General features: G+C 54.1%; 3 protein-coding genes and 2 long non-coding RNA genes across 6 annotated transcripts in view; 2 read left to right on the forward strand and 3 right to left on the reverse strand.

Moving 5' to 3' along the window:
• The window catches only part of MYO1C (myosin IC), a 19,980-nt gene extending 1,806 nt beyond the window's left edge, over positions 1–18,174 (forward strand). The window contains exons 2-32 of the mRNA XM_072978737.2: positions 5,230–5,385; positions 5,618–5,733; positions 6,316–6,514; positions 6,733–6,813; positions 7,419–7,598; positions 7,908–8,006; positions 8,132–8,245; positions 8,427–8,498; positions 8,717–8,836; positions 9,150–9,235; positions 9,519–9,624; positions 10,026–10,106; positions 10,673–10,764; positions 11,259–11,353; positions 11,516–11,562; positions 11,709–11,789; positions 11,909–12,014; positions 12,464–12,581; positions 12,931–13,044; positions 13,201–13,277; positions 13,386–13,454; positions 13,828–13,912; positions 14,074–14,233; positions 14,631–14,714; positions 14,907–15,000; positions 15,106–15,161; positions 15,340–15,475; positions 15,907–15,977; positions 16,151–16,248; positions 16,514–16,613; positions 16,785–18,174. Of these exons, the coding sequence (XP_072834838.1) occupies positions 5,260–5,385; positions 5,618–5,733; positions 6,316–6,514; positions 6,733–6,813; positions 7,419–7,598; positions 7,908–8,006; positions 8,132–8,245; positions 8,427–8,498; positions 8,717–8,836; positions 9,150–9,235; positions 9,519–9,624; positions 10,026–10,106; positions 10,673–10,764; positions 11,259–11,353; positions 11,516–11,562; positions 11,709–11,789; positions 11,909–12,014; positions 12,464–12,581; positions 12,931–13,044; positions 13,201–13,277; positions 13,386–13,454; positions 13,828–13,912; positions 14,074–14,233; positions 14,631–14,714; positions 14,907–15,000; positions 15,106–15,161; positions 15,340–15,475; positions 15,907–15,977; positions 16,151–16,248; positions 16,514–16,613; positions 16,785–16,811 (3,090 nt within the window). The 5' untranslated portion in view covers positions 5,230–5,259 and the 3' untranslated portion in view covers positions 16,812–18,174. The remainder of the gene's footprint in view (positions 1–5,229; positions 5,386–5,617; positions 5,734–6,315; positions 6,515–6,732; positions 6,814–7,418; positions 7,599–7,907; positions 8,007–8,131; positions 8,246–8,426; positions 8,499–8,716; positions 8,837–9,149; positions 9,236–9,518; positions 9,625–10,025; positions 10,107–10,672; positions 10,765–11,258; positions 11,354–11,515; positions 11,563–11,708; positions 11,790–11,908; positions 12,015–12,463; positions 12,582–12,930; positions 13,045–13,200; positions 13,278–13,385; positions 13,455–13,827; positions 13,913–14,073; positions 14,234–14,630; positions 14,715–14,906; positions 15,001–15,105; positions 15,162–15,339; positions 15,476–15,906; positions 15,978–16,150; positions 16,249–16,513; positions 16,614–16,784) is intronic.
• A 1,619-nt stretch (positions 18,175–19,793) lies between these two features.
• Positions 19,794–32,826, reverse strand: YWHAE (tyrosine 3-monooxygenase/tryptophan 5-monooxygenase activation protein epsilon). Of its 2 annotated transcripts, XM_072978739.2 has the most exons (7): positions 32,619–32,826; positions 28,745–28,944; positions 25,977–26,083; positions 25,104–25,310; positions 24,221–24,357; positions 22,361–22,406; positions 19,794–21,384 (listed from the first exon to the last, which is right to left on the reverse strand). In XM_072978739.2, exons 1-6 carry the CDS (start codon positions 32,680–32,682, stop codon positions 22,399–22,401), a joined length of 723 nt encoding a protein of 240 aa, XP_072834840.1. In that variant the 5' UTR covers positions 32,683–32,826; the 3' UTR covers positions 19,794–21,384; positions 22,361–22,398. The 2 variants fall into 2 exon arrangements, with proteins under 2 accessions (XP_072834840.1, XP_072834839.1); XM_072978738.2 differs by lacking the exon at positions 22,361–22,406 and having other exon boundaries at positions 32,619–32,824.
• Positions 32,827–33,759: 933 nt separating this feature from the next.
• On the reverse strand, positions 33,760–41,183 carry CRK (CRK proto-oncogene, adaptor protein). Its single transcript, XM_072978740.2, has 3 exons — positions 40,725–41,183; positions 38,495–39,030; positions 33,760–36,964 (listed from the first exon to the last, which is right to left on the reverse strand). Exons 1-3 carry the CDS (start codon positions 40,963–40,965, stop codon positions 36,827–36,829), a joined length of 915 nt encoding a protein of 304 aa, XP_072834841.2. The 5' UTR covers positions 40,966–41,183; the 3' UTR covers positions 33,760–36,826.
• Positions 41,184–45,257: 4,074 nt separating this feature from the next.
• LOC144584041 (uncharacterized) lies at positions 45,258–54,676 on the forward strand. Its single transcript, XR_013538046.1, has 6 exons — positions 45,258–45,279; positions 46,103–46,206; positions 46,478–46,631; positions 49,258–49,361; positions 49,633–49,786; positions 53,890–54,676. It is a non-coding gene; the product is annotated as an uncharacterized LOC144584041 (long non-coding RNA).
• LOC140702157 (uncharacterized) lies at positions 52,598–60,248 on the reverse strand. Its single transcript, XR_013538045.1, has 3 exons — positions 56,975–60,248; positions 55,952–56,111; positions 52,598–54,022 (listed from the first exon to the last, which is right to left on the reverse strand). It is a non-coding gene; the product is annotated as an uncharacterized LOC140702157 (long non-coding RNA).
• Positions 60,249–63,916: the final 3,668 nt, after the last annotated feature.

Consider the following 63,916-nt stretch of genomic DNA (forward strand, 5'->3'; position numbering starts at 1 on the left):
GCAGGCGGTGATGATGGGCGGTTGGTCTCTTCCATGGCGCTGGCTCCGTCTCTTTGGGGGGAGGCCACGCGGCGCAAGCGGGTCCGCTGGCCCACAGCATCGGTCCTGGTGGGGGTGTGTGCCCGTGCCCAGGGTGGCCGGCCGGCCTTCCCCTGGGAGGGGCTGCCCAGGAGGGCCCCCCCACCAGGCTTGTGCCCCAGATGCAGGCTTCACCCCCTTTGGGGCCCCTGTTGCCTCCTCCCCCCCCCCGGTCTTAAGTCTCTCGCTTAGGTGCAACTGGCTAATTGGGAGGCTCCAGTGGTGAAAATGGGCAGCTCAGTGGGGTCACCGGGGGGGGGGGAGCGAGGCTGGTGGAGGCGAAGAAGGTGCCTTTCCGTGGAGCACGTGGGCGTCCCGGCCTTCGCTCCCGCTTCCCCTCCCTGCCTTTGCCGAGGGAAAGAAGGCCTCCCTGCCCACCTGAGGCCTGCCTCGCAGGGAGGCGCAGGACCGGGCGGAGGGTTTGTGACTCCTGCGGAGGCCAGGTGGTGCGCGCGCCCTTCCGCCTGCTGCTCCTCCTAGAATCAGCCTCGCCTCCTGTGCGCCGTGGTGCGCTCCGGGCCCCGTTGGCCGCAAATGGCCGCCTCTCTTCATCCCAGACCGCCTGCCCGTGCAGGCCAGGAAGCTGGCACCCTTGCTGACTTTTCCATGCGTGGTGTGTGTGTGTGTGTGTGTGTGTGTCTGTGTCGTTTCCGCCTGTGCGTGCGTGCATGCACGTGGGGTTCGTACCTGTTTCCATTTCTTGCTCCACCTGTCCTGCAGGAAGAGGTTGCAGGTGGCTGTTTGTTGGGCGAGGTGACCCTTTACTCCTGCGTAATCTTTCCTGTGAGGAAATGAAAGAGGCTGCCTGATGTCGAGGTGGGGGGGAGCATCCTCTGGATCCCCACCTCCTTCCACTGCCTCCCTCTCTTTTGCAACCTGGAGGGAGGGAGAACTGGAGCCGTAGAAGGTGTTTGTCTGTCCTTCAGGTGCCACCAGGAGTGGGAGGCCTCCAGCTGTGGGTCCCTCCGGGTATTGGTTGTGGGGGGGGAGGGAGGGAGGGAGGGAGGAGGGCCCCGAATCTCTGGGCTGACACCCCCACCCCCATCCATACACAGCCATTCCCTTTGGGTCGGCCGGGCCGCCCGGTGCTTGTGGACGTGGGACCGCAGAGGGGGGAGCCCCGGTTTGGATCTGTCAGGGAAGGAGGAAGAGGAGGAGGAGGGAGGCTTTCCCAGGTGGGCGGAGGGTGTGCGTCTGCCTGCGCCCTGATGGACTCGCATTCCGGAGGAAGAGCCCGAGGAAGAAGAGATGGGAGCAAAGATGGAAACATTTCAGTCCTGAAAAACCTCCCTCCCTCCCTCCCACCAAGCAGCTCTCTTCTAAGTAGCCCAAATGGCCGGTGACTACAAATCCCAGCATTCTCAGGAGGTGCTACCCCGTGGGGATCTGGGGTGGGCAGAGATGGGATGGAGCCCCCCTCCACCCACCCCCCCAGGGTGAGCCCAGCCCCTCCGGGGTCACATGGAGGTGGCAAGATCCTGTTCCTGCTTTGCCCCCTCGGCTCTCCTCCTCCTCTCCTGCTTTTCCCTCCGGGGCTCCCCGTGGTCGGCTGGCAGGCCGGCCGGCCTTGCGCCGCTCCCCCCCCCTCCCTCCCTCCCTCCCTCGTCCTCTGCATTCCACTCATGCCAGGGGCTTGGCTTTGTCGGGGGGGGGGGGGACGGGACGGACTGACTGACGCTGGGAGCAGAGCGCTGGGCCAGCTGGTTCCCTTTGCAGCTCAGGCCAGGAGAGGCAAGGTCTTGTGAGGGGCTTGCGCTGCCCCCCCCCCGGAGCAGACACTGGGGCAGGGTGGGGGGGGCAGGTGGCTCACTCATCATCCCTGGGAGGTCCCTCTTCAAACCTCGAAGCCGCCCCCCCCCAGTCCCAAAGGAGCTTTTGCAGGGAAGCGTCTGTCCCACCAAGAGTAGCCGGGGAGGGAGAGGACCACGGAGGAGGGCCACGGAGGGCCCCGAGGTGTGTGTGTGTGTGGGGGGGGTGGGTGTCGCAGTCACTGAAGTGGTAGCCGAGTGCCTGTGTCCACCCACCCACCCGAGTCCGCACCTGCCTTGTCTGTCCCTCTAGTCTGGGGTGCCTGGGGGCAAGGGCTGTGGGCCCCCGAAACCCCCCGCCCCCCCCAGGTGCCAGGGGGAGTGGGCGGCCCTGCTCTTTGCCGGGAGAAGGCCTGCCTCTGAAGCCGAACAAACAAGCAGGGCGTCCAGCTCCTCCTGGGACTCGGCTCTCCCGATCAACAGGCTGATGGCGGGGCGGGGAGCGCCCGGGATCTTGTGCCAACCTGCCCAGGAGGCGGCCCCCCGGGGCTGCAGATGAGCTCCCAAGGGGGTGCAGGGTGCCGCCTCCTTTGGAAAGACACCCCCCCCCCTTGAAATATCGGTTCAATTTGCTGCAGAATCCCCACTGGATCCAGCTTGGGGACTCCACCTGCCTCCTGGTTTTGGGTGCAAAGGCTGGTGGGGCTCAGGAAGTTTCCTGGCTTAGCCTGGCTGGCCTTTGGCTGGTGGCCACGTAGTGGAAAGTGGGAGCCCCTTGGCCCCCCCCGGCATTTCCCTTCACACACACACACACACACACACACACACACACACACACGCATGCGCGCGCACACACACACACACACACACACACACACACACACACACACACAGGGCCCCTGGCACCAAGGCGTTGAGGGTGCCTGCCTGGAGCTTGCTTTGACTCTACGGCCCCCGCTTGCCCCCCCCCCGCAATCACCGGGCAGACCTGCCCTTATAGAGTCATTTCCTATTCTTACAGGCTTTTTCCTTGGGATGATGGGGGGGGGGGCTGGCCGGCCGTGGGGAAGTCAGTCATCCAGAGAGGAAATCCTCTTCCTTCCACTGAATAACAGGAGGGGGGGCGGTGGTGGTGGCAGCCCCCCACCCCGAGCGAGCGAGCGAGCGCTTTGCCCCTGGGCTACCTCCCAGGGCAGGCTTGAGCCTTCCAGGGACCAGACCTCTCCCCCCCCATCCCGCACCCCCACCCCTTTTGATTGTTTTTACAAACGGGATGTTCTTCTTGGTCCCGTCCTGGCTGGGACAGTTGCCTTTATAAAAAAAGGCTTGCCGGGGGGGGCGCAGGAGGGGCAGGGCTCTCTCTCGCTGGGGGGGGAGGTGTAATGACTCCAGCTTTCTGTCCCATCTCATGGAAAGTGGGCCCTTCCCTCCCCAGCCAGGAGAGGAGAGGAGAGGAGAGGATGCGCTTCCAGTGGGGAGGATGGGTTCCAGCGACCACAGCCTCTAGACACTAGACTTTTCCTGCGAAAACATTTTTTCTCCTTAAAAGGAAAATGACAGCTTGGCGCGAGGGAGGGACCGGCTGGCTGCTGGTGGGGCGGGGGGGGGGACAGGCATGGCCGTGGTGGAGGCGCCACTGAGCAAGGGGGGGGGACGACTCCTTGGTGCCCCATCTGGCTGGCCAGAAGCAACTCAAAGTAGGGCCCCCATCCCGGCCATTGGGGCCTAGTAGGACTCGGAAACGGGACAGCTCCATGGATGCTCCCGAGGCCCCTCTGGGGAGGGGTCGATTTTCTGCAGGGCATTAACAAGCCTTCTCCTCTCCCCCCCCCCCGGCCCAGACCAGGCCTTCGGCTGTGGCCCTTCTTCCTTCTTCCTCCAGTGCTGACCAGAGCAGCCCCCGCCCTGCGTGTGTGTGTGTGTGGGGGGAGCTCTTTAGCAGCTGCTTGTCTCCGGTGGAAACCAGCAAAGTGCTGGGATCAGGACCGTTGCCTGCCGGCCGGCCCAAATCACTTCCTGCCCCTTGCAGGGAAGCGCGTTCGTCCCTTTTGCCAAAGGGAAGCTGAGGGGGGCCCGGCTGCTTTTCCCCCAAGGAGGCACTCTTGCTTGTCGCTTGGGGGGGGCGTGCCTGCAGCATTTGTGCCCCATTGTGTGCCCTCAGACACCCCAGGAGGGTTGGAAGTGGGCGGGGGGGGGCTCTTGCCCCTCTGCAGCCCCCGATGTCCTCATGGGGCCCATCTGTGGAGTAGCCGTTGAACCCACGAAGGGGATCCTCCAGCATCACCCACTGGGGAAAGAGCAGCATCCTAGCTGGCCCCCCCGCCCCCCCCCGCCCTGAAAGGCGGACTTGGGCAGGGCCCACATGGCAAGACGGACTCCCTGCCTTTGACCGGCTGGAGTCAGATTCTCCTCCCCCACTTTGGCCCTCTCAGCAGAGGGAGGAAGCCGCAGGGAAGCCCCCCACCCCACCCCCAGTCCAAGGAAGGCAGGTGGCTGGCAGAGGTGAGGTCCGCTCGGCTGGGGAGCGCAGGTGTTGCCGAAGCCTCCCCTGCGTGTTCTCCTCCTCCTGGGGCTTGCCAGGGGAGGAGACGTTCTCCTCGCCATCGGGAGCCTCCTCCACCCTCCCAGGGCGGCTGCGCTCCTTCCTGGTGCCTGCCGGGGGAGAGGGGTGGGCGGCCTTTGCATGCCCGCACCCTCAACGATGCAAGGCGTCCGGGTGGAGGGCTTGTGGGCCCAGATTCAGCAGAAAAGGTCTCTGATTCCCTCGGGGTTCCACCTGCCCCAGCATGAGGTGAGCACCCCACGGCAGCCCCTTGAACTCTGCCTGGATGGAGGGATGGAGGGAGGGAAGGACGGACGGATGGACGGATGGATGGATGGATGGATGGATGGATGGATGGATGGATGGATGGATGGAAGGACGGACAGGACCATCCCACCCACCCACCCCGTTCCATTCTGGACTCCTCTTGCCTTGAAGTGCAGAGTGGGAGGATGAAGGGGAGGGATCCTGCGCGCTTAGATCAGTGATAGTCAAGCCCTGAGGAGTGCCTGCTGCTGCACCGGAGGGGAGAGGCAGGGTCCGGCTGCAGCCGAGGGGGTGGCCCTTTTCCGGACCCTCCTCGCTGCCTCTTTCCGAGGGGGCAGGAGGAGCCCCTCTTGCTCCTGTTCTCGCTGCCCCCCTCTCGGGCCCTGGCGCAGGGCTGAGGTGCTCCTGAGGAAGAGCCCCCTCCTCCTCCTCCTCCTCCTCTTTTCTCTGGCTGTGATGACTCTGGCTTAGTTGGGGGGAGGGGGTGCCAGAGACTTTGCTGGCCCTATAGCTGCCCTGGGGTGCCCCCTCGCCCCCTTCCTCCTCCCAACCCCTGTAGACGCAAACCCTCTGTGTGTCCCCCCCCCCTTGTAGGCAGTTGGCGGTGAGGGAGCCCGGCACACCATGGAGAGCGCCCTGACGGCCCGGGACCGGGTGGGGGTCCAAGACTTTGTCCTGCTGGAGAACTTCACCAGCGAGGCCGCCTTCATCGAGAACCTGCGCAAGCGCTTCAAGGAGAACCTGATCTATGTGAGTACGGAGGGGGGGGGCGGAGCAGGCGGATGATCGAGGGCTGCCCTCCGGAGGCTGATGGCCGACAGATCCCACCAGGCCTGTGGCCGGCCCGCCCAGGGACACGAAGACGGGGCCTGTCAAGAGGGGCTCCAGGGAAGGGTCCCCGGGGGTCCTGCTCTGCCTCGCCGCCCTGTTTGAAAAGGCCCCTCGGCCTCCTGGGCCCCCCTCCCTCTCCCCCCTCCCTCAGACCTACATCGGCTCCGTCCTGGTCTCTGTCAACCCCTACAAAGAGCTGGAAATCTACAGCAAGCAGCACATGGACCGCTATCGGGGCGTCAGCTTCTACGAAGTCCCTCCTCACCTGTGAGTGGCCTGTTTGGACCGGGGGGGGGGGCTGTGTGCACGGGGGGGGGGGGGTTGCATGCCATCCCACCCCCAGGACTCTGGGGCCCTGGGGCTCCCTCCCTCCCTCCCTTTTTTCTCCGCCTTTTCGCCCAGCGCTTCCTGGGTGGCTGAGAGACCCGAAGCCTCTCGCCGCCCGTTTGTTTGTGTCGCTGGGTGGACCTTCTGCATTTAAAAGAGAGACGTCTTGTGGGGGGGGGGCTGAGGGTGGGTGTTGCCTCCTCTCTCCCCCCCCATCCCTCTCACTCTCTCACTCACTCACGTGAGCCCCATGGGAGTGTGTGCGTGGCTCCCCCCAAGGACCCTGTGAGGTGGGCCAGGCGGAAGAGGGTTAGTCCAGAGTCCGCCAGAGAGCTGCCTTCGTTCGTTTGGACCGGGGCTTCCGGAGTCCTCCTCTTCCACATGCAGTCCCAGGCCTTTGCGAGGGGGGGGTTTGTCAGATGAGACACATCCCCCCCCCCCCAGGGCTGAGCTTGTGCTTGACAGCGGGCTGAGGAGGGGGTGGCCGGCACGCCGCCTTTCACCCTTTGCCCCTCCTGCCAGGTACGCCATTGCGGACAACGCCTACCGCTCGCTGCGCACGGAGAGGCGCGACCAGTGCATCCTCATCTCTGGGGAGAGCGGGGCGGGCAAGACGGAGGCCACCAAGAAGGTCCTCCAGTACTACGCGGTCACCTGCCCGGCCAGCGAGCAGGTGGAGACCGTGAAGGACCGCCTCCTGCAGTCCAACCCTGTCCTCGAGGTGGGTGCTTTGCAGTCGGAGGGGTGGGGGTGGGGGGTCTTCATCGTGTGGGGCAATAAACTACCCCTCCCCATAGCCAGCTGTCCCTCTGCGTTGCCCACCAGGCAGCCCTCTGCCCGTCGCCTGGTGGGGGGAGGAGGTGGGGGGGTAGAGAAGGCGGCCAGGAAGGGAGACGGCTCACCGACAGGCCTTCCTCCTCTCCTCTCCTCTCCGGCCAGGCCTTTGGGAACGCCAAGACTCTGCGGAACGACAACTCCAGCCGTTTTGGGAAGTACATGGACGTCCAGTTTGACTACAAGGTCTGTGTGCTGGGTGGGGGGGGTGGGTGGGGGAGAAAGACAAGAGGTGCTCTGGGGTCTGGCTGAAAGAACCCCCCCACACACACACACTCACACACACTCACACACACACACTCAGCTCTGGCCCTGAGTGGAGAGGAGGCTGCCCCTCTGCTGGCCAGCATTCCCTCTCTCCCCATCCCCTTGGATCATCATCCTCCCCATCCCTGGTGCGCCTCTTTCCCCCCCTCCCCACCCCCCCTGCTCTCCTGGAAGGAGTTTGGAAATGCAGGCCTGACCCCTGGTGGGCACTCGGTGGCCATTCAGAGGCGCGCATGTCGCAGGCTTGACGGTTGGGTGGGGGCTTCAGTGGTGTGTGTGTCCCCCCACAGCACCCCTGCCCTCCCCAGGCACAAAACCTGGGATTTGCTCCCAAGCCAGAAGAGTCAGGACCCTGCATGCCTGCCTGCCCAGGAAATTCTCTGTGTGTCCCCCCCACCCATGTCACCCTGCTCTCTTGCTTTCTCTCTCTCTCCCCACCCCAACCCCCCCGGTCATGTTGCTGGAACTCCTCTCTCTCCTCTGCCCCACCTGGCCCGGCTGGCAACCCTTGTTCTGGCCCTCAGGGCGCCCCGATTGGGGGCCACATCCTGAACTACCTGCTGGAGAAGTCCCGGGTCATCCACCAGAACCACGGCGAGAGGAACTTCCACATCTTCTACCAGCTGCTGGAGGGGGGCGAGGAGGAGCTGCTGCGGCGGCTGGGGCTGGAGAGGAGCCCCCACCAGTACCAGTTCCTGGTGAAGGTGGGCAACCGGCCGTGGGGGGGGTGGAGGAGGAACTGGTGCCCTTGGGGCGGGGTGTGTGGGGGGGACGGACTGCCCTGCCAGGGCCTCTTGGATGGGATGAGCAAGGGGGCCGCTGCCCGGATGGGGCGCAGAGTCCTCTCCCCCTTCCGCCAGGCAGCAGAGGGTCTCTGTGGTCCTTCTGCTGGCGGCAGGGGAGGGACGGAGGGGACGTTCTGGCTGAGGAGCGGCTCTGGGGCTGGACTCGGCTGCCATGGTCCAGTCCGGCTGAGGTTTCTCTCTTCTTCTTCCCCCCCCCCCCCACCCCAGGGCCAGTGTGCCAAGGTCAGCTCCATCAACGACAAGAGTGACTGGAAGGTGGTGCGCAGAGCCCTCTCGGTCATTAACTTCACGGATAGCGAAGTGGAGGTAAGGGCGCCGCTGGCGGCTGCCGTTTCCCTGGTGGCAGGGAGAGGGTGACGGAGTCCCTGCCATTGCTCACCCCTTTTTCTCTCTCTCTCTCTCACTCTCTCTTTCATATGTGGTGGGGCCAGGACCTGCTGAGCATCGTGAGCAGCGTCCTGCACTTGGGGAACGTGCAGTTTGCGGCTGATGAGGAGGGCAGCGCTCAGGTCACCACAGAGAACCAGATCAAGTACCTGGCGCGGGTGAGGGGTCAGGCTGGCAGAGGGCCAGGGGGCAGGCGGGCGGGTGGCTGCACGACCTGTCCCATCATCTCCAGCTGGGCGCATTCCAGCCTTGTGCTGGCCGGGATTTCTGGGAGTTGCAGTCCGAGAAGCCTTGGTTGGCAGCTATATTTTTCCCCTCTTTTTTAAATCCGCCTCGCAGCTCCTGGGAGTCGAAGCCGCTCTGCTGCGGGAAGCTCTGACCCACAAGAAGATCATTGCCAAAGGGGAAGAGGTGAGAGCCCCCCCTTGCCTACCCCCCCTTCCCGGGACCTTGTTTTCTGGCAGGAGACAGAACCTTCCTCCAGTCCGCAGAGGGCCTTGGCTTTGAGTAGGCGGGTCGCTGGCCTGGGCGCCCTCGTGGTGCAGAGGGAAGGCACCCCCCCCGTCTGGCCCGGCTGCCACATGGGGTGGCCGGAAGGGTGACTGGCGGCTTCTGCTCCCCTGCTGCAGCTGGTCAGCCCGCTCAACCTGGAGCAGGCGGCCTATGCCCGGGATGCCCTCGCCAAGGCCGTGTATGGGCGCACCTTCTCCTGGCTCGTCAGTAAGATCAACCGATCCCTCGAGTACAAGGTAAGCCCTCCCTCCCTCCCTCCCTCCTCATGGGAGTGCGTGGCTTCTGCTGTTCCTGCCAGGGTTTTTGTTTGGGGGGGGGGGAGCTGGCCTCTGCCCTCAGGCCAGTTAGCCGCTGTTGAGGAAATACTCTCCTCCCCCCGCTGCAGCCCCCAGTGGATCGTGGCCCTCTGCATTTCTGCGTCACCCGATTCCGCTGCCCGGTAGCTCCCGGCACTGCCGTGGCTGCCACCGAGATGGGAGAGGGTGGCTGGTGCCGCCAGCGCCGGTGGGTGGGTGGGTTTCTTCAGGCCCTCTTCCTCCTCCCTGGCAGGAGACGGAGGTCATGGGCTGGAGGAAAAGCTGCTCGGTGCTGGGCCTGCTGGACATCTATGGCTTTGAGGTGTTCCAGCACAATAGGTGAGTTTCGCCCACCCTCGCCCCCGCCCCACGCTCGTGACCCCCAGGGGATGCCCCTCAGCCAGACCTCTGCCGTCCTTCGAGCCCCTCCGTCACCTTCTGTGGTTCCAGTGCCAGGAAGGTGGGTGGGGCCCCCGGAATGGGCTAGTCTTGGGCCAAGAACCCGTTTCCCCCACCCCACCCCGTCCCTCTGGTCCTGTTCTCTCATCTTGGTTGCCTTCTTGAGACCCTGACCGTAATTCTGCTTCCCTCCCCCCCCCGCCAAAATATGGATTCTCTGTAGCTTTGAGCAGTTCTGCATCAATTACTGCAATGAGAAACTGCAGCAGCTCTTCATTGAACTCACCCTGAAGTCGGAGCAAGAGGAGTATGAGGCGGAAGGCATTGCAGTAAGACAATCCCATTTTCTGGTGCCCCCCCCAAAAAAGAGTGAAAGGAGGGGGAGGGAGCATGTCTTGCAGCCCCCTTTCCTCCCGCCCGCGCTGGGAAAGAGCTCAGAGGATGGCTGGGAACCAGGCCCGCCTGTGGCCACCTTCCCTCTGGCGGCTGGACCGGACGGGCGGCGCTCTGTCAGGGTGGATGCACCAGGCGGTTGGTGCTCACGGCCGGCACCTGCCCTGTTTGGGGTGTGTGTGTGTGTTTCTGCCCTGGCCTGCTGAGTCACTGGCGCTGTGATTCCGGATGAGGCCTTTTCTCCACCCCACCCCCATCCCTGCTCTCGAAGCTGGCGGATCGTCTCCCTCCTTGAGCTTCGACCTGAATTCTGTTCTCTTCTGGCTTTGTCAAATAGTGGGAACCCGTCCAGTATTTTAATAACAAAATCATCTGTGACCTGGTGGAGGAGAAATTTAAAGGCATCATTTCCATTTTGGTAAGTCTTTGGGAATGTTGCAAGAAGCAGGAGGCAGGCAGGAGTGGATCCCCTTGGCCTGCTGGAGGAGCTGTTCCGGCCCACGTAGGGGTGTCTGGGCCCGGGATGGTCCCGAGGGAGACGGTGCTTCTCCCGGGGAGAGGCCGGAGTGGCTGCCCAGCTTCCCTGGGGGCCCAAAGAGGCCGGGGGCTGCCCTATTCCTCCTCCTCCTCCTCCTCCTCCTCCTGTGGTCAGTAGGACCTCCCCAGAGCCTCTCGGAGGCAGGGAAGGGTGAGGGCCTGGTTGCAATGAACGGCTTTCCCTAACGGCCTGTGCCCTCCTGCCTCAAGGATCTCGTGTGGGTCAAAGCTCCATGCCAGCCCCCCCACCCACCCACCCTGTTCTCTGGGGTCCTTGTGGAGCAACCACAGAGGGTCCATTGGGGGGGGGACTCAGCCTAAAGTGGAGCCCAAAGGGGGGGGGAAGGTCTAGAGGCCACACAGCCCTCACTTTTCCAAGCTGTCCCTGCCCTGGGGACTGCTTAATGCCCCCCCCGATCCCTCTGACTCCCTCCCCCCCCCCCGCAGGATGAAGAGTGCCTCCGGCCTGGTGATGCCACCGATATGACCTTTTTGGAGAAGTTGGAGGAGACCGTCAAGAACCACCCTCACTTCATCACGTGAGTTGGCACAGAGCTGCCGTCGTGCCCAGGGCTGGCGGGGGGGGGGGGAGCGCTGTCCTGATCGTTACTGCTGATGGAAAGCGTGTTTTCAGTTCTGTTTCAATAGATGTCCTGTCAGGGTCAGCGTCTGTTTGGGGGCCTAATGGCCCCCTCTCCCCTCTTGCTGCTTTGAAGGGTTGCATTGATCACAATCCAGCATCGCGTGGCGGGTTTAAACAACCCCGTTTTAGGGTTTTCTGAGGCAGAAGCAAAAACCGAAGCAAGCTGTCCCCAACCGTGGGCGGGAGGGGGGGGGCGTCTTTGAGGTTACAGGCCTCAGAAAGCCCAAGGGTTTCTCCCTGACCCTGGGATCTGCCAGGGTGGCTCCGATGGCTGTTTCCTCTCCCCCCCATCCCCCGGCTGGGCCTCTCTTCTTCATCATCTTGGTGGGGGGGGGCGTGTTTTTCCACCGGCTGAACTCCGGCTCCTCTTAGGATGCAGTTTCTCGACAGGCACAAGCTGGCCGATGCCAAGACCCGGAAGTCTCTGGGCCGGGAGGAATTCCGCCTTCTGCACTACGCCGGGGAGGTCACCTATAGTGTCACAGGTAAAGGTTCCCGCTCGCCCTCCTGCCCCGCAGCTGGAGGCGGCCGAGGGGTGTGTGTGCGTGCGTGTGTGTGTGTGTGTCCCGGGAGGGGCTTTGGGTCCTCCACACCTCAGCCCTTCGTTCTTGGCGCCTCCCATCTCCTTCCCTTCTTGCCCTCGCCAGGTTTCCTGGACAAGAACAACGACCTGCTCTTCCGGAACCTCAAAGAGGTGGGTCTGGCTCTCTTGCCTTTCCCCTGCTCAGTCTCTGGCCGGGCAGAAGGGCCTCTCGGGTCCTCCAGGAAGGAGCGGAGCGTGCGCGCACGGCTGATCTAGCAGGAGCCCTTACCCGGTTTCTTCTGCCTCTGCTCCCCCAGGCCATGTGCAACTCGGAAAACCCAATTCTCACCCAGTGCTTCAACAGGTCGGAGCTGACCGACAAGAAGAGGCCAGAGACGGTAAAGCCCCTGGAGGGACAGCGTGGAGCCAGGAGCGGCCAGCCGTCCTCCTTGCCTGGGTGGGGGGCCAGTGGCCGGCCTCCCTCCCTCTCTCCCTAACGCCTCGCCTTCCCTTGCAGGCGGTGACCCAGTTCAAGAACAGCCTCTCCAAGCTGATGGAGATCCTCATGTCCAAAGAGCCCGCCTACATTCGCTGCATTAAGCCCAACGATGCCAAGCAGGCAGGTGGGTCTGAACACGGCGTCTGGCTGGGCAGCACGTGGCCAGATCCGCCCGGGCGTGGGTGGGTTTCTGCAGTGACCTCATCTTGTCTCGTCCGTCCGGTGCCCCAGGAATCCTGACCCTAGACTCACTTGGGGTGCTGGCAGCAAAGGATGCCCCCCCACACACACACACTCTTGATGGCCTCCCTTAACCAGAATCTTGCCTGGTCCTTTCTGATCTTTTTTCCGTTTCCAGACTCCCATCAGGACCAGCCCCTCTGCCTCTATCCTTTCTCCTCCCGGCTTGGCGGCCACTTCCTCTGCCCTCCCTTCTGTGGGGAGCTGGCTGGGCTTGCAGGCCCCAGAGGCGGGCCACTGCCCAGGACACCCTTTTCTCTGGGCCCCCCGAGGCGTGAGCTAGCCGCCCCCCCCCTCCCCCATCATCTGCTCTCCGTTCTGATTGTTTTCTAGGCCGCTTTGATGAAGTTTTGATCCGGCATCAAGTGAAATACTTGGGCTTGATGGAGAACCTCCGGGTGCGGCGGGCTGGCTTCGCTTATCGGCGGAAATACGAAGTCTTCCTACAAAGGTTGCCAGAAGAGAGAAAGAGAAAGAGTTTGTGTCCCTAGTATGGCAAGGGGCGGAGTGGAGAAGCAGCGAGGAAGCCCAAAGGGGTTGATCTCAGCAGCGGCCCTTCAGGGGACCGGGGGGGGCCCTTATTCCCTGGGGGGGCTCAAGATCTTTCCCCCCCCCCTTTGCCTGGTTCCTGATGTCCTGGTCAGAGCCTAGCCTCTGTGGCAGAGGGGAAAGGCAGGACCCAGGAGCCCCCGTGCCTTTCCCTGGAGGGCTGTAGCTCCCTGGGCCCCTGGGTTGAACTCTGCCTCCCATTTTTTTCTTTTTCCTTCCTTCCTTCCTCCCTCTCTCCCTCCCTTCGCCAGGTACAAGTCCCTCTGCCCAGACACGTGGCCTTCCTGGGACGGCAAGCCCCATGACGGTGTGGCAGTGCTTTTGAAACACTTGGGCTACAAGCCGGAGGAGTATAAGATGGGCAGGTAGGTATCTGGAGCTGTGTGTGTGTGTGTGTGTGTGTGTGAGAGAGAGAGAGAGAGAGAGAGGGAGGGAGGGAGAGGGAGGGAGGGAGGGTGCGAGTGGGAAGGTCGGGGTGGGGGGGCAGAGTTCCCCATCTGGCAAGAGGTGTTTCTTTCCAGGACCAAAATATTCATCCGTTTCCCCAAGACGCTCTTTGCCACGGAAGATGCCCTGGAGGTCCGGAAGCAGAGCCTGGGTGAGTGTGCCAGGGGTGTGCCAGGGAAGTCCCCCCTCCGGCTTGCCTTGCTGTTACTGAGCCTGAACCCCCCCAAAAAAATCCCTCTGTGTCCCCCCCCCCTTTCAGCCACAGAGATCCAGGCCTGCTGGAGGGGATTCTACCGGCGGAAGAAGTTCAAACAGATGAAGCATTCAGGTAGGAGGGCCTTACCTCGGGCGGGAGGGCAGGGGTGGCCCCGGGCTGCTGCGCCTCAGCCGGGCAGAGGAGGTGGGAGCCAGTGGGATTCATGGAGGGGGGGGGGGCTCCTCTGTTTTTGGTCCCAGAGTAGCACTGGGGACCAGCGGGGAAGAGACCTCCCCCTCCCTCCCCACCCTCCTCTGGAGCCGAGGGTGTCCTTTGAGGTTCCTTGCGTGGTGCCCCCACTTGGAGGGGAGGTGGGGGAGGCTGGGAAGGGCCTCTTTCCCCTGGGAAAATGGGGTGGGTGGGGGGAGTAAAGGGTGTGCCTCGGCCACTGAGGGGAGAGTGCCCTCACGGGGTTCCTCCTGGGCCTTCTCTTCCTGCCCTGCAGCCATCGCGATCCAGGCTTGGTGGCGAGGGACGCTGGGACGCCGCAAGGCCGCCAAGCGGAAGTGGGCAGTGGAGACCGTTCGGAGGTGGGTCGGGGCTTCTTGCCCCTGGGGGAGCGCAGGCTGCTCATTCGGCCGGGGGGTGTGTGTGTCAGTCGTCTTGGTCCTGGCCTCGCGGTTCCCAGTGGGGAGGGGGGCAGCCCCCTGCTTTTCCCTCCTTGATCCTCCCCGGCTGTCCTCCCCATCAGGTTCATCAAGGGCTTCATTTACCGGAACTACGCCCGCTGCCCTGAGAACGAATACTTTCTGGACTACATCCGCTACTCCTTCCTCATGACTCTGAGGCGCAACCTGCCCAAGAATGTGCTGGACAAGTCCTGGCCGACTCCACCGCCCTCCCTGCGAGAGGTAGGGGCTTCCCGGCTGCTTTGGATCCCCAGGGAATTCCTTCTCCAAGGAGCTTGTTCGGCCCAGATCCGGGGGGGACCTGAAAGGGCTGCTCCCTGGGCCTGATGGTGCCAGCCATCCGGACGGACGGACCCTGGCCTTGCTGTTGGGTTCTGCCACCCTCAAAGGCCTGGATCGGTTGCACCTCCTGTGAAAAGCCTCAGTTCTGCCACAGGCTGCGCCTCTTGCCTGCCGACGGGCGCCGCAGGCCTGTTGTCAGCCTTTGGTAGCAAGGTGCCGCTCCTTCGGTGGGAGGTGGAGAAAGAGGCAAAGCAAGGGTGGCTCCATCTGCGGCCTCTGCGTCTCGCAGCCCTTCTCCCGCTCTCAGCGGCTTCCCGTTCGTCTCCTTCCCCTCCAGGCCTCCGAGTTGCTGAGAGAGCTCTGCATGCAGAATATGGTGTGGAGCTACTGCAAGAGGATCAGCCCAGAGTGGAAGCAGCAGGTGGGTAGTTGCCAGAGGTGCGTGCGGGTGCTGGTGCTGCCGTGTAAACTATGCCTGGCAGGGTTCTTATTTTTTTTTTCCCACTTCCTCCTCTCCCCCCCCCCCCGGGCCTCCCCTTTCTGGTGGGTGGCCTGGCCTGGCTCCTCCTTGGTGGACACCCGGCTCCTCTTTAGCTCTGTGCTTCCCTTACAGCTAGAGCAGAAGGTGGTGGCCAGCGAGATCTTCAAGGGCAGGAAGGACAACTACCCGCAGAGCGTCTCCCGGCTTTTCCTCAACACTCGCCTTGGTACGCAGGCGTCCCTCTGGGTGGCTGCCCGGGTTGGGGCCGCCTGCCAGCGCCTCTCGGGCTCCCCCTCCTCACTGAAATGTTTTCTCTCTGTCCTCCCGGCAGGCAGCGAAGAGATCAATGCCAAAGTCCTCCAAGTGCTGGCCAGTGAGCCTCTGAAGGTGAGCCCCTGGCTCAAACTTCGGCTGGGAAAGGGGTCAGGGACAGGGTTAGGGTCAGGGTGACGTCCCACAAAGCCCCTCTCCCCGGCTCCTCTACAGCCCCGGCTTCGAGGGCAGGCGCTCTCGGCAGCTTTAACCTTGTTGCTGCTTTTGAGATTCCCGCTGCCTCTTTTTCCAGTACGCTGTTCCGGTGACCAAGTACGACCGGAAAGGCTACAAGGCTCGGCCTCGGCAGCTCCTGCTCACACAGAATGCGGTGCTGCTGGTGGAAGAGTCCAAGGTCAAGCAGCGGATTGAGCACCCCAACCTGACAGGTGCTGAGAGAGGGAAGGGGGGCAGGTGGGGTGGGTGGGATGTTCGGGAGGGAGGTCATGGTGGCGTTTGAGAAGCCGGCCCTGGAGCCCATCTCTCCTGAGGAACAGGGGCTGGCGGCTGTTTGGGACCCAAACGACTTGGCCTCCAGGACAGACATTGAGAGGGTCAAGAACACCCCCCCTTGCCCCAAAGCCACTTTTCCTGGGCCAGGGGAGGAAGGAGCAGCAGGGTGAGGGGCACCTCCTCCTCCTCCTCCCCTCCCTCCCTCTCCAGGCCCTGGCAAGGCTCCACCCCAGGGCCCTTAAGAGGAGCATCCGCCCGGTCTGTGCCCCCAGAGAGGCCTGGCAGGATGACAGGTTACCAGAGCCAGGGAGGGGGCCCGTATGCGTATGGTTGTCTTGTGTCTTGAGCGGTTTGGCTTGTCTTGCAGGCATATCTGTGAGCAGCCTGAGCGACAGCCTCTTTGTCCTCCATGTTCTCCGGCAGGATAACAAGCAGAAGGTAGATTTTAAGACTGAACATAGTTTGGGCTAAGCTCGGAGGAGTGACAGACCTCCAACAAAACTTGCTGGGGGTGGGTGGGAAGGGCCTCTTCCCCCCCACCACCCCCACCCCACACATGTCAGTGGCCGACTCAGACGGGCATCTGACATCGGTCTGCTTTGTTTTTTCAGGGAGATGTCGTTCTGCAGAGTGATTTTGTGATTGAGACGGTGACTAAGGTTGCCATCGTTGCTGACAAAGTGAACAGCATCAACATCAACCAGGGCAGGTGAGCTGATGCCACGTCGAGCGAGGTGTGCAAGCTCTTCTTTATCACCCCCGAGTCCCCCCAGGAGGCAAACGTCTCTTTTATTTGGAAAACAGACAATGGTCATTTTGAGCCCCGCATCTTATGTTACTAACAGGTTGGTGGGGAGGGATTGGCTTGTCTCAGATGAATCCTAACCGACCACAGGAGACATTCGTCCTTGTCCCAGGGGGCTAAAATTCACCCATAAAACCCCCCTCCAAATGCTCTTTTGTTTGATCCGTAGCATAAAATTCGCCATCGGGCAAGGCAAAGAAGGCACCATCGACTTCACGTCAGGATCGGAGCTGCTGATTGCCAAAGCCAAAAGCGGGCACTTGGCTGTTGTAAGTCACGCTCTAGGCACCGGGCGGGTGACGGGGGTGGCCTGCCCTGGATTCCTCCTGCCTGGGGGTTTCCTTGCCCCACTGGGCCAGCGGCCAGTAGGGAGGAGAGCTGCCCAGCAAGGGAGGCCTGGGCAGAGCCTGGGTTGGTCACCACCGTCTCCTTCCGCTCAGGTGGCGCCTCGTTTGAACTCCCGATGACAAACGCTGTTTGTTGCCCGGCCAACGACCTTCTTCCTCCGACTGACTCGGTTCTGCGGCAACCTCGGCCGGCTGCTTTCTCTGCCAACATTTTGCGGGTGGGGCTGCTTTGCGGATCTTCTTCCTAAGCTACCAAAGAACCCTCCTTAGGCTGCATCTGCTGGTTTTACTCCTCCTTGTACCAAAAAAGCCTTCCTCCCCTCACAGACACTACGGGGCAGCCGAGGACATGCGAGGTTCACAGCCTGTCCTGCTGCCAAACAGCCTTTGTAGGGGAGGAAGGCTGTGAAGCTCTCCACTAATGAAGTGACATGCCAAATTTTATACTAAAAATATTTTATGAGGAAAATTTCTCCTAGTTTTTTTTATGCTTTGTATGAAAATATAAAAAGCCATAATGTATAAACAAGTGATATTCTGTAAATATGTCCTAGCCCATCCTATGGGATGTCAACACTATGAACATTATTTTCTTCTTTCTAAATTGGAAGAAGTGTGATAGTGCTTTAGGGAACTATCCTCCTTCCCCCTTTGCTGTCCCTCTGGCACTGGAAAAGGAAGTGAAATCACAACACAGACCTCTTTCCAGAGAGCATGTTTTGCAAACTTGGGGTAGCAAATTTACCCTCAGAGATGGTAGAATGTATTTCTTTGTGCAGTTCTCAACAGCACACGTGCCGTTCAGAAAAGTTTTTTTAAAAAAGATAACTGCCATTGAACCCCTAAACCGAAGTTTTTAAGTCACTAACCTTTGGTCTCGGCGATTAATGCTTCACTGGTAGGCAGGAGTGTGGGCCGTGCATCCCCTCCCTCCACTATTCAGATAATGCTTTCTGGTTCACAGATGATCCTTTGGGGCTTTTGCGGGGGGTGGGGAGGGAGGGAGGCGAGGAAAACAGAAGAATGGCTACTTCTGTGCTGCCACGAAAACAACAGAAGGTTCAGATTGGTTTACTTGTCCACCCAACACACGTGTCGGTAACTGTGCACTGATCGCACTTACTAGGGTATCGCCCAGAGATAAGTCTTTTCAGGGGACATTAACAAGATGCTTCTGTAGTCATACTGGCCGAGACAAGTGAGGCTTTTTAAATACCACAATTGGATTTTGTACTAGCACAGAACCTGAGTGATTTTTTTTTGGTGTCATGTGGTTGCATTGCTACCACTATCAGACGCTCCATAGGTTTGTTCTTTTCTTCCTTGTTTTCTATGATAAAAACTGCATTAGCCTCGAATGCTGTCTGCTACAGTGTATATAAGATTTAATGCTCTATGCACAATGCTATATAAATCAATGCAAATCTATAAATACATATATATATATATATATATATGCCAAATAAATTTTTACTAAAACCTGGAGGTTCTTAGTATGCACTTAGTAGGTGAACTTAAGATTCTTTTGCTCTCCCATCTCCTTCTTGTGCAGGGATCCACTGCATTTCATCCAAAGGGAAAGCAAAAGGGGAGGGGCTGCAACTTTACAGGTGTCTGCACAAAGTCTGTGAACTCTGACGCTGCTAATAATTGCAGGGGAATCAGAGTGCAACTGGGGGGGGGGGACCATCAGATGCATGACTGATCTCTCCACCCCAGTATCTTGTCAGTTTGGGGGGGGGGGGAAGGAACTAAATACAATCACCAGTAAGAGTCTTGCCCAGAGATAAGTAGAATGCAGCACCTACGCCTGCCTCACGACAAAAACCCTGTGGAGGCAGGACAGGCCACCCTTTTCAGGGTGCCCCAAGAACAGCCAGCCAGCTTGCCCATCTCCAGAATGCAGGCAAGGCCTCAAAGCTTAAGAGCTTGGCCTTTGAGCAGACACCTCCCCGAAAGCTGATGGAGGGAAGACACCCCCCCCCCCGGGTCTCTCTCTCTCACAGGGCAGGTTGTCCCTCTGTGCCAGTTCACAGACTAGGCAATAAAGAGCACTGCGCGGCTTCCTTCCTTCCTGTCCCCTCTTTGAAGAAGAGTTTTCAACGAAGCCAAATTGCCTGACCCGTTTTCTGAGCAGGAGCCTGGAGGAGACCCAGGTATGATGGGCTCAGCAAGGAGACCTTCTCCCACAAGCGCCTCTGCAGAATTGCGACTATGGCAGCCACCGCACCCAGGCCAGCCGGGTGACCATCACACTGCTCCTCTTGCTAAGGACAGCGAGCTGCCCTGATGGCTACAAATCCAACCCATATACACTTTCGAGGGGGCTTTATGGCAGGAACTGCTTTTCAGGTGGGATGTTTCTCTGAAACCTTCAGCGCTCAGGGTCTTTTTTCAGTGAGTAGGTGGCTCAGATTGGCGTTGCTTGCCTTGCAATGGGACAGCAACACAGAATGCCCAGAGCGCAGAGGCCGTCTCCCAGGGAACCCCTACAGGAAGGGAGGTGCCATGCTCACGCACTTCATCCAAGCGCTCTTCTGCATCAGCAGCACCAGCATCCTTGCCATAGCATCCAGTTCACGGAGACTCGGGCCACTGGCATAAAAATGGGCACAGAGACCAACCATCAAGGGGCTGTCGCCCTTGTAAAGAGTCCCGACAGCTTTCGTTGGTCCTTCCCCCCCCCCCCCCCACACACACACTCCTCAGCACAGGGTGCTGCTGTTGCTTCCACAGACAGACCAGTGATGGGGAGACTCAGGTGCGCTGTCACTTACTGGGGGGAAGATAAGAGGGATGGCAGCTGCCAAATGCAGACGGGGAAGCTGAAAGGAGAGAGCAACAGAAGAGGAGAGGCCAGGCGATGGTGCTGCGCTCTTCCTCCCTCCCTCCCTCCTCCTCTACGGGGAACGGTGTGTAAGCACTTGCCCACCTGACCCCAGGGAAAGATCATCTCCCGGTTACAGAGATGTTTCAGCAAGCGTCGGGAGACCAGGCTCTCCAGGTGGGACGGGGGGGGGCACAGGCCTGTTCCCGGTGGGACGAGAGCTGAAGGATCACCTGGCTTTGAGATGTGCGGCGGGCAGAGAGCAGTCTGAGGTGCCAGATGTTTACACAGTATTTTATTTATCCAACAGACTCGCTGCTCAGTCCAAAGGGAAAGCCTGAATGAAGCTAAAAGGCAGAGAGAGACAGTTCACACCAGAAGTACAGGGGCATCATCAGCAGAGAAGGCAACCAAAGCAGTGAAGGGACACTCTTTTGGGGTGGGTGCAAGATTTCCTCCCCCCCCCCCACAATCCATCCTGGGTTTTCACCAGCCCATGACGCAAAGGCCCAAACGCAGCTGGTAGCGGAAATGAACTTTGGAAAGAGAACAGGGTAGCTTTTCAGAAAAATCTGCCAAGCCAACCTTGGTTTCCAAAGGCTGGCTGGCTCGCTCTGCCTCAACCTGGCCCCGTCTGACCGGGTGCCTCTACTCTAGAGTCAATGGGCAGGAAGTGTCCCCTCAGCTGCTCCCAGGAAGCGGACAAACACACCCGAAAGAACAAAGGGCTTCACGGCAGGTCCGGGCTTTGTACACAGCCGGAAATTTAATGTCCCCAATTCTGATTTAGGCCATCTTATTACATTACAGCCAATGGCCCTCTGAGAAAGGACTGGGGTGTTTGTTTTTTTCCTGCTACTTGTTCTGCCTGCACTTCTGGCTAAAACAGTTATTACCAGGGGTAAAAGTAGCAGTAGTATTTGGCATCATTTTAATTTAGGGTTGTTTTATTTAAGTTTAATGTTAATTCCATGCTGTGTTTCAGTAAGAACAATACAGATCCTGTATCTGTGGCTCCAGTCAGATTATCCAGTAGTACAAATTAGCTTCAAGTTACACATACTGAACAAAAGAGGTTGAGCTCGCGAAGAGGGAGGCGGGAGCGGGAGAGAAAAATATTGAACACACATGCAGGCTTCTCAACGCCACCTTCAATGCTAACCTGCTTGGAGGGAAAGTAAAGAGAAGGCAAGAATGAGCAGCCACGGATTGTTGAACCGTTACCAGCACCGTCGGTTGCAGCAACATCTCAGCACAGTTTTGGAGATTTGTTTCCTGTTTAGTTTGGTTTTTTTGTTTGTTTTACAGCAAAACCACTACAAGAACTGTTCCAATGAAACCTGTAACTTCAAGCTAAACGCCCAATTTTAAACAATGGTATAAAATTGTTTAAACAATTATAAAAAATGGAAAAAAATATATATATATATCCCGCCGCCGCCCGCCGCCGCCGCCACCACCACCAGCACTCTAGAGTGCAACCAACCTCCTCTAGGGGTCTAAGGACTTCCAGATGTCACCTCCAACACTGACAGCAGGCAACACAGGAATGCAGGAAAAGCCTCTACGCAGCCAGTCCGGATAGTGTCTCAAAGAAACTGAAAGCTGGCACCAGTAAAATCCACAGACATTCACTCTTGCCTTTTTAGAGAACGTTTCAACTGTGTAAAAAAACCAACAGGGAAGGAACCTAAATTCTGGGGCCCATCACAAACGTCAGATCCGATGGCTCCCAGGGACACGGAGGGGCTTGGGGGAGGGAGGGGGGGCAGGAAGGGGACAGAGGGGAGGGTCTCTTATTGGCCTTGACATCTCACTGGTTCTCATCTTCCACGTCCTGCAGCGCTTCTTTACTCTGTTCTTCACCTGGGAAGGAAAAGCCACAAGGTCAGTGCTGCGAGTGGCAACTGCAGGCCTCTCTCCCAACCTCCCACCAGGCCCCTGCCTGCAGGGTTCCAACGCCTCCCTCAGAGTCCCCAGTATGACGCGTGAAGGTTGCAAAGGCACCGCCTGACCAAAGGTATACGAGCCAGGCTTTGACGCAGGCCCAGAGAAGTGTGTGTTCCAAACAACCTTGCTTCTGCAGAGAAAGAAATGACTCTGGCCACCCTGAGATCCAGTCAGGAGGAAGGAAGCCCTTTTTCCAGTAGCAGAACGTTTGCATCTCCTGCAAACCAGCTCCACTACCCACTGTTAAAACACTCTTTGGGATTGTTACCTGGCAAGCTCAGAACAAGCATTCCTCGGCCAAAGGTGGCCTGAGAACCTTTTGGCCACAGAAGTTCACATGCTTTGCGTTACTCAGGTGCCCCCCTGGCAAGAAAGAAGCATGCACAAAAACCCCACAAACTGCACCACCGCTTTCTTTGGCTGCCAAGTTCCACCTCGCCCTCCACGCACAAGCAGGAGCTCCTCAAGGGGCACCGACGGCGTCACACTGCTGGGCCTGACATGCAACACCTGGCTTTGCTGAGCGGCTCTCTAAGGCTGTTCCCGGAGGGCTGGCCAGGGCAGAGCGCCTGTTCGGCGGCTGGACCGCAGTCCTGGGGCAAGAGCAGAAGGCTGAGCACACTGGCAGGCCAGCAAGTCAGGCGCCGAGTCCCAGGAGGGGCTGCAAGGCCTGGAACACGGGTCAGAGGTCAAGCGCATCTCCAAGGGCCCCCTCAGGGATCCAGCATCTGTGCCAGGCACCTCAGGCCACTTGGCTTTTGTTAAGACCTGGGAGAGGAGGGAGGCGGTCCCTCGCCCTGCCATGGAGTGAGAGACACAAGCAGGATGCAAGCAGGATTAGTGAGTGATGAGGAGGAAGACCAAAAATGCCCAAGTCATCTGAGAGACTTACAATGCAGAGTTTTAGAAAATGAACAGGTGGAGTTCCTTTTAAGAATCTACACAACAAAAAAAGGAAGGGTAAAACAGACGTTACAAAAAGGTAAGCCATGAGGAGGAGGAGGAGGATGTTCCAAGACGGGAAGAACACAGAGAAGCCAAAGGGGCATGCTGGGAGGTGGGTGGGTGGGGCGCTAACCCTGGTCTCCAAGGCCTCTCTGCTGTCCACGGCCATGGGAAAGACCCCTTCCGCAGCCACCACCCCCTGGCCGAGTCCCACTGCTGCTCCAAGCTAAAATGGGTGGGTTTCTCCCAGTTTGAAAGAGTGTCCGCTGTGTATGGGGTCAGGCGCAGAAACCAAAGCATCTCCTTGTTCTGTCCTTCCACAAATAAAAACAAAGTGAAGCAGCCCCAGGAAGGATGGTAGGTTGTGGGACCACCTTTTCCTGCCCCTTCCACTCTGCCCTGCCCAAACATGCAGCATCTGACCCACAAGTGTGGGCTCTGCTGGCTTTCAGCCCAGCGCTCTCTATGGGACACGCTGGCATTCCTCCAGCCAAAGCAGCCCATCCTGTCTGCTGCTGGTGTTCTTTGCAGAAAGCCATGCACGTCCTTGGCAGAATGTGGGACCAGGACCTGCAGGGAGGACAGGCCGCTGGAAGCAGCGCCAGGAGGCCTTTATTCTCCAGAAGGCAACTCTCCTTCGCAGGCTCCGTGTGAGGGACTCAAGTCAGCTGGAGCAGAAGCCACACAAGGCTGAGTGGCAGACGAGAGACTCAGTGAGAGCGCAGGCCTCTATTCAAACCAAGGGAAATCTCCCTCCTGCCCCTTCCTCAGCTTTTTTTTAGAGGAGCCTCCATTCCTGGTCCAAGGTGAGACTGGAACGGTGGACACGTCCCATGAAATGTTCCTTTTATACACAGACAGAAGGATGTCTGTACAACATGTGAATGGGAGGGACAACCCACTGTGAGGACAACCTTAAACTACGTAAGCAACACTCTCTCCCCGGGATACTGGGCTAGCAGGAAACCATAACGAGGAAGGAGAAGCAAAGGATGGATGGCCTTCCAAGACTTCGTACCGCAACTCGCTGCTGACAGAGGATGGATCCATACCTACATCAGTCGTTTAACGAGGCCAAGAATACCCCAAAATCCCACAGGATCACCCCTTCCCTTGAAATGTTTGCACTGAGCCACAATTCCATCCCACCATAAACTAAAGCTGTGGATCTCAGTTGGAACGGAGCCAGAATAAGAGAGAAGTCTGTACAGGAGGGAAACCTTGCACATACTAACCAACTAACTGGAGAGCTGCTGAAGAACCACCCTGCAAGAGGGTGGCGCTACAACTGCACAGCAGGTCCCTGCGGGTGCCACTGCACTCCCAGGATTTGGGGGTATGCTTAATATCTGAAGGGGCAATGGCAGACAGACCCCTGTGATCTATGAAATGAAATGACTAACAGGGATGCGAAGATTAAAATATTTCAATGATTGCTGAGTGGCTGCAACAGGGGACAACTCCTCATATGGCGAAAGGCAGTCCCAGGGGCACTTCCTGTAGTAGGTGTGGTGTTATTGCTTTTAGAAGGGAAGAGAGGCACACGTTGCAACTCCAGGGACCACGTACCAAGTCTCCAGAGGGAAGGGACGGAGGGAGGGCACCTTGCCCCCCCCTTTGCACTCCCAGCTTATGCATCCCATTAAACCCTAAAGTGCGTTTAGAACTGTCTTGCCCTTTCTCTACTCCTGAGGCCCATCTGTGTAATCTGGGTTTCTGGTCATGGGCAGAGGCACTCCTCTCACAGCAGCTGTGGGAGAGCTAGATGGGGCCATGATTAAGGCAGGCACGCCACTGGTGGACTCACCGTCACCCTGCATATCTGAAGTCCATAGTGTCAGGTTATCACGTAACAACTGCATGATAAGCGTAGAATCCTTATAGCTTTCTTCACTCAGCGTATCCAGTTCTGCAATAGCGTCATCAAAAGCTGCTTTCGCCAACCTACAAGAAAGCAGAACTCTGATCATCGGTGTGGTGAAACTCTGCCCACAGAAGAGGGAGGTCACCGACAGGAGAGAGGAAGATTTTAAGTGATGCCTTGCCACTTCTGTCTCTGACTCCCGTGTAATACCGTTCACGGATGCTGCGAGAGCTGCAGGATGGAATGAGGAAGCCTTTTAGGACGGAAAATCATCCTCTGCTGGTGGCATTTTCACCTTTCCAAAGGCGTAAGTGAGGCCACAAGACTCCATCCAGGCTCAGGTACCTAATCTCACACCTCAAGGCACATTTCTACGCTCACTGGGGGGTGGGATCAGTTTTCCCTCCCTCAGTGTCAAGTCTTCCCCAGAGCTCTTCACTGTTCCTCCCCCACATAGCAAGAGGCTACCCCCCCCAACACAGTGCAGCTCTGGACAGTGGCGGAAGAGGCCAAAGACCCCCTTCTTGTGGCTCCTGGCTCTGCTACAGCAGCGGGCCCTTCCCTCTCCCTCTCGCGGGCCCGTTTTGGTGTGCTGGACAGGGAGGCAGGAGCTCCGGTTCCCCCCCCCCAGCAATTTCTGCCTTTCCTTTGTATTTGAAATACCACAGAAAATGCCTCAAGAATTCTGACTTTTTGCCTCACATGTGAAGCCTGAGTATTTCAAACAAACCAATTTTTAGAAGTGTTTCGACCTTCACGCGGTGTGAAAGGGGTGTGACAGAGGAAGCCTCCCTCAAAAGAAGCCGCCTGCACAGCAGCCGCTCACCTGCAGGCACGGTCAGGAGAATTAAGGATTTCATAGTAGAAAACAGAGAAGTTGAGGGCGAGTCCTAGGCGGATGGGATGTGTGGGAGGAAGCTCTGTCATTGCGATATCGCTAGCAGCTTTGTAAGCCACCAGGCTGTTCTCGGCTGCTTCCTTTCTGTCATTTCCTGTGGCAAACTCAGCAAGATACCTGTGGTAGTCCCCTTTCCTGATGGACCAAAATAAATAAATAAATAAATAAGAAAAGGGGGGGGGGGAGAGAGAAAGAGAGCTGTCAAATTACTTGCATTGCTAGTTGAGGGCTCTGCAGTGTGGCTTTTACTAACAGCTTTTTAATGGAAAGATGAATGTTTAAGTTTCTTAAGACACCAGACAGAACTCAGTGGTGCCCCAGCACTGGATCCCACGGTTCACACTGGAGCAGACACCCCTTTTCCTCCTGCAAGAGCCTTGGCGGCACCTGAGAACCCAGGAAACAACCCTCTGCAGTTTGTTGCTGCCACAGCTAGAAGGGGAAAAAATCCCAATTCCACTGGAGCTGGATTCCAAAAGACAACACAAGATTCAGTTACATATTATGAGGCATCCTGAAGAGACCAACTTCTGAACAGAATCCATGCCCTCCACCATCATCTCCCTGGCGGTGCTCACAGGGAAGGAGAAACCGGGGTGTGTGTCTGTCAATGAATGGCTGCCTCCCTCCTCCCACTAAGTTTTCCCCCTCCATCAGCAGATTCCCCATTGATGGGAACATGACATTTTTAAAAAAGATGCCCCCCCCTTTAAAAAATAAAAGAGCTCCACTTCCTTTGGTTGGCCTCTTTGCTCTCCACTCATGCTTCCTTTCACGCCTGTCTCCCACGGGATTACCTACATTTTGTAATAGAAAACCTTGGATTCGCCAGTGTTGGCTGCTGGAATGAGGTGTTTGTCCAGAACATCCAGAATATCACAACAGATTAGTTTCAATTCAGTCTCAACCTTGAGAAGGAAAAAAGGAGAAAAGAAAGGCAGATGGAGGAAAGCTGTTGTCACTGTGGGCTCACAAAAGCGTGAACAAAAACACTTATTAAGATGATCAAGGTATGTGTGTGTGGGGGGGGGAGGCAAGTCAGTGAGCTGAACTCTCTGGCCCGCCCCTGAGAGCAAACACCTTTTGAAAAGGAGCCTTCCTGCCCAGCCACCCTCACCTGGCCAATGGCCCAGGCAGAGGTTTTCAGCTCCAGGACTGGCACCCAGACCTAGTTCAAGGGTTGCTTTACATGTAGCCACAGGAGGAGATGGGAAGGCAGCCTGGAGGGGCTGTCGCTTTGACCCAGAACCTGGTTGCCTACATGCCCCAGCCTCCTTGGTGGGTCACCAGCAGCCACGCCTGCCTCGGGCCCTTCCTGCTCTGCAATTCCTGGCGAGGATCAGGCAGAGGAGACCCCGTCCTGCTCCTGGCAATACCTTTCTCCTAAACACCAACCTGCATAGCTGGCACCGAGGGACAAATGGCTACAGGGCTTCGGTTCTGGCCCTTTAGGAGATGCCAAGGGTGCCCAGTACCTGAGCTAGTCTAGATGGGCAGGAGAGAAATCCAATCAATCAATCAACCAACCAACCAATCAATGCATGCACACATACAATTTCTATCTTTGGGTTGGTCCATAACACCCAAGGCCAGAGGCGGCCTGCGTCCAGGGCACTCCCTCCCCTCCCAGGTGTTCCCCAGGAGATGCTCACCCTCCAATTCACCCCACTCTCTGGGGCAGCTCCACCTCCTCCCCCTCACTCTCCGAGGGGCTCTCCAAGACCTCCCACATGGACTAAGGCAAGGGCCTTGTTGCTTCCTCCAAAAAGGTTACAAAGTAGACGCATAAAGCCATCTAAACACTGCACACACACACACCCTGGAAACTGACATCATCCTACGCTCTACTGCAGGATAAGAGATGACCCCAGCATTCCTGGGGCCCTCCGGGCACCCCCATGTTGCATTCTGCCCCTGTGCCCCACATTCCCAAGGAAACAGCGAGTGGCCCGGAATATTTCTCCAGCGCCAGGCACACCTGGGGCTGCAGTCGTGTCCAACAGAAAAGGCAAACAGGAAGGAGGATTCACTCTGAGAAAGAGGGCATTCAGGACTAGAGCTACTGTCCCGGGACATCAGAAGCCTTGGAAAAAGGAAGGGACGGGATGCAGCTCCAGGAGGAGGGGAGACCTTGGAGAAACCCAGCGTTTTCCAGGCATCCCGTCTGTCTGTCTGCCTACCAAACCCTGAAAGAGACCGGGAGGGCCAGGGAGGAGAAGGGCTTTGGGACCTCTCACAGGCACACCTGCCAGCCACTTCCAAATGGCAGGAAGCAGGACTCAACGTGGCAGCCAAAGGCTATCCCAGCTCCAGAGCGGCATCCGGGCAGGGGCAGATGGGGGGTGGGGAGAGTTTGCAGAGGAAAGGGCCTCCTCTCTGCTCGTCGGGGGGGGCGCTTCACCCCAGGGCACCTTCTTTCAAGCTGCATCCTTCGGTGTTTTGACACAGGCAGTACATGAAGCGCATTTTCTTGGACTAAAGGAGGATCTCAGGGACACCTGAGCCACTCGTGAGAGAATCTGACAAACAGGCCCTCCTTTCTGAAGGCCACCTAGACATGGTACCTCAAAAAACCAGCCGGGGCCTGAGCCTGAGAGTCCAAAGCATTGTTACAGTTGGAAGGCTGCCTAGTTCCAGAAATGATTTTCTGGGACCTTCCTTTCTGAAAGCACCACAGCTGCCTCACCTGAAGGGGGGCGCAGTGCCCACTGTCTGCCTAGACCAGTGGTTCTCAGACTGGGGTCCCCAGATGTCCTTAGACTGCAACTCCCAAAAATCCTGGCCGGCCCAGCAAGTGGTGGAAAGGCTTCTGGGAACTGCAGTCCAAGAACATCTGGGGACCCCGGGTGGAGAACCCCTGGTTGAGACCAATGGAAACGACACCTTCCACATCCGGGGCGGGGGGGGGAGCTTGACCTGTGGCAGAGCTCCCCTGAGGTCAGCAGGGAGGGGGCTGCTCCCCCAAGACCAAGTCGGCAGGCACGGGGCCACCAAGAATGCTCGACTCCCCCCTGGTAGTGAGAAACCCACTTTCTCTGGCCTTTTTTTCCTTTATCTCTTCTGAATATGTGAGGCGTATTTGGAATAAGAGACGCCCAAGTCACAGGAGACGGTCACAGGCAGGCCAGGAGCCCGAAGGACTCGGGCCCAGCGGCCGGGAAGCCCATGCCAAGAAAGGGCCTCCTGAGCCTTCAGCGATAAGGAAGGATGCGGCCCCCACGAAAGCTCCCAGGCGTGGCCTCGCCCACCATCCCTTGGGAGATCCATGGAAACAAAGGGGCGGCAGGAAGGAGCAAAAGGAGACGCCCAAGGGCTCCCCAGGACATGAGGAAGAAGGGCTTGTGGGAGGTCAAGGGTGGCTTCTTGCCAGGCATCAGGGTGCAAAATATCACCCGAGCCACCATGGCACGCAGGGAAAAGCATGCGTGGCCATGCCCATCCCTGGCCGGCACACCCTTTGAAAGGCCCACAGGATGGCTCTTGGGGTAAAGGCAGAGCACAGCAGCCCCCCCCCCCGCATGACTGGCTCTCCTCTCTCCCTCTTGGGGCCTGTGCCCTCATTCACTCACCATTTGCCGATACTCCCGGATCATCTTCAGTTTGTCTTCCCCACCTTTATTCTCCTCCTTCTGTTCGATGCTGCTGATGATTCTCCAAGAGGCTCTCCTCGCACCGATCACGTTCTTGTAGGCCACAGATAGCAGATTCCTTTCTTCCACTGTCAGCTCCACATCCATCCCGGCCACTTTCTTCATGGACTCCACCATTTCTAAAGAAAGAAGAGTGATTGCTGTCCGGGCTCTGGCACAGAGGCTGACACTCACCGGAATCCTCCCAGAGCTTTGGGTGCCAAATCCTGCTCTTTCAAGCAGCCAGAAGAGGATGCGAGGGGCTGAGGGAGCAGCAGCAGCCCTGAAAAGCAAGGTTGCCCCAAACCCTGGCAATGGCACATCCAGGCCATCCACGCCAATTAAATCTATACCAACAACTCCATCAACCCCCCCACCACCATGTCAGATGGAGTAAAAAGCTTTGCCTCACAAGCCCTAGCAAGCAACCAAGCAAAGGGGACCAGAACTCATCCCCTAGAAGGGACAGACTGGCCAGAAAACCGAGCATATAATGTGGCAACACACAAGGACCCTTCCTCGGCTTGGATCCCCACGGCATTTTGCTTGGCTGCAGCCGGTACCTGTCCTGTGAGCTGTCTGGTTTGGCTGTGGACCCGTCCACGTTGCCCAGATTACAACGACCGAGTCCTCTTCGTACGGCTGCCCTGAAGACTGCTCTGAAGGGTCTCCAGCAGGTCTAGAACGCTGCGCCTCTTAAGTGCACAACAGCTACGCAGGGATGCTTCCAGGCAGAACCCAAATAAAGGGCTCAGACCTACTATTCTACTTAGGAGCAGGCTGTCGGAAGAGCCATTCTTTCCTACGCCAGCTTGCCTGGACGCCACCACCTTCTGGAGACACCCTGCCCTCTGTCCTGCCTTCACTTGATGGGCCGGGCACTAGAAAGGTCCTTCCCAGTAAGTCTGATTTCAACCGCTTCATCCTGTGTTCCTTACTGTTGACCTCGGATGGCATTTAATTCACATTTCACCTTATGTCTGGCCTATGGACCAGGGCCTTTTCCTGTTCCTCCAGGTTGCAATTTAATGACGTTTAAGCATGCTATTTTTATGTAGCCTTGGCTGATCACTTATTGAGCTACAAACTGAGGGTTTTACTTGGACGCTTTGTAGAAAAACACGATACAGTAGTGCCTCACATTACAATGTTAATTCGTTCCAGCGAAATCGCTGTAGAACGAAAACATCAAGAAGCGAAATGAAAAAGCCCATAGAAATGCATTAAAACCCGATTAATGCATCCCTATGGGCTTTAAACTCACCATCCAGCGAAAATCCTCCATAGGGCGGCCATTTTCGCTGCCCGTGCAGTGAGGAATCCGTCCCAGAAAAGAGGGGAGACATTTTTTTAACCCCGCAGACATTTTGAAACCGCCGATCAGCTGGCCGAAAATTGTTGTTTTGCGAGAATTGGTTCCTGAAGCAGGAAACTGATCGCTGCAAAGTGAAATTTCCCCATAGGAAACATCGTTGAAATGCGATTTCATCATTAAACGGGGCGCTCGTCTTGCGAGGCACCACTGTATGTGAATATATGAAATATAAAAAAGGGCAGGTCTTCTCAGGGCCACAGAGAAGGGCAGTGGTGGGGCAGCTGCCACGAGTGGCTGGGCTCAACGGAGGCGACGCAGACATTCCAAGCGATGGGAGCTGCCGGAAGTCTCCAGACGGCCCATCCTCATATTTATCAGCGTGTGGTGTGTGACTGTGTTATGTTTCTGGCCTTAAAGCTTTAAAAAGGGAAAGCATAAAGCAGGGCAAAACCATTCAAGGCAATGAGAACAGCTGAAAAACCAATTTGTCCCAACATTTCAGTTGAATTTTCCAGAAGGCAAGAGACACAGAATGAAGTTGGGAGGGGGAAGACAACCGTGTGCAGGTGCCAACAGGCAAACCTGTGGGGCTATTTCACATCTTAGGACAAGTTTCTCGATGCTGAGGAAGGGCTTTAATTGGAAAACCACCTTCTGCTCCCTTCTAGAGTCTGCTTGTGGAATGCCGGCAGTGTCTATGAACTGGTAGCCAGCGGGAGGGCCTTTTCTCCTCACCTTCCTACCCCACTGCTCATGAATTACAAAAAGGATGGGCAGGAAAACACTCCTGCGTGTGCACAGAACAGTCCGAGCCTCTCGGAAACGCCCTCGATCTGAAGAAGGTGCCGCCTGTGCCAGCATCCAGACTGCAAGCCTTCCAGGGCAGCCGAAGGAGGGAAGGAGCCTCCCTTCCCCAGAGCCACACGGGGCGTTCTGCCTACAGGACAGCCTCCCTGCTCCGTAAGAGGAAGGCAGAGCGGTTCCGGAGGGCGATCCTGATACCCAGGGAACAACATACAGGAACTCATCCTTTAAAGTAACCCCCCTCATCCTAACAGCTTCTGCTCTGCCCGATACACCGAAAAGGGAGTCAGGGAGGAAGGAGGCTGCCAGCACCTGCCGGAGCAGGGAGGCTCGGCCGGAGAAGCCACTGAAGAAACCAGGGTGGAGGCAGCCATGTGCTGCTTTGGGACAAGGGACCCCCTGGGCCCAGCAGGAGGGAGGGGCCTGCCCAAACACCACCCTCCGCGGGGTGACTTTTGCAGCAGCGCAAAGGCATTCACAGAGGGGGGTGCGTGTACGGAGGCGTGTGCAGGCGTGCAGGCCTCTGCCCTCGGGCAGCCAGAGGACCCTATTTTGGATGCCATGTAGCAGATCCGTCACTCCTTGGGGACCAGCCTGCAGAAGGGGCCCAACCCAAGGACAGGGCAGGGAGGCCCCGCTTTGCCCCAAGAGAGCCCCCCACCCCCACCCGGCCGGGAAGCTGCTGCTGGCCAGCCTTTCAGGGCCGGTGTGTGTGCGTGCCAGTGGATCTTGAGATCGAGCAGGGCTCCCTTCCCTCAGCCAGATCCACACCTTTCTCGCTCTCTCTTTCCGGCTTCGGGCACGAACTCCCAAGGATGCTGTGATGGGGGGGGCGTCCCCCCCCAATTGGACCCCAAGCAAACTCTCCCCCTCCCACCTTCCAGGCAGAGCCAGCCAGCAGCTGGCAAAGGGAGGGAGGGCGGAAAACCCCAAATTGGCAGCCCAACCCTTGGGGAGGGGGGTTCCCCTGGCCTCGGTCAGGGAGCAAAAGGGGGGCCCCGAGGCAGATAGCCCCCCCTCCAAGGCTCCCCCCCCACCCCCGGGGGGGGCCCGGCTGCGCTGGCGGGGGTCGAAGGAGGGCTTCGGGGAGCGACTTTTCAGGAGACCCCCCCCCGCACCCCCAGGGCCGGAAACCGGGGATGGCGTCATCCTCGGAGGGGGGGGAGGAAGCCTTCGGCCCCGCCCGGGGATGCGGGAGAGGAGGGCGGCGGCGGCAGCGACGACCCCCCCCGCCGCCCTCCGGGCCCTCCTCGGGGAGCCGCCCAGGCCGGGCCGGACAAGGCCAGGCCAGGCCTTCCCGGTCCAGCCCCTCCCGGGGCGGAGGCAGGCGGTCGGCCGGTCGGCTTTTGTCCGCCCCCGCGAGAGAAGGAGGGAGGGAGGGAGGGAGGGGGCGCGGCCGCCATTTTGTCGGCGCCCCCCGCCCGGCCCCGCCCGCCGCTTGCCCCCGGCCCGCCTCGCAGCCCCGGCCGCCATTTTGCGCCGCCGCCGCGGTCCGCCCGCCCTCCCTCCCTCCCTCCCCGGCTAGTTCCCCCGGTTCCACCCTCCCTCCCTCCCTCCCTCCGTGGCTGGCTCGCTCCCCAACCGGCGGCCCCCTCCACTCGGCCGGCCGGCCGGCCCGGCGCCCTCCTCCTCCTCCTCGCTTGCCTCCCTCCCTCCCTCCCTCCCGGCCTCCGGTCGGGGCCTCCCCGGGCGCACCATCGTAGCGCTCGGCCTGCTCGGCCAGCTTGGCCTGGTAGACGAGGTCCTCCCGATCGTCCATGTCGGTGGGGCGAGGGCGGCGGGGGCTGCGCGGGGCGGATGGAGACCGATGGTCCGGCGGGGGGGGCTCAGTCACGATCGGGTCTCTCTCGCTGCTCTCCGGGCAAAGATGGCGGCAGCGCCTCCTCCCGCTACATCCGGGCACTTGGGGGGCGCGAGCGCGCATGCGCCGCTTCCGCCGCCTGTGTCAGATTCGCCCCCTAGCAACAGCAGCTCCTTAGCAACCCTCCTGACGGCAGCTGGAAGAGCCTTTCGCGGACAGGACCGCGGGTTCGAGTCCCTGCCGCGGCCCCTGCGCAGCATCAGACCGCCTGGAAACAAAGAAGAGGGCGCCCAAGCATGAGCAGAGGGCCCGTGGCCCTGCCCCTTCTCTTCATTCCCGAAGGAAACACCCGTCGGCCTGCCCAGGATCAGGACTGCTTTTCCCATCATCCCCAGCCAGAATAGCCACAGGCTCCTCTGTGGGGCACCAGGCTGGGGAGGGAGCTCCTCCGCTCTCCCCCCCCCCGAAGTGGCAAGTCGGGTGGGAGCTGGGTGTGTGTGTCCAACCCCAGTCCCTCCCTCCTCCCCTGCGGAGCCAAAGCACGCACTGTTGTTGGTGGAGAGCAGGGACTGGAAGGGGGCGAAAAGAGAGGGGGGGGGGAGAGCATAATTTGAGGAGGACAGCTGCAGTCCGTGGCTCACCACCTAAGGACAGTTCTTCACCCGCCTGGCATAGCGGGCAGCGTGCCAGACCAGGAGACCTGGGTTCAAATACTGTACAAAAAACCTCTTGGGGTTGGTGGTACTGATACGGGTAGGCCTTAAGCATCTTGCATACGTACCTTGGGAGCGGGAGAGATGTTTAAGGGTGGCTTTCCAATTCTGGAACAGGAGCAGTGGCCAGATGACACAGATCTTTCGTAATGAGCTCTGTGTCTCGTTGTCTCCCCTTTGGGGGACACATCGTTGTATTTATTTATGAGCATTCGTATCCTACGTGCTCACCAGATAGATAACCCTTTGAAGCATGTGGGAGCTCCCGCCAAGTCCCTTAGCCATACTTCAAGATCTACTTCCAGTCAAAGAGGACCACATACCAGTTCTGCAGATTTTATTTAATTCATTTATTAGGAACATGTCCGTTACATGCTATAAAAGAAAAATATAACTGTCAAAAAAAGTGTGTAGTGTTATATAATACATTGGCACATTCTACATGTTTTCGCTTCAGGTTTGTTCTCAAAAATGGCATGTTATTAAACATGATTAAAATACTTGCAGTATTAAGAATTCCAACAGATTAACAAGGTTTCACCACACCAGATTTTAATATGAAAGGCTGAGCCTGACATGAATGCTAGGAAACAGAACAGCCCCCTCAAACCAAGTTGCATAGGATTATGCGGAAAAGCACTGAGAAATAAAACCAGATCATCCAAAGATGCTCCGGGACCTGGAGAGTTATTCTAGTCCACGGCTGAGGCACATAAATGGCTCAACACAGACTGACCCACGGATGGCCTTCTGCCTTCGGCCCAGCAAGCAAGCAGGACCACCCCCACCACCACCCCCAGGTTGGAGGGAAAGAGAAGCAGAGGCCTCAACAGCTGGTGCCCCCCCCATCTTCTAAAGCCAGAGCGAGAGCAGCCTGTGGCCCTCCTGGGGGTGTCCAAGCCGTGGCCTCCGTCTAGGAAGTCTGGGGCTGAAAGGAGTTGGTCTTCAACAAACCACGAGAGGGCCACAGGGTTGCCACACTGTGAGAAGAAGAAAACGAGGGGAAAACGTAGTGGCTTTTATGGACATCCAAAAACGGTTTTCCTCCCCTTTCATTCCCATCTCTGACACTGTTGCAACATTGTCCACAGGAACTGTTCTAGTCTAGCTAAGAGGAAAAATTGCTTTCGGATTCTGCCCACCCAAGGGCTTCTAAACGCCAAGAGGCTACAACATGTATCTTAATATCCTAAATGCTAAACACATGGGGTTTGCTTCTGGCATTTTTAATTTTAAATGCAGTTTCCATGACACAGGATGTTAATGGTATGTAAGGTGACAGAATTACTTCTTAACCTGGGCACAGAAAGATTCAGTAAGTTTCGAGAGCATTTGAAGTTAAGAAACTGTTTAATGCTGTACAATCTTGTTATCTTGCTTTAGAGGAGTGAGGAAAAGCCAGATGATCGGGCTGTAATGTATGCAGCCTGACTTCACTATTAGAGCTAGAGGAGCTTAAAAAAAAAAGAAAAGAAAGAAAAGCAGAACTTCAGAGCGCAACCCAGATGAAGCTCACAGAGGCAGTGGTCACATGTGGGGGAAGCCTCTGTACCCCAGGTGCTGAGAAGCATTCAGCACCAACACAGTTTTGCAGGTTAAAAGATCAATTGCACCACCTTAGCAACCGACAGATGCAGCTGCAGTGGAGACCCACACAACTCTGAAAGTCGCTTGCCCTTCCTGGCATCCTCCGATAATAAGGCTAGTCCCTGATCATGGCACTACCAGAGCTGCTGGGAATTGCAGTCCAAAACCATCCAGGGACTCAGGAAAGGCTGCGTCACGCACCGCGTGGAACCCCAAGAGACCTGTTTGGTTCAGTTGTTTCTATAGTAAATCAAGGGCACTTGAACAGAAGAGAAGGCATTGGCCGACCGCTGCAGTCTTGTTGTGCAAACACCGCCCGGCCTGTTCCACAGACAGCCCTGTCATGACAGCCCCCGCTGTGGAAAGGAGCCCGGCCACCGCGAGCGGTGAGAACAGGGACCAAGTGAAACTCCGTTTTATGCCGTCTTCCAGGAAGCACTTTCTAACATTATTACTCAGAGTGAAAGGCCCTGTTGACACACACGCCTCATTCACATCCATAAATCCATTTGCACTAACAAGGAGAGGTTGATTTATGTGCACCTTTTCTCCCCAAAAGGGAAAAAGAGAACACCTGCTGTCCCTGGGCGAGTATCCCTTTCCAGAGGTTCAGCGTAAGGAAGGGGAAGGGCGGCCGGCGGCCTGGGAAGCATTCGTGCAAGACAGGTGAGCGCCGGAAGTTCGGAGCAATAGAACTTAGGAAAAACATTTGGTTTTTGGTGAACCATAAATGTCTTAGAATCGGTTCAGAAGCATTAAAGTGTTCCCATTAGTTTATTAAAAATAAAAATTTTCATGAATTCACCACTGGAATGCTTTACAGTTGGAAACAAACCATTCCCCTGTGGCAATTTCAAGGGTAGTACAGGAAGCCTATCCGGCATTTTGGTTTATGATGGTGATGCCTTTTTTGCCATAGCGACTGCGCAAGAAGACCTGGGGAGGTATTTGGGTGGTTTTAGCCTTCCTCTAACCGATTAAAGCAGGGTCGCCATGACTGTGGAGTGAAGTGCGCCAACCTGCATGGACTGAGCAACCCAAAGCCTGACCCTGTTAAGAAACAGAGGACAGCATCGTCGCTCAGTGCTCCAGGAGAGGGACTTAGCATCTACCTGTCCTTACAGGTATTCATATCTAGCGTCAGCATTAAGTCAGGAAGTGGCTTTGCCTGTCCTGGAGACTGGTTTCTGGAACATTTGTGGTTGGGAATGCTGGAAAGGGACTTGATTTGGCCCCGACCCATTCAAATGGCATTTGTTCTGCCGCAGCCATCCCAGTATGAAAACACCACCTTAAAAGGAGAAGCCACACACGCACATGCGCACTCACGTACACCTCTCTGCCCTGAACACCGCTTACTCCTTATGCAGCCGGCAGCGACGGCCCCAAGAGACAAGAGAAGTCAATCTGGAAGCAGAATAAGGGCCCATGTAGAAAGTCCGGTGGTTCAGGATCAGGGTCACCTTCGGCAGAGGAAGTCCTGCAGAGCCCACGGCGGCCTGTTGACCCTACAGGGGTTGAAGGCAGAGGTGGGAGCAGGGGAGCTGTGAAGCTTTTATTCGACACAGGCGGACTGGTGTGCAAGGCTCACCGCCTGGCACAAAAGCCGCGGCGGGTCGTACTCTGAAAGCGCGACCCTCTCCTGAGTGTGGGGTCTCAGGGCTTGGGGGTCAATACTGGGATGCTTGTGGAGACAACACTGCTCTTGACCTCTTTGGGAACAGTCTTGGGCCTCTCTCTTGCAGCTGCAGGAGAACGCCACGTGCCTGACTCCCTCTGTGAGCGGAGGAGTTGAGCTGCACTCAGCTGAAGTCTTCCTCTGGATTTTGTTGGTCAAGCAGCCGGACGTGCGTGAAGGGGAAGTGTCCCCGCCGGCCACCGCACTCCCCTTCCCACTGGCCGCTCATGTTAATCTTGGTCACCTTCACCAGCTCACCAACCTGTGGCCCAAAAGAGAAGACAAAGCATGTGCATCACTGGGCAGTTCCTCGGATGAAGAGGGTGCTGTGGGTCAGGGCAGCTCAAACACCTTCTTCCACCCAAGTCGAAAAAGCGGGGGGGGGGAGGGAATCCTTGCTCCCCTTCTGGTGTGGCCACCTCTGGAAGGAAGGATCAGCCACGGGGGATGTTCAATGGCAAAGGGAAGCCTTGCCAGAATGTGGTGAGAAGGGAAGGAAAAACCACCTGGGGGCAAAGGTCAGGGCCTGACCGAGCAGGGCTACTCCACAGTCTCCCCCACTTCTGTTGGGGGCAGGAGGAAAGGGGGGACCTCCACGCTGCGCTCATGCTCAGGTGCTGCTCCAAACCTGGAGGAGAAGCCCTTCTTGGACATGCAATTCACCAAAGAACACTTGGCCTGCAAACCTGCTTCTTTCATTCCCTTCAATAAACTGGCAAGTTCCTGACACAGAACACATCCTGCCAAGGAATATTCTGCCCCCAAAGACCAACAGAATGGAAAGCCAAGCCACCCGAGGCTAAAGCAGGCCAGACAGGATGGCTTCGTCTGGCAGGCAAATGAGATTTTCCTTGTACGGCAAGCCCGAAGCATCTTCCTCCTGCTTCTCTAGGGAATGAGGCCGCCTATGCTACTAGCTTTAGGCCCACATATTGACAGAAGGGCTCAGTGAAGGATCCTATCCTCTGGGCAGATACCAAAACAATAGCCCTAAAGAAAGGGAATCCTCTCCTGTTTCATGTAAAGAACGTAGTAAGGCAAAAGGTTCAGGAAACTTGTCAAGACTATAACAAATTCTTCTCCTCCTCTATAGGAAGAAAAATAATAAAACAAATAAAGAGTCCCCAAGGAATCTTAAATGTCTACTCCAAGGCATGACATAGCTCTTTATTTTGAGACGGAAACCGGAAAAGAGTTACCCCAGTATTTCACGTAAGTCACGAAGACAATTCAAGCAAATGAGCTGGGCCATAAGAGGCACATTCAGAAATGTCCCCCCCCCCCCAAAAAAAAAACTTCATCAAGCTGCAGCTGGAACCATGCACAAAGGCTTGGCTTACTCTGCTCTTTGCCCCCTTCTCTTACAATTTTCTGGGACGAGGATTGCAAGCCAGAAGAAAGAGGTGATCCAGCAAGAGTGGCTAAAAAGGTTTCTGTGGTGCCTTTACTGGGCACAGCCTGCTGTCCTGAAGAAAATGCCTTCCTCTCTAGAATGCCAAAGGAACCTGAAAATCTGTTACACAGAGTGACAGGACCCCAACGGTGTCTGAGTGACAGACAAAACCAGCCCATTTCTGATATTCTGTGGAAGCCCAGAGGACCTCGTCCCGAGACTGCACAGAGAGCAGATCTGCAGACCTCTGGGGTCGGGTGAAAAGTGAAAAGCTGACTAACAGGTGCCACATAAGGGTTGCTAGGCTTTCCGCTTAGAGAAGAAGCTTGGGATGCAAGAATTTTAAACAGAAATTATTGAAACCCATCTGTTTTGTGACACATTGTGCCCTTTATGTACCTCCAAAGCCAAGGCTGTCTTGTCGTAGGCATTAGGGACTCGTTTCTGGATAACCCGGGCAAAAATCGGGCCATTCTGGAGATTGGGGAGCGGAGTGTTGATGCTGGGCTGGGCGTAGGGACCGGGCTCCGGCCCGCCCAGAGGCTGAGGGAGAGCGCTGTCCTGGTTACCTCCAGTCGTAGCTGACAGAGATGCAGAAGCAGGTCTGTATTTCTCGACGTAGGGCACTGGGATCATCCCTCGCTTGCCTTCGCTGTCTTCTGCATTCCACCACTGCTCTTCTGGCTTTTCCCAGATCCTAAGGATGTCTCCTTTTTTAAAAGGAAGGTCTTCGTCGTCGTTGCCATTAAAGTCAAAAAGAGCACGTACGTATTCCACCTCTTCCTGCCTCAGCTGCACATCACTGTCATGCTTTGATTTTGAAACAGGTTCTATCAAGGTTGTAGTGTCCAAGTAGTGGATTTTGTAAAACTCCAGCAGGGCCGGCAAGGAGTCAAACTCTTGGTCGCCAATTCGGAATCTAGAAGGATGCAACCCTGGGGGCCCAAAGGGGAGAGAGGAGAAATGTTCAAATTAGCCTAGAAATGAAGACGATAGCAAAATACACCAGCACGATAACTGGCTGTCCCATTCATGACCACCCTAAATTATTAAAACCATACTTAAAAGCAACTATTACAACACAACACACTCAATATGCACTCTCTTATTTAGCTGTTCAGGATATCAAAAAATCACTTTTTGTTATGATATCCATCTATCGCATGTACAAGAATTCTCCCATAAACACAAAAGTGGGCATCTTAAATGGCTGTAATATGTATATGCATATAGCCAAGTACAGGATATATAATGTAACATCTGAAAGCTTTCTCTCATATTTCTGAAACTGTAAGCCCAAGCCTGAGCCCACAACCTTATAATGACACAGGAATAGACTGCAATGCAATGCAAGCCCTGATGAATGCTCTGAACTCTCCCCCTATGACGTCTGGCGACACAGACATGCTGTGGCCTGCCTTTTAAGAGGAAAAAGAGACAAGCCTTGACCAATTCCTCCAACAAGGGAATTCCTAAACCCCAAGGCCTGCCTGCTGCAAGCAAAAAAAAAAAAAGTAAAACAAAAGTTCTCCTCCTTCAGCCTGGATGACTGCTCACTATGATGAGCTCCCGCCGAAAGAAAGCAACCCAAGCTGTGCAGGAGCCGGGCTCCATGGCAGCACCACCTGCCTTTATGTGCCCGGGGAGTGGGTGGGTGGGGGGTGGGCTCAGCAGGAGGAAGGCAGCCAAGTCATCAGGCGGGTCAATCTTTCAGACACGACCCACCCCACCTTTCTGTAACCCTCCGAACTCAGGGGGAGCAAACGCTTAAGGAGCATCCACAACAGAACAAAACCCTCTCTGCTGCGCCTTCTGCACATCAGGCACCAAGCCACCCATGGGCCACAGCATCCTAGACTCTGTCAGTCGAAGCCACCCAGCCGGCCAAGCCCATTCCAGGCGGCCAGTCCTGGCTTGTCAGGCAGGGCTACCCAGCCGGGCAGAGGCCTGAACCCTCCAGGCAGGGCAACCTGTACAACACGCGCGTGTGTGTGTGTGTGTGTGTGTGTGTGTGTGTGTGTGTGTGTGTGTGTGTGTGTGTGTGTGTGTGTGTGTGTGTGTGTGTGTGTGTGTGTGTGTCTCTCTCTCTCTCTCTCTCTCTCTCTCTCTCTCTCTCTCTCTCTCTCTCTCTCTCTCTCTCTCTCTCTCTCTCTCTCTCTCTCTCTCTCTCTCTCTCTCTCTCTCTCTCTCTCTCTCTCTCTCTCTCTCTTCCTGCAGGAGGCGGAAGGAGAAATCACGTCCAGCCCTGAAAGAAAGGACCGAAAGAAAGGAACAGAGCAGGATCAGGCCCCTTAAGCCGGCTGGGACGGGGCTGCCCTTGGAAAGGGCCCTTGCGAGGCCCCTTCGGCCGGCAAAATAAACCCCCCCATCCCCGTCACCATCATCCATCATCATCCTCCTCCTCCTCGCGGGGCCCCTTCCGCAAGGAGTCCTTCAGAGAAACCCTCGACCTCCTCTCCCTGCGCGCCAGGCCGGTTCCTCCGGGGAGGAAAGGAAAGGGACGAGGCCGCCGCCCGCGAGCCCCGAGCCAGGAAACTCTCCCGGAGGGTGGGGGGTGGGGGGGGGCGAAGGAAAGGAAGGAAAGGAAGGCAGCTCCCCGCCCTCGCCCTCGCCCCGGGCCGGGCCTCACCGGGAGGAGCCCCCGCCGCGGGCGCCGCCCCTCCGGCGCCTCCGCCTTGGCTGTTGACGATGTAGTGGGAGACGCGGGAGCTCTCGGAGACGGAGAGGACGAAGTCGCCGGGGATGGTGCCGGAGTCCCGGACCAGGAAGGTGCCGTGCCGCTGGCCCTGCAGTAGCCCCACCGCCTCGGCCCGGCTCAGCCGCCCCCAGTACCAACTGCCCTGGTCCGCCGCGTCGAACTGGCCCGCCATCCCGCCCGGCAAGGCAAGGCACAGCAAAGGGGGGGGCCGCCGGGGCCGGGACCCCCACCAGCAAGCGAGCGAGGGAGGCGGGCGGGCGGGCGGGCGCCGCCGAGGGTGCGAGGACGGGCCGCTCGCTCGCTGGGACCCGGGCTCTGCCGCCGCCTCCCGCTCCCTCTCCCTCCAGCCACCCAAGATGGCGGCCGCCGCGCCTCACCGCCCGGAAGTGACGGAGAGCTCACCGACAAACGCGGGAGGAGGAGGAGGGCGGAAAGAGCGCGCAGAGAGAGCGAGAGAGAGCGCCCCCTCCCTCCCTCCCCCTCCCCCGGGTCGCAACCAGAAGTACCGGACCCCGTTAAAGTGAGACAGGACGGACCTCTCCAGCCAAAATTGCAAGGGGCGCCTGAAGGGGTGGTGGTAGTTAGCAATTAAAATCAGGGTTAAGAGGCAACTGCCCCAAACCCCTTCGATCCCAGTGGACCTCTTGAAGGTCGGGGATAACATGTAGGCATCCTTCAGTCTCGAAAGACTATGGTAGCGTGCTCTGTATGGAGGACTTGGAACAGCGTCTAGTGTGGCTGAGGAGGCCAATTCGAGAGTGACAATCCCTTCCACACTGGAGACAAATCCAATCTGTCCCCTGTCCAGCTCCCTGGTTTTGCTTGTTTCGGGACTGCCTCTTTGCCTCGGCCTGCTGGGCGAGGGTCTCTTCAAATTGGGAGAGGCCATGATGTACTGCCTGCCTCCAGGCTGAACGCTCAGATGTCAGGGTTTCCCATCTGTTGAGGTCTATTCCTAAGGCCTTCAGATCCTGCTTGCAGATATCCTTGTATCACAGCTGTGGTCTCCCTCGGGGGCGATTTCCCTGCACTCATTCTCCATAGAGGAGATCCTTTGGAATCCGACCATCAGCCATTCTCACAACGTGCCCAAGCCAGCGTAGACGTCGCTGTTTCAGTAATGTATGCATGCTGAAAATTCCAGCTCGTTCTAGGACTACTCTATTTGGAACTCTGTCCTGCCAGGTGATACCAAAAATCCGTCGTAGGCAACGCATATGGAAGGTGTTCAGCTTCCTCTCCAGCCGGGCACAAAGGGTCCAGGACTCGCTGCAGTACAGTAGTGTGCTCAGGACACAGGCTCTATAGACCTGGATCTTGGTATGTGTTGTCAGTTTCTTATTGAGCCATACTCTCTTTGTGAGTCTAGAGAACATGGTGGCTGCTTTTCCAATGCGTTTATCCAGCTCGACATCTAGAGAGAGGGTGTCAGAGATGGTTGAGCCAAGGTACACAAAGTCATGAACAACCTCCAATTCTTGTGTGGAGATGGTAATAGAGGGAGGTGAGTCCACGCCCTGGCCCATGACTTGTGTTTTCTTCAGGCTGATTGTTAGTACAAAGTCTTGGCAGGCCTTGCTGAAACGATTCATGAGTTGTTGGAGGTCTTCAGCAGAGTGGGCAACAATGGCTGCATCGTCTGCAAAGAGGAAGTCCCGCATGCATTTCAGTTGGACTTTGGTCTTCGCTCTCAATCTAGAGAGATTAAAGAGCTTTCCATCTGATCTAGTCCGGAGATAGACACCTGTTGCAGTTCCAAAGGCATGCTTCAGCATGACAGCAAAAAAGATCCCAAAAAGTGTTGGTGCGAGGACACAGCCCTGTTTTACTCCGCTTCGGATGTCAAAGGGATCTGATGTTGAGCCGTCAAAAACTACAGTGCCTTTCATTCCATCGTGGAAGGACCTGATGATGCTAAGGAGACGAGGTGGACATTCAATCTTGGGAAGTATTTTGAAAAGGCCATCCCTGCTAACCAAGTCAAATGCTTTTGTAAGGTCTATGAAGGCCACTAAGAGTGGCTGTTGTTGTTCCCTGCATTTCTCCTGCAACTGTCGGAGGGAGAATACCATGTCAGTGGTGGATCTATTTGCTCGAAATCCACACTGTGATTCCGGATAGACTCTAGGGGATAACATAACGAAAGCAGTAAACGGCTGGGATTCCTCCTTCCTGGTCCCTCGGAGGAAGAGGTGGCCTTCCCGCCTCCTCCTCCTCCTCCTCACCTTCCTGCTCATTTTTCTCTGCTTCGTAAGTGCCAAAGAGCCATCGGGGGAAGAGGCATTGCTCTAAAAATCGCAAACTAAAGAGTGAAAGGACACTCTTTTTCCCTTTATTTATTCCCCTCCAATGTAAGAAAGAAAAAGTCCCAATCTCAGGGCCTCTGGCTCCTCAGAGATAATGTAGAATAATGAGACAGGAGAGCTGAAGTCAAAACGTCTGGGTTTTTGAGAAAGTCTGGGAACACTCTTCTTAGGGCTTGCTGGACTCCCGGGTTTCCTTCCCCCTGGATCCCACCCGTCGTCACACTCTGCACGGCCACGCTGCTCTCTCCCCCCCCCCCCCGCCTACAGTCTCTGGAGCACAAGAACCTTGTTCTCCGCCAACCTCTTCTCGGAAACCTTGTCGGCACTGCACAGCAGAGGACGGCTTGAATTCCTGTGTCCTCACCGCCACCCCTTTAAGTCTTAAATTAAGGGATCTTCCAAAAGAACTGCCTGGCATGCGAACGATGGATTAGGGGAGTGGGTGCTCTTTTCTTGCCGTGGAAATCACTGAACCCACAGAAGAGGAGTCCCGCCTGGTTGTTGTTGTTGTTGTTTATAAGAGTTATTGCAACTGGTTTTTAATGTTTTCTGCTTTTATTTCTGTTTTACGAGCTGTAGCCCACACAGACTAGTGATGTGGCACTAAGGGGAGCGGGATTCAAACTGAATAAATGAATAAATAAAATTCATCTGTTTCTTAATATCCCAGTAAAGTATGTTTTTTAAAGTATGTTCATCGCCGACCGGTTTTACATCTGAACTTGCCTGGGTAATTTTTCTGTTGAATGTGCAAAGGGGTTGCCAAAAAAAACCCCAAACTTCTCCTTCCCGCCCCCACCTGCATTCTCTTTTGTGTGAGCGCATGTGTTACTTTTTAGACTTCAGGAAACGGCTTTGGGACCATGAGTTTCTTCTCTTATTTTAGCCACGGGACGTGGACAACGGTAAAGAAGATCCAGGCGCAGACATCTGGTAGCTTTCCAATTAAACAGTGTACCAATTAAACAGCCGCGTAGCGTGGTCGAAATGACCAGATAGGCGGGGTATAAATAGAATGAAGAAATAAAGAAATAAATTGCCACCTGTTACAGCGTGGACAGTAGGGCAAAAAGCAATAATAATAATAAGAACAATAACTATAACTACAACAATAATAACCATTTATAACTATATTTATTACCATTTCATGCAGTAATCTTATTAAGGCACCCAAATATTTTAATTTAAAGAAAGGACAATTAGTTCAAATGAGAAATTACAGATATCTAAAACCACTTTTACAAGTGGCTGATAAAGGAGAAAAGGGAAGGGGGTTACTAATAAAAAGCAGGTGAAATAGACAAGCACCGAAAGCTCATTGAATTGCAGTCGTCCTCTTGAACGTTGGGAGACGAACCAGGAAAAAAAGACACGAGGAGGTTTCCTCCTCCCCAGTCCCTGGGAGAGCGAGGCGCCCTTCCTTTTCTTCCTCCACCTCCTCCTCCTCCTCCTCCTCCTCCTCCTCCTCCTCCTCCTCCTCGGTCCCTCTCAGGATATGCCCCCCCCATCAAGCAGGAGCCCTTTAGGAGCTGCGCTTTTAATTCCCCCAGCCGGGAAGCCGGGGGGGGGGGGGGGGAGGGGGGTTTGAAATGGCTAGGGTCCTCCGGCATGAGGCTGCCAGCAGAGGGAGCCGAGAAGTGGCCGGCCAAGGGAGTAGAGGCACCGTCTAGCCCGCTTGGACTCAGAGGGCCTTTCATGCTGACGTTCTAGCCTTCAGAACTCACAGGGCAGGTCCTCTGGGCCCGCCTCTTCCTGGAAGTTGCCCTGGAGCCATTCTAGCCTTCTGAATTCAGAGGGCAGGTCCTCCGGGCCCGCCTCTTCCTGTCACATCGCCATGGAGCCGCTCCCAGCCAATGGAAATCAGAGGGCAGGTCCTCAGGGCCCTCCTCTTCCTGCAAGTCACCATGGGGACCTTCTAGCCCTTTGCACTCAGAGAGCAGGTCCTCTGGGCCCGCCCCTTCCTGTCCCGTTGCCATGGCGACGCTGGGATGCTAAAGGCCGGTGCGTCGCGCTTTTCCTTCCCCACCGTGTCTCCCCATTATTTGTCCGGCCTGCCCCTGCGGCACCCAGAGGCTGTTCCGGCTGCAAGGCCGTGGGGGAGGGTGGGGTGACTGCTGGGACCCTTCTCCCCCACCCCATGATGGGCTTTGTAGTCCTTCAGGAGATGAATCTGATCCAAGGTGGGAAAGGCGGTCTTTGGGATTTTTCAAGTTTTGGGGCATGTGCAGAGTTACAATTGGTCTCCTCCCCATGAGGCTGGCCCTTAAGGAAAGGATTAAAGGGGGTCTGGGTGGATTTCGCTCCCTCCCTCTGCCTCCAAACCCCATAGGAAATGCAGGGCGGGACTCGGCCTTGTAGTCGTCTCCCTCACTTTTCAGTGCATTAGAATATTTGAAGTGTTTCATGGTTGTTTCTTTTATTTATTTTTTATATATGTAAGTATGCACGCATGTATTTATTGATGCATGTGTTTATTTATTTGTTTGTTTGTTTTTTTATTTATTTGTTCTGCGATTTATATAGCACCCATCTGGCAGCCAAGGCCTCTCTGGCCCGTTTGTTTGCGTTGCGATTGCGTTGCGGCCTTGCAGTCGTCTCCCTCACTTTTCACTGCATTAAATTATTTGAAGTTCTTCATGGTTGTTTCTTTGATTTATTTTTTATGTATGTATGTAAGTATGCGTGCATGCATGTCTGTATTTATGTGTTCTTGTGTGTGTGTGTGTGATATTTATTTATTTATTTACTTATTGATTTATGTGATTTATATGGCGGCCATCTGTCAGCGAAGGCCTCTCTGGCCAGCTTATTTGCGTTGTGATTTTATGATTCCACCCTGGAGAGGAGAGGGAGCTGTCTTTTTCTCCCCAACATCAAGGGGACCTGGGGTTTTCGCTCCTTTCTACTGCTGTTAATTCCACCCCCTGGTCCCGCTTTTCTCCCCCTTTTCACAGCCGCTTGTACTTGTCATTTGGAATAACTGGATTTTCGCTTCCGAACCAGGTGTCGTTCTTTCAGTGAGCTCGTTCACGCGGATGCAGAGCTTCATCGTTCATTTGCGCCACCCTGCAACCTCGAGGAACGACCGGATCCAGAAAGGTCGGCGGGTAAGTGCGCAGGGGGCCGGCGGGATGGTAGGCATACCATGTGGGTCTGTCACGAGCCCCTCTGCCCCGTGACGGCCCTTGTAGTTGTTAACAGAGAAGAAAGGTGTGAAATAACGATTTAAAAAACCGCTCTGGGTAATTTTAACGCCCCTGGGCATGCACAGAGTTGCAGTTTTTAAACTTGCCGTTAGGATGGCCGGTTCAAAACAAAAAAGGATTAAGGCAGATGTGTGTACAGGTGTGTATGTCTCTCGTGCCTTTACGCCTGCAGGACATGGCGAGCTGTCTCCAGTCTCCCTCCCAGCTCGGGTTCGAGTCCCGAGGTGGAGATTCCTGAGGACTTCCATCTCCCCTTCTTTCCCGCCAAGGACGAGAGAAAGTGCAGTTCGGGGCTGAGTGCCGTGCCCGTCTTCTTTGTGTTTCATGTAAGTTATTATTTTATTATTACTCCTCTTCTGGCTTTTATTGTTCTTGTCTCCTCCAGCGTGTACGGGGGGGGGGGGAGAGCAGGGCCGAAGGAAGGTTGGAGGACCCTCTCGCCCTACGCCGTGATCTGGCAGGCAGAGGAGGCCTTTTCTTTTTCCCTGTTCAGGCTGCCAGCAGACAGCTTTCTGCCTTTGTTGTATTTATTCGAAGAGCTCAGGCGGCAGTGCTTCAGAGGAGTCTGTCATCCATTATTAGGGTTCTTTAAAACAAACGCACCCACGTTTCCCTGCATTCTTCCCATGAGTCTCAGCCCATCTGTAAGAGACGGAGACCCCCTTACGCTCTCGGTCGTGGCACTATAGGATCCCACCCCCTTCTCTAAATCTCAAAAAAATACAATGAAAAGGCCCACCAAGGCAGGGTGGGGAGGGGCATTGGAATCACTCTACCCAGAGGTCTCTGGGCGGCTTACAACAATTAAAATTCACTACAATAAAATATAAAATGATTAAAATACAATTAAAATACGATTAAAATACAATTAAAATTGCCATCATAAAGACCCACAGCTACGGGACGTGGACAACGGTAAAGAAGATCCAGGCGCAGACATCTGGTAGCTTTCCAATTAAACAGTGTACCAATTAAACAGCCGCCTAGAGTGGTCGAAATGACCAGATAGGCGGGGTATAAATAGAATAAAGAAATAAAGAAAGAAATTGCCACCTGTTACAGCGTGGACAGTAGGGCAAAAAGCAATAATAATAATAAGAAGAACAATAACTGCAACAATAATAATCATTTATAAATATATTTATTTATTACCGTTTCATGCAGTAATCTTATTAAGGCACACAAATATTTTAATTTAAAGAAAGGACGCTTAGTTCAAATGAGAAATTACAGATATCTAAAACCACCTTTACAAGTGGCAGATAAAGGAGAAAAGGGGAGGGGGGTTACTAATAAAAAGCAGGTGAAATAGACAAGCACCGAAAGTTCATTGAATTGCAGTCGTCCTCTTGAACGTTGGGAGACGAACCAGGAAAAAAAGACAGGAGGAGGTTTCCTCCTCCCCAGTCCCTGGGAGAGCGAGGCGCCCTTCCTTTTCTTCCTCCACCTCCTCCTCCTCCTCCTCCTCCTCCTCCTCCTCCTCCTCGGTCCCTCTCAGGATATGCCCCCCCCATCAAGCAGGAGCCCTTTAGGAGCTGCGCTTTTAATTCCCCCAGCCGGGAAGCCGGGGGGGGGGGGAGGGGGGTTTGAAATGGCTAGGGTCCTCCGGCATGAGGCTGCCAGCAGAGGGAGCCGAGAAGTGGCCGGCCAAGGGAGTAGAGGCACCTTCTAGCACGCTTGGACTCAGAGGGCCTTTCATGCTGATGTTCTAGCCTTCAGAACTCACAGGGCAGGTCCTCTGGGCCCGCCTCTTCCTGTTGCATCGCCATGGAGCCGCTCCCAGCCAATGGAAATCAGAGGGCAGTTCCTCAGGGCCTGCCTCTTCCTCCAAGTCGCCATGGGGACCTTCTAGCCCTTTGCACTCAGAGAGCAGGTCATCCGGGCCTGCCCCTTCCTGTCCCGTTGCCATGGCGACGCTGGGATGCTAAAGGCCGGTGCGTCGCGCTTTTCCTTCCCCACCGTGTCTCCCCATTATTTGTCCGGCCTGCCCCTGCGGCACCCAGAGGCTGTTCCGGCTGCAAGGCCGTGGGGGAGGGTGGGGTGACTGCTGGGACCCTTCTCCCCCACCCCATGATGGGCTTTGTAGTCCTTCAGGAGATGAATCTGATCCAAGGTGGGAAAGGCGGTCTTTGGGATTTTTCAAGTTTCGGGGCATGTGCAGAGTTACAATTGGTCTCCTCCCCAGGAGGCTGGCCCTTAAGGAAAGGATTAAAGGGGGTCTGGGTGGATTTCGCTCCCTCCCTCTGCCTCCAAACCCCATAGGAAATGCAGGGCGGGACTCGGCCTTGTAGTCGTCTCCCTCACTTTTCACTGCATTAGAATATTTGAAGTGTTTCATGGTTGTTTCTTTTATTTATTTTTTACATATGTAAGTATGCACGCATGTATTTATTGATGCATGTGTTTGTTTATTTGTTTGTTTGTTTGTTTGTTTGTTTGTTTGTTTGTTTGTTTGTTCTGCGATTTATATAGCACCCATCTGGCAGCCAAGGCCTCTCTGGCCCGTTTGTTTGCGTTGCGATTGCGTTGCGGCCTTGCAGTCGTCTCCCTCACTTTTCACTGCATTAAATTATTTGAAGTTCTTCATGGTTGTTTCTTTGATTTATTTTTTATGTATGTATGTAAGTATGCGTGCATGCATGTCTGTATTTATGTGTTCTTGTGTGTGTGTGTGTGATATTTATTTATTTATTTACTTATTGATTTATGTGATTTATATGGCGGCCATCTGTCAGCGAAGGCCTCTCTGGCCAGTTTATTTGAGTTGTGATTTTATTATTCCACCCTGGAGAGGAGAGGGAGCTGTCTTTTTCTCCCCAACATCAAGGGGACCTGGGGTTTTCGCTCCTTTCTACTGCTTTTAATTCCACCCCCTGGTCCCGCTTTTCTCCCCCTTTTCACAGCCGCTTGTACTTGTCATTTGGAATAACTGGATTTTCGCTTCCGAACCAGGTGTCGTTCTTTCAGTGAGCTCGTTCACGCGGATGCAGAGCTTCATCGTTCGTTTGCGCCACCCTGCAACCTCGAGGAACGACCGGATCCAGAAAGGTCGGCGGGTAAGTGCGCAGGGGGCCGGCGGGACGGTAGGCATACCATGTGGGTCTGTCACGAGCCCCTCTGCCCCGTGACGGCCCTTGTAGTTGTTAACAGAGAAGAAAGGTGTGAAATAACGATTTAAAAAACCACTCTGGGTAATTTTAACGCCCCTGGGCATGCACAGAGTTGCAGTTTTTAAACTTGCCGTTAGGATGGCTGGTTCAAAACAAAAAAGGATTAAGGCAGATGTGTGTACAGGTGCGTATGTCTGTCATCCCTTTACCCCTGCAGGACATGGCGAGCTGTCTCCAGTCTCCCTCCCAGCTCGGGTTCGAGTCCCGAGGTGGAGATTCCTGAGGACTTCCGTCTCCCCTTCTTTCCCGCCAAGGACGAGAGAAAGTGCAGTTCGGTGCTGAGTGCGTTGCCCGTCTTCTTTGTGTTTCATGTAAGTTATTATTTTATTATTACTCCTCTTCTGGCTTTTATTGTTCTTGTCTCCTCCAGCGCGCACGGGGGGGGGGAGCAGGGCCGAAGGAAGGTTGGAGGACCCTCTCGCCCTACGCCGTGATCTGGCAGGCAGAGGAGGCCTTTTCTTTTTCCCTGTTCAGGCTGCCAGCAGACAGCTTTCTGCCTTTGTTGTATTTATTCGAAGAGCTTAGGCGGCAGTGCTTCAGAGGAGTCTGTCATCCATTATTAGGGTTCTTTAAAACAACGCACCCACGTTTCCCTGCATTCTTCCCATGAGTCTCAGCCCATCTGTAAGAGACGGAGACCCCCTTATGCTCTCGGTCGTGGCACTATAGGATTCCACCCCCTTCTCTAAATTTCAAAAAAATACAATGAAAGGGCCCACCAAGGCAGGGTGGGGAGGGGCATTGGAATCACTCTACCCAGAGGTCTCTGGGCGGCTTACAACAATTAAAATTCAATACAATAAAATATAAAGTGATTAAAATGCAATTAAAATATGATTAAAATACAATTAAAATTGCCATCATAAAGACCCAGAGCTACGGGGCGTGGACAACGGTAAAGAAGATCCAGGCGCAGACATCTGGTAGCTTTCCGATTAAACAGTGTACCAATTAAACAGCCGCCTAGAGTGGTCGAAATGACCAGATAGGCGGGGTATAAATAGAATAAAGAAATAAAGAAAAGAAATTGCCACCTGTTACAGCGTGGACAGTAGGGCAAAAAGCAATAATGATAATAAGAAGAACAATAACAATAACTGCAACAATAATAATCATTTATAACTATATTTATTTATTACCGTTTCATGCAGTAATCTTATTAAGGCACACAAATATTTTAATTTAAAGAAAGGACGCTTAGTTCAAATGAGAAATTACAGATATCTAAAACCACCTTTACAAGTGGCTGATAAAGGAGAAAAGGGGAGGGGGGTTACTAATAAAAAGCAGGTGAAATAGACAAGCACCGAAAGTTCATTGAATTGCAGTCGTCCTCTTGAACGTTGAGAGACGAACCAGGAAAAAAAGACACGAGGAGGTTTCCTCCTCCCCAGTCCCTGGGAGAGCGAGGCGCCCTTCCTTTTCTTCCTCCACCTCCACCTCCTCCTCCTCCTCCTCCTAGGTCCCTCTCAGGATATGCCCCCCCCCCCATCGAGCAGGAGCCGTTTAGGAGCCGCGCTTTTAATTCCCCCAGCCGGGAAGCCTGGGGGGGGGGGGGGTTGAAATGGCTAGGGTCCTCCGGCATGAGGCTGCCAGCAGAGGGAGCCGAGAAGTGGCCGGCCAAGGGAGTAGAGGCACCGTCTAGCCCGCTTGGACTCAGAGGGCCTTTCATGCTGACGTTCTAGCCTTCAGAACTCACAGGGCAGGTCCTCTGGGCCCGCCTCTTCCTGTCACATCGCCATGGAGCCGCTCCCAGCCAATGGAAATCAGAGGGCAGGTCCTCAGGGCCTGCCTCTTCCTGTTGCGTTGCCATGGAGCTGCTCCCAGCCAATGGAAATCAGAGGGCAGGTCCTCAGGGCCTGCCTCTTCCTGTTGCGTTGCCATGGAGCCGCTCCCAGCCAATGGAAATCAGAGGGCAGGTCCTCAGGGCCCTCCTCTTCCTGCAAGTCGCCATGGGGACCTTCTAGCCCTTTGCACTCGGAGAGCAGGTCCTCTGGGCCCGCCTCTTCCTGTCCCGTTGCCATGGCGACACTGGGACGCTAAAGGCCGGTGCGTCACGCTTTTCCTTCCCCACCGTGTCTCCCCATTATTTGTCCGGCCTGCCCCTGCGGCACCCAGAGGCTGTTCCGGCTGCAAGGCCGGTGGCAGACCCGGCCTGCGGTGGACGCTGCCCCGCTCCTACCGGGGACGGCGGCTGGGTAAGAATGTCCATGGGGGAGGGTGGGGTGACTGCTGGGACCCTTCTCCCCCACCCCATGATGGGCTTTGTAGTCCTTTAGGAGATGAATCTGATCCAAGGTGGGAAAGGCCACCAAGTCTCTGGGCATGTGCAAAGTTACCGTTGGTCTCCTCCCCATGAGGCTGGCCCTTAAGGAAAGGATTAAAGGGGGTCCGGGTGGATTTCGCTCCCTCCCTCCCTCCCTCTTTCTGCCTCCAAACCTCATGGGAAATGCAGGGCAGGACTCAGCCTGGTAGTCGTCGCCCTCACATTCAATGACTTGAAGTTCTTCATGCTTCCTTCTTTTATATATTTTAATGTAATTACTTACTTAATTATATATTTATTTGATTTATATAACGCCCATCTGGCAGCCAAGGGCACTCTGGGCTGTTTGTTTGTGTTGTGATTTTATTATTTCACCCTGGAGAGGCGAGGGAGCGTCTTTTTCTTCCTAGCATCAAGGGGACCTGGGGTTGTGGCTCATTTCTACTGCTTTTAATTCCACCCGCTGCCCCCTGGTTTTCTCCCCCTTTGTGCAGGCGCTTGTACTTGTCATTTGGAATAACTGTATTTTTCCCCTCTTAAGCAGGTGTCGTTGTGTCCATGAGATCATTCACGTGGACGCAGAGCTTCATAGTTCATTTGCTTCAACCAGTGCGCCACGTGGCTCTCATAAGGATGGAGGTTCCATATGGAACTGCAGTTTTCTCCATTTTCCTTCAATCAAAGTTAGAAAAAAATAATATTTGAACGTCTGTGACAAACTAGCGCTAAATAGGCAGCAACGGGTGGTGATGCAGGGTAACGCCAACAGAGTAAGGTCACGTTCATTTACCGAGAGGATGTCGCACAAAGTTGACAGCCAGCGGCAGAGGTGGGAAAAAATATCCTGAAACTCAGGTTTCCAAGACACTATTATTTATTTATTCATTTTAGCTAAAATACTTTTAGCCCCCCTTTCTCCTTAAAGAGGCCACTTACATTGTTAAAAGACAATAGTTAAAGCAGAAACAAGGACTATCCAACAGTGGTTTACATCATTAAAAGGCCATATTTGAATTTAGGACCAATGAATACAGAGAGGCACCTTACATCAACCAAACATTATATTAAAGGTAAAAACAATATATGAATATTATAAATAAACAAACTAAAATCAATCTGAATAAAGCAAAACACAAGTAGTACTAAACATCCAGTCATAGGTATAATGTATGAAAATCCACCTAAAAACCACACTTAGGTAGCCAGACAGTCTGGGAAGATTTGCCTGAAGAGAAAGGGCTTTATAGGTCAAAACCAGCTGTTTAAATTGAGCCCCGAAACAATCGGCAGCCTGCGGAGCTGCCGTAATACAGGGGCGCCGCGATCAGTATGACGACTCATAGTCCGCAATCCGGCCGCCGCGTTTGAGTCCTGCGGAAGCGTCGTAACACTTTCCATCGACGGGACCACATGGAGCCTGTTAGCCCACTGGTTCTTAACCTTTGTTACTCGGATGTTTTTGGACTGCAACTCCCAGAAGCCTTCACCATCAGCTCTGGTGGCTGAGGTTTCTGGGAGTTGCAGTTCAAAAACACCTGAGTAACAAAGCTTAAGAACCACTGTGTTAGCCAATCTAGATTGATTACTAAGCTACAATAATGGGTACTTCTTGAGCCTACAGTGGCTCCTTATGATACACTGCCCGTATATGATTAACCCGCACCCCACCCCCACGGAAGGCCAGACTCCTGGGCTCTTTCAGAAGCAACGCTGATCCAAGGCTAGAGGTAGGGGTGTATTTATTTATTTTATATCCCGCCTATCTGGTCTTACGACCACTCTCATGTATGATGAGCAACTGTCTCCAAGTGAAGATGAGTGAGTACTTGCAGAGTGTATCCTGTCTGTTTTGGATAGCCTTTGAAGGAAAGTCTATGAAGGGATTTCCTTCATCCCGTCATCCTATAAAGAAAAATACAGAATTAAATCTCGTTCACCAACTCCCCTGCCGAAAAGACAGCTATAGAAGGCTTACACCTTCCTCTATATAGGAAGAGACACCAAAGCATCCTTGAAGAAAAGCCCACAAAGGGATTGCCTTCATCCTGTCATCCAATAAAGAAAAAACTAAGCTTGCCATATTAATGTTAAGAAGCACATTAACATGAAAAGCATTCCTTTGCATTTTGTTTCTTTCTCTTTTGGCAGGGAACAAGAAAATAAAGCATAAGAACACTAATACTAGTAGAGAAAACGGAAGCTCCTCGTCCACACGTTCATAGAAGAACTTTCAGTGGCTCCATGAAGCTGCAAGCACCTCCTCCTCATGTCTCCAATGCTCCTGTTAAGGCAAAGTAAAATATTTAGTCTCACCGGATCGCTTCCTACAAATCTGCTTCATCCATAGAACCTGACAAACAGCCCTCCAACTTAGACGACGATGAAGATTTTATTCATTTGACGTTTTTCTACCCTGTCTTCCTGCTAAAAACAGGACCCAAGGGGACTCACAGCATTAAAAGACAATTTTTAAAAGTTAAAATCAGTCATTAACCCAAAAATTTGTAGAACATCGTTATTCCTATCATGATTATTGCTAACAAAAATACCCAGTTTGCTGTAGTAGAGAGAGCGCGTTAATAAATCAGCAAGCCTGGGTTCAAATACCCACCGAGAGGAGTAACATTGAATTAAGCAAGAGCATTGTATTAACATTATGCTGTTGGATGAAAATTGGTATCATTCACTTTGAAACCTAGGCGTTGTTTCCTGCATACAATTTTTCCACCCAGAACACACAGGCAGGGGTGGCTGCCAGTTTTTGTTTATTAAGTACATGCCTAGAACAGACAAACCCACTGCTTTATTTTCCTGTTTCGGAATGTCTTCTATTTTTTTTTTTTTTTGCCACACCCACTGAAAGAGGTTTTTGGGGGAAAGAACATTCCTTAGGCAACATTCTATTCCCTGAAATAAAGCCAACGTTGCATAAGTCGTTGTTTTGTCTGGTGGTTTTTTTTTTAACGCACACTTACAATGGCCAAATTAGAAATTCCAAGTTCCTCATTTATTTAGTAGATTTGGAAACCCCAGTTGAAGAAAACTAAGATTGACCAGTGCCTGATGTTTCATCCGAGAAGCCAAAATAGGAGGACAGTATTTTTAGGCAGCACTATTTTCACTCACCAATGCATATTCAGTTTGTTGTACAATACGTTCATTTCATTTTGCAGTTGAGTCATTTTAGCAGCCTGTCATCATTCAAGAAGAAATCTTTGAAGCAAAGACGCTGCTTAACACTCTCAGCAACACATAGGCAAGAAGAGGAAAACATTAACCCCTGCAAATTACTGAGCCGAAAACTCTGCAGAGCACAAGATACATTAAAAAGGGGGGTGTTTGGCTATTTGATAGGGGTCGGGTGGGGAGACAGTAGATTAGACCCTCCTGAGCAACCACTGGATTGCAGTAGAGTAACACAGGTCCCCCACGAGAGGTTTTATCAGAGAGAGTCAAGATTTCAAACCTACCGGAGGCGGCTAAAAAAAGAGGTAATAAACGACTTGACTTTGCGTAGAAAAGGCTGCCAAAGTGGCTCAAACTTTTTTAGGGGCTCGTCAGATGGAAATAACCCCCCCACCCCGCTGAACACTATTCATTGAGGAAAAGCCTGCCTGAAGAGACAGGTCTCCACCTGCTTGGAGAAGGACAGCACGGAGAACACTTCTCCTTTCAGGGAAGAGATGCAGCGTACCAGGAGCAAGATGCTCGCAAAGCATCATGTCAGGTTACCGGGTTTGTTTTTTCACAGCCAAAACCAAAGATTTTGTGTCCTTGTAAAGGGTAGAGTTAGTTCTTGTGGACTGAGGTCCATTTCAGGAGTCAAGAACCTGTGCTGCTTTTAAGATCACAAGTTTCCCCTTTAGGCATTTGTTGGGGGACTCCTGGATGACTTCCAAGGAGGGGGAGCCCTATTCTTCAGGCTTTCCCCACCGAAATTCCCATGGCTGGAGGTGAGGCGGGGAGGACCAGTTTTTCCACTGGTACCAAGAGTACCAGGCTGTTAAAAAAGACCCAGGCACAGTAAGCGAAAAATAGAAAGCAAAAAAAGAAAAGAAAGAAAAAAGAAAAGAAAAGAAAAAAGAAAAGGAAAGTGTGCTGCTTCTATACCGCCCCATAGTGCTTCAAGCACTCTCAGGGTGATTTACAAGTTAATTATGCAGGCTACACATTGCCCCCACCCAGCAAGCTGGGTACTCATTCTACCAACCTCAGAAGGATAGAAGTCTGAGCCAATCTTGAGCCGGCTACCTGGAATCGAACCCCAGGTCGTGAGCAGTTTTGGCTGCAGTACAGCATTTTAACCAGTCCACCACGAGGCTCTCATAAGGATGGAGGTTCCATATGGAGCTGCAGTTTTCTCCATTTTCCTTCAATGAAAGTTAGAAAAAAATAATAATATTTGAACGACTGTAACAAGCTAGCGCTAATTGGACAGGAACGGGTTGTGATGCAGGGGAACGCCAACAGAGTAAGGTCACGTTCATTTACCGAGAGGATGTCACACAAAGTTGACAGCCAGGGGCAGAGGTGGGAAAAAATATCCTGAAATTCAGATTTCCAAGACACTATTATTTATTTATTCATTTTATCTAAAATACTTTTAGCCCGCCTTTCTCCTTAAAGAGGCCTCTTACATTGTTGAAAGACAATAGTTAAAAGCAGAAAGAAGGACTATCCAACAGCGGTTTACATCATTAAAAGGCCATATTTAAAGTTAGGACCAATGAATACAGAGAGGCACCTTCCATCAACAAAATATTATATTAAAGGTAAAAGCAGTATGTGAATATTATAAATGAACAAAGTAAAATCACTCTGAATAAAGCAAAACACCAGTAGTAGTAAACATCCAGTCATAGGTATAATGCATGACAATCCACCTAAAAACCACACTTAGGTAGGCAGACACTCCGGGAAGAGTTGCCTGAAGAGAAAGGGCTTTATAGGTCAAAACCAGCTGTTTAAATTGAGCCCAGAAACCGATCGGCAGCCTGCGGAGCTGCCATAACACGAGGGCGAGGCGATCCCTATCAGGAACCACAGTCCGCAATCCGGCCGCCACGTTTTAGTCCTGCGGAAGTATCTTGACACTTTCTATCGACGCGACCAGTTGGAGCCCGTTACCCAATCTGGATTGATTATTAAGCTATAATAAAGGGTACTTCTTGAGCCCACAATCACTCCTTATGATAAACTACCCCTATGGGCTTAACTCCCACCCCCACTCCACCTGCACAGAAGGCTAGACTGCTGGTCTCCTTCAGAAGCAACGCCGACGCAAGGCCAGAGGCATGGGATGTACGATGAGCAATTGCCTCCATGTGAAGATCCCTGAGCAGTTGCAGAGCGGATCCCGTCTGTTTATGGATCTCCATAGGAAGATAGCCAAAATAACCCCTGAAGGGATTTCCTTTTCCCCGTCATCCTATAAAGAAAAATACAGAATCAAATGTCCTGTACAGCAGTGGTCCCCAACCTTGGGCCTCCAGATGTTCTTGGACTTCAACTCCCAGAAATCCCGGCCAGAAGAGGTGGCGGTGAAGGCTTCTGGGAGTTGTTGTCCAAGAACATCTGGAGGCCCAAGGTTGGGGACCTCTGCTGTACAGAATCCCCATCCTAAAAAGACAGCTATAGATTGCTTACACGTTCCTCTATATAGGAAGAGACACGAAAGCATCCTTGAAGGAAAGGCCACGAAGGGATTTCCTTCGTCCTGTCATCGTACAAAGAAGAAACTAACCCTGGCACATTAACGTTAAGAAGCACATTAACATCAAAAGCATTAGTTTACATTTTGTTTCTTTCTCTTCTGGCAGGTATTAAGAAAAAGAAACCACCACAGCACACGTTCCTTTATCAATACTAATAGAGAAAATGGAAGCTCCTATTCCACACGTTTATAGAAGACGTTTCGGCGCAAGCACCTCCTCTCGACGTCCCCGACGCTCCTACTAAGGGAAAGTAAACTATTTAGTATCACCGGATCGCTTCTTACAAATCCGCTTTGTCTAGAGAACCCGACAAACAGCCCTCCAACTTATGAGTTCTAAGACGACCGTGTAGATTTTATTCATTTGAAGTTTTTCTACCCTGTGTTCCTGCTGAAAACAGGACCCAAGGTGACTCACAGCATTAAAAGACAATATTTATAAGTTAAAATCAGCAATCAACCCAAAAATTTGTATAACATCGTTATTCCTATCATGATTATTCCTAACGAAAACATCCAGTTTTGTGTAGTGGAGAGAGTACGTTAAGAAATCAGGAAGTCCGGGCTGAAATCCTCGTTGAGAAACATCACAGAGCGTTAAATTAAGCATTCTGCTCTTGGTTCTTAACCTTTGTTACTCGGATGTTTTTGGACCGCAAGTCCCAGAAGCCTTCACCATCAGGTCTACTGACTGAGATTTCTGGGAGTTGCAGTTCAAAAACACTGAGTAACAAAGGTTAAGAACCACTGTGTTAGTCAATCTAGATTGATTACTAAGCTACAATAATGGGTACTTCTTGAGCCTACAGTGGCTCCTTATGATACACTGCCCATATATGATTAACTCCCACCCCACCCCCACGGAAGGCCAGACTCCTGGGCTCTTTCAGAAGCAACGCTGATCCAAGGCTAGAGGTAGGGGTGCATTTATTTATTTTATATCCCGCCTATCTGGTCTTACGACTACTCTCATGTATGATGAGCAACCGTCTCCAAGTGAAGATTCGTGAGTACTTGCAGAGTGTATCCTGTCTGTTTTGGATAGCCTCTGAAGGAAAGTCTATGAAGGGATTTCCTTCACCCCATCATCCTATAAAGAAAAATACAGAATTAAATCTCGTGCACCAACTCCCCTGCCGAAAAGACAGCTATAGAAGGCTTACACCTTCCTCTATATCGGAAGAGACACCAAAGCATCCTTGACGAAAAGCCCACAAAGGGATTTCCTTCATCCTGTCATCCAATAAAGAAAAAACTAAGCTTGCCATATTAACGCTAAGAAGCACATTAACATGAAAAGCATTCCTTTGCATTTTGTTTCTTTCTCTTTTGGCAGGGAACAAGAAAACAAAGCATAAGAACACTAATACTAATAGAGAAAATGGAAGCTCGTCTTCCACACGTTCATAGAAGAAGTTTCAGTGGCTCCATGAAGCTGCAAGCACCTCCTCCTCATGTCTCCGATGCTCCCGTTAAGGCAAAGTAAAATATTGAGTCTCACCGGATCGCTTCCTACAAATCCACTTCATCTATAGAACCTGACAAATAGCCCTCCAACTTTGACGACGACGAAGATTTTATTCATTTGACGTTTTTCTACCCTGTCTTCCTGCTAAAAACAGGAGCCAAGGCGACTCACAGCATTAAAAGACAATATTTAAAAGCTAAAATCAGTCATTAACCCCAAAATTTGTATAACATCGTTATTCCTATCAGGATTATTGCTGACAAAAATACACCGTTTGCTGTAGCAGAGAGAGCGCCTTAATAAATCAGCAAGCCTGGGTTCAAATACCCACCGAGACGAGTAACATTGAATTAAACAAGAGCATTGAATTAACATTCTGCTGTTGGATGAAAATTGGTATCATTCACTTTGAAACCTAGGCGTTATGTTTCTTGCATACAATTTTTCCATCCAGAACACACAGGCAGGGGTGGCTGCCAGTTTTTGTTTATTAAGTACATGCCTAGAACAGACAAACCCACTGCTTTATTTTCCTGTTTGGGAATGTCTTCTATTTTTTTTGTTTGTTTGTTTTTGCCACACTGACTGAATGAGGTTTGTGGGGGAAAGAACATTCGTTAGGGAACATTTGATTCTGTGAAATAAAGCCAACGTTGCATAAGTTGTTGTTTTGTCTGGTTTTTTTTTTTTAATTCACATTTACAATGGTGAAATTAGAAATTCCAAGTTCCTGATTTATTTATTAGATTTGAACACTGCATCTGCAGAAAACTAAGATTGACCAGTGCCTGATGTTTCGTCAGAGAAGCCAAAATCGGAGGACAGTATTTTTTGGCAGCACTATTTTTATTTAAAATGCATATTAATTTAGTTGCACGTTCATTGAATTTTGCGGTTGAGTCATTCTAGCAGCCTGTCATCATGTAAGAGGAAATCTTTTAAACGAAGATGCAGCTTAACAGTCTCAGCAACACATAGGCAAGAAGAGGAAAACATTAACCCCTGGAAATTACTGAGCCGAAACCTCTGCAGAGCACAAGATCCATTAAAAAGGGGGGTGTTTGGCTATTTGAATGGGGTCGGGCTGGCAGACAGTAGATTAGACCCTCCTGAGCAACCACTGGTGGGGGGGGGCTGCAGTAGAGTAACACAGGTCCCCCACGATAGGTTTTATCAGAGAGAGTCTAGATTTCCAAACTACCGCAGGCGACTAATAAGGAAGGTAATAAAGGACCTGACGTTGTGTAGAAAAGGCTACCAAGGTGTTTGAAAACTTTTCTAGGGGCTCGTCAGATGGAAACACCCCCCCGCCCCGCTTAACACCCAATGTATCAACCCACCCACCCCCAACAAACTGAGCATTGATCTGAAGACGGGGAAAAAGGCTTCTTGGTCAGGCTTGGCTACCTGGAATCCGAAACGCCGGTCTCCCCACGCTGACGACACAGCTGCCCCCCAGGAATGTCAATCGCGCCAGGTGAGGGGCTACACGTGACGAAACGGTATCCTTGATTGGCGGGTCTATCCGGTAGTGGTTTGAATTCAACCAATGGGGTTAAAAGAAATGCGGAGGAGGCGGTGCTGCGGAAAGTGATGGAAATGCCGCTTGAGGGGTGTTTCGACTTCGGGTTCCCATGCGAAAGCAAGTCCGGGTCGTTCTCGTGCGGGGGCTGGGGGGGGTTGAGTTCTACGCGGGGAAGCGTTCGAGGTACTAATGAAGGGACTGTGCCGTGTTAGAGGTGGTTTTTGTTTCTTTCGTTGGTTAAGCAAAAGAGAGAAGAGGTTGAGAGTGTCTAGGGTTCCGTTGGGGAGGTGCCCCTCTTTGTACGATTAAAGTGAAGGGGGAGCGTTTGAGTGTTTTACCTCTCCTGGGAAAGGTTTTTTAATTTTTGAAAGGTTTTGAAAGGAAAAGGGAACGAGTTGCTCTAAGGGGTCCGTGTTGCATCGTTAAAGGGCAGTGCGGAGGTGCGATATTTAAATGACTGAAAAGTGAAATCTTGCAGGTGGCAGTGATTTGAATAAATTGCATGTAGGTTTTTGTTCGTTAGGGTTTAGTCATTTGTGCCCTCGTAATTGTGCGTTTGAATTCTTATTTGAAAAGAAATGTTTTAAAAAAATCTAAGAATTTATCATTGAATTACAGGACGGTGATTTGGAAGCGAGGTATTTAAAGCCATGCAAGGTGAATTGTTTGAGGTCACAGCGATCGGTATAAATAGCATGTGGGTTTGTGTTCTTTAGGGTTTACAGTTCTGGTTCCTTTTGTATTAATTAGCGCCATCCCAAGCGCGGTCCGGAGTCTGTATGCGAAGAGCAATGCTTAAAAAATCGGCGTAAGGGGTGTGCAATGCATTGTGGGAGCGTGGCGAGAAATGAGCGTTTAAAGTAGGGTTCGGGTTAAAGTAGCGCAAGGTGTATTTTTGGAGTTGAGAGAGATGTGAATAAATTCGGCGCGGCTTTGTTCGTGTGGTTTAATGGTTTGAAATGTGGTTTCGGCGAGCACATTTGTAGCACGCATGGAGGAGGGTTTGTAGAAAGGATTGAAAGCTTTGTGTAAAGAGAAGAATGGTAGGGGAGAGGGGAGAGTCGTTGTGGGAAAAAGAGTGTAAAAGGAGTAAAAGTGAAAGCGTAAGAAAAAGCCAGGAAGCTGCATTTTGTTGAATTGAATGCGAGCTGCAAGAGTTGAGTTTGGAAGGGTTTAAATGCGTGATCTGCGTAAAAGGGTCCCATAATGCATCGTGGAGGGTTTCTAGCAATGTTTTTCAAGATTGGTGTAAAAATAAGAATTGGAGGGGAGAGTTGGGGTGGTAAATGGAGTGGAAGACGAAAAGGAAGTGTGAACAGACCGCAATAGAAGGCGAGATGGAATTTTTTGAGCCCACTGTGACCTAGAAGGATGCAGGATTGGAGGTTTTAAATAGAAATTGGGTTGTAGTAATGTTATAAGGAGAGAGCTGTAGGTTAGGTGCTGTAGAGGTGGATGGCAGCTAAGTGAGTGGGAGGAGGGGCAGAGTAGAGGGGAGGGGCAGAGTAGGAGGGGGGCAGAGTAGGGAGGGGACAGAGTAGGGGGGTGGAGCAGAGGGGGGCAGAATAGGAGAAGGAGGGGTGGCGGAGCAGAGGGCGGAGCCGAGGGCAGGGCGGAGGAGAAGGTGGGGCGGGGCGGAGCCGCGGGAGGGGCAGATTTTTTGGCGGCGCGGGCTCGCGCGCGCGCGCCGCGCGCGCGAGCCCGCGCCGCCAAAAAATCTGCCCCTCCCGCGGCTCCGCCCCGCCCCACCTTCTCCTCCGCCCTGCCCTCGGCGAAGCAAGGGCGAACCCACAGCTCGCAAAAATCTGCCCCTCCCTCGGCTCCGCCCTGCCCTCTGCGAAGCAGGTGCAAGTCTGCGCCTCCCAAAAATCTGCCCCTCCCCCCTGCTCCGCTCCGCCCTCTCCTCCACTGCGCCCTCTCCCCTGCACCACCCTCTCCTCTGCCCCACCCTCTGCTCCACCCCTCCCCCTGCTCTTACTGTGCCGTAACCCTAAAGTTGAACACGACTGGACAAAAATTGTCAACGGGAACCTTTACCTTTAACCCTAACCGTAACCCTAAGGGTTAGGGTTAAAGGTGAAGGTTCCTGTTGACAATTTTTGTCCAGTCGTGTTCAACTTTAGAGGTGGTGCTCATCCCTGTTTCCAAGCCATGGAGCCAGCGTTTTCTCCAAAGACAATCTTCTGTGGCCACATGGCCAGTGCGACTTAGACACGGAATGCTGTTACCTTCCTACCGAGGTGGTCCCTACGTATTTACTTGCATTTGTATGCTTTTGAACTGCTAGGTTGGCAGGAGCTGGGACAATCGACGGGAGCTCACTCCGTCGCATGGATGTGACCTTACATCTGCAGATCTATAGACCTTACAGCACAGAGGCTTCTGTGGTTTAGCCCACAGCGCCACCAAGAGAGTTGTGTAGGCATCCTTCAGTCTCGAAAGACTATGGTAGCGTGCTCTGTATGGAGGACTTGGAACAGCGTCTAGTGTGGCTGAGGAGGCCAATTCGAGAGTTGCAATCTCTTCCACACTGAAGACAAGTCGAATCTGTCCCCTGTCCAGCTCCCTGGTTTTGCTTCCCTTGTGACTTCCTCTTTGCCTCAGCCTGCTGGACAAGGGTCTCTTCAAATTGGGAGAGGCCGTGATGTACTGCCTGCCTCCAGGCTGAACGCAAGCGGGTTAGGGTTAGGGAAATTAGGATTAGGGGAATTAGGGGAATTATGGAAATTAGGGAAATAAGGGTTCGGTTTCGGTTTTGGGATTAGGTTTCGGTTGTGGTTTCGGTTTCGGTTGTGGTTTCGGTTTCGGTTTCGGTTGTGGTTTCGGTATTAGAGTTCGGTTGTGGTTTTTCTTGTGGTTTCGGTTTCAGGATTAGGTTTCGGTTTCGGGGTTAGGTTTCGGTTGTGGTTTCGGTTTCGGTTGTAGTTTCGGTTTCGGTTGTGGTTTCGGGATTAGGTTTCGGTTGTGGTTTTTCTTGTGGCTTCGGTTTCGGGATTAGGTTTCGGTTTCGGTTTCGGGATTAGGTTTCGGCTTCGGGATTAGGTTTCGGGATTAGGTTTCGGGATTAGGTTTCGGTTTCGGGATTAGGTTTCAGTTTCGGGTTAGGGTTAGGGTCAGGGTTAGGGTCAGGGTTAGGGTCGGGGTCGGGGTCGGGGTCGGGGTCGGGTTAGGGTTAGGGTTAGGGTTAGGGTTAGGGTCAGGGTCAGGGTCAGGGTCAGGGTCAGGGTCAGGGTCAGGGTCAGGGTCAGGGTCAGGGTCAGGGTCAGGGTTAGGGGTTAGGGTCAGGGTCAGGGTTAGGGTTAGGGTTAGGGGTCAGGGTCAGGGTCAGGGTCAGGGTCAGGGTTAGGGTGAGGGTTAGGGTGAGGGTTAGGGTGAGGGTCGGGGTCGGGGTCGGGGTCGGGGTCGGGGTCGGGGTCGGGGTCGGGGTCGGGGTCGGGGTCGGGTTAGGGTTAGGGTTAGGGTTAGGGTT

The sequence above is a fragment of the Pogona vitticeps genome, chromosome 7 (assembly GCF_051106095.1).
Source record: "Pogona vitticeps strain Pit_001003342236 chromosome 7, PviZW2.1, whole genome shotgun sequence".
NCBI classification, from domain to species: Eukaryota; Metazoa; Chordata; class Lepidosauria; order Squamata; family Agamidae; genus Pogona; species Pogona vitticeps.

What these genes read in the sequence shown, in the direction of transcription:
- YWHAE (XM_072978738.2), bottom strand. Translation starts at nt 32,682, where the DNA reads ATGGACGATCGGGAGGACCTCGTCTACCAGGCCAAGCTGGCCGAGCAG. An exon ending in GCAGGCCGAGCGCTACGATG is followed by an intron (nt 28,945 to 32,618) that starts GTGCGCCCGGGG and finishes TTCTTTCTTTAG; the next exon opens with AAATGGTGGAGTCCATGAAG. An exon ending in TCTCCTGACCGTGCCTGCAG is followed by an intron (nt 24,358 to 25,103) that starts GTGAGCGGCTGC and finishes GCTTTCTTGTAG; the next exon opens with GTTGGCGAAAGCAGCTTTTG.
- CRK (XM_072978740.2), bottom strand. Translation starts at nt 40,965, where the DNA reads ATGGCGGGCCAGTTCGACGCGGCGGACCAGGGCAGTTGGTACTGGGGG. An exon ending in CGCGGCGGGGGCTCCTCCCG is followed by an intron (nt 39,031 to 40,724) that starts GTGAGGCCCGGC and finishes TTGGGCCCCCAG; the next exon opens with GGTTGCATCCTTCTAGATTC. An exon ending in AGACAGCCTTGGCTTTGGAG is followed by an intron (nt 36,965 to 38,494) that starts GTACATAAAGGG and finishes TTTGGGCCACAG; the next exon opens with GTTGGTGAGCTGGTGAAGGT.